Source organism: Dryas octopetala, chromosome 3 (assembly GCF_963921425.1).
Source record: "Dryas octopetala chromosome 3, drDryOcto1.1, whole genome shotgun sequence".
Taxonomy (NCBI): domain Eukaryota; kingdom Viridiplantae; phylum Streptophyta; class Magnoliopsida; order Rosales; family Rosaceae; genus Dryas; species Dryas octopetala.
The window spans coordinates 8,682,151-8,752,851 of record NC_141368.1 but is presented as its reverse complement, the minus strand read 5'-3'; the positions used below and the strand labels follow the sequence as shown (position 1 = coordinate 8,752,851).

At 36.2% G+C, this 70,701-nt stretch overlaps 8 protein-coding genes across 9 annotated transcripts in view; 6 read left to right on the top strand and 2 right to left on the bottom strand.

Moving 5' to 3' along the window:
• PIPK10 (phosphatidylinositol phosphate kinase 10) overlaps window positions 1-6,045 on the top strand; it is a 7,078-nt gene extending 1,033 nt beyond the window's left edge. The window contains exons 2-9 of the mRNA XM_086238019.1: window positions 221-373; window positions 912-1,077; window positions 1,456-1,566; window positions 1,958-2,145; window positions 3,044-3,135; window positions 3,714-3,831; window positions 4,856-5,158; window positions 5,629-6,045. Coding sequence (XP_086094145.1) covers window positions 228-373; window positions 912-1,077; window positions 1,456-1,566; window positions 1,958-2,145; window positions 3,044-3,135; window positions 3,714-3,831; window positions 4,856-5,144 — 1,110 coding nt within the window. The 5' untranslated portion in view covers window positions 221-227 and the 3' untranslated portion in view covers window positions 5,145-5,158; window positions 5,629-6,045. The remainder of the gene's footprint in view (window positions 1-220; window positions 374-911; window positions 1,078-1,455; window positions 1,567-1,957; window positions 2,146-3,043; window positions 3,136-3,713; window positions 3,832-4,855; window positions 5,159-5,628) is intronic.
• Window positions 6,046-8,318: 2,273 nt separating this feature from the next.
• Window positions 8,319-12,402, top strand: LOC147290503 (myosin heavy chain-like protein). The gene is made up of 3 exons (XM_086236701.1): window positions 8,319-8,892; window positions 9,926-10,048; window positions 10,760-12,402. Exons 1-3 carry the CDS (start codon window positions 8,422-8,424, stop codon window positions 12,227-12,229), a joined length of 2,064 nt encoding a protein of 687 aa, XP_086092827.1. The 5' UTR covers window positions 8,319-8,421; the 3' UTR covers window positions 12,230-12,402.
• Window positions 12,403-33,714: 21,312 nt separating this feature from the next.
• On the top strand, window positions 33,715-37,326 carry LOC147290502 (BTB/POZ domain-containing protein POB1-like). The gene is made up of 6 exons (XM_086235148.1): window positions 33,715-34,197; window positions 34,954-35,079; window positions 35,376-35,497; window positions 35,592-35,655; window positions 35,797-36,076; window positions 36,189-37,326. The coding sequence occupies exons 1-6, from the start codon at window positions 33,942-33,944 to the stop codon at window positions 37,000-37,002; spliced, it is 1,662 nt and encodes a 553-aa protein (XP_086091274.1). The 5' UTR covers window positions 33,715-33,941; the 3' UTR covers window positions 37,003-37,326.
• A 1,211-nt stretch (window positions 37,327-38,537) lies between these two features.
• Window positions 38,538-38,969, top strand: LOC147290501 (eukaryotic translation initiation factor 1A-like). The gene has a single exon (XM_086238110.1). The coding sequence runs from the start codon at window positions 38,538-38,540 to the stop codon at window positions 38,967-38,969; it is 432 nt and encodes a 143-aa protein (XP_086094236.1).
• A 449-nt stretch (window positions 38,970-39,418) lies between these two features.
• Window positions 39,419-42,266, bottom strand: LOC147290500 (CURVATURE THYLAKOID 1A-like protein). Its single transcript, XM_086238510.1, has 5 exons — window positions 41,985-42,266; window positions 40,441-40,538; window positions 40,150-40,257; window positions 39,884-39,955; window positions 39,419-39,703 (listed from the first exon to the last, which is right to left on the bottom strand). The coding sequence occupies exons 1-5, from the start codon at window positions 42,127-42,129 to the stop codon at window positions 39,638-39,640; spliced, it is 489 nt and encodes a 162-aa protein (XP_086094636.1). The 5' UTR covers window positions 42,130-42,266; the 3' UTR covers window positions 39,419-39,637.
• A 5,944-nt stretch (window positions 42,267-48,210) lies between these two features.
• LOC147290499 (transmembrane protein, putative (DUF1191)) lies at window positions 48,211-49,644 on the top strand. The gene has a single exon (XM_086235151.1). The coding sequence runs from the start codon at window positions 48,590-48,592 to the stop codon at window positions 49,508-49,510; it is 921 nt and encodes a 306-aa protein (XP_086091277.1). The 5' UTR covers window positions 48,211-48,589; the 3' UTR covers window positions 49,511-49,644.
• A 583-nt stretch (window positions 49,645-50,227) lies between these two features.
• LOC147290498 (GDSL-like Lipase/Acylhydrolase superfamily protein) lies at window positions 50,228-57,839 on the bottom strand. Its single transcript, XM_086235149.1, has 6 exons — window positions 57,528-57,839; window positions 56,680-56,883; window positions 56,457-56,589; window positions 51,535-51,559; window positions 51,076-51,346; window positions 50,228-50,812 (listed from the first exon to the last, which is right to left on the bottom strand). Exons 1-6 carry the CDS (start codon window positions 57,778-57,780, stop codon window positions 50,544-50,546), a joined length of 1,155 nt encoding a protein of 384 aa, XP_086091275.1. The 5' UTR covers window positions 57,781-57,839; the 3' UTR covers window positions 50,228-50,543.
• Window positions 57,840-64,702: 6,863 nt separating this feature from the next.
• On the top strand, window positions 64,703-70,397 carry LOC147290497 (common plant regulatory factor 1-like). 2 transcript variants are annotated; one of them, XM_086235334.1, is made up of 13 exons: window positions 64,703-64,930; window positions 66,689-66,855; window positions 67,078-67,134; window positions 67,234-67,329; window positions 67,454-67,534; window positions 67,964-67,999; window positions 68,096-68,256; window positions 68,465-68,513; window positions 68,645-68,693; window positions 69,011-69,258; window positions 69,372-69,449; window positions 69,549-69,674; window positions 69,773-70,397. In XM_086235334.1, exons 2-13 carry the CDS (start codon window positions 66,796-66,798, stop codon window positions 70,001-70,003), a joined length of 1,272 nt encoding a protein of 423 aa, XP_086091460.1. In that variant the 5' UTR covers window positions 64,703-64,930; window positions 66,689-66,795; the 3' UTR covers window positions 70,004-70,397. The 2 variants fall into 2 exon arrangements, with proteins under 2 accessions (XP_086091460.1, XP_086091459.1); XM_086235333.1 differs by having other exon boundaries at window positions 67,072-67,134.
• Window positions 70,398-70,701: the final 304 nt, after the last annotated feature.

The window sequence follows — 70,701 nt, the reverse complement described above, 5'->3', positions numbered from 1 at the left end:
ATATTATGTAGTTTAAAATGATTTGTAATTGAACTGGGTGTGGCTCGTGGACCACATTACCATAGATATCGGGGGACTAAAGTGTGATGTACAGCTGACAAGTGCAGTAATCAGTATTCATTAAATCTTTGTTGTAACCTGTGACATATTTGTGGCTAACAAACTCAAAGTGTAGCATTGTCTACTTTGAAATGCTGATCCAATTTAGAACATTTTGCAGGCAATCTATGGAGCTTCTAAAAGAGGAGCTTTCACCGGCTGACTTCAAAGCAACTAAAACTAACTGTATAAAATATGCTAGACAGGATTGTCTTCATTTTCCTTTTGTCACAACTGACTTTGAATGGAAAGATTACAGTCCTGCAGTTTTCAGGTTCCTCAATTTTCTTTCAAATGTATTTATATTTCAAATTACATTTAATCTGTTAAGTTTCTCTGTTCATTTTTTTAGAAGTGATGCTATGTAATAAATTAAAGCAATGGAAAATTACTGAAATGCAGAACTAAGGTGCATAATCTGAACCATACCTTGGAAGTTGTCAGTTTAACCATTAAAAGTAGCTTACTTGATCTTCGCCCATGGGAGAAAGAAATGGTCACATGAAATAGTCATGCTAGACAGGGTATGAAAAATCATTTTGGGCTTAAACTTGAGAGTTTCTGGGCTAAACACAATTGGTGAAGATTTGCACCTTGGAAAACTAATTGAAACTAAAGCCAACCTCCTTTAAGGCCACTTTTTATGATCATATACAGCTAGAACAGTTCTAATACATGTTCATTCATGCATGTATGTACGTATGCTATGCATATGTATGTATAGATACATTTATGAATCTAAAAATGTGTGTGTGTGTGTGTGTTACTATCTTCCAATTTTTCGAAATTTGTAACTAACAGATTGTTTCCAGACGTATGCTGGAGCTTGACAATATTGACTATGCCGACTACCAGCTGTCAATATGTGGAGACGAAGTTCTAAGGGAGGTTGCTTTACCAGGAAAATATGGTAGGGTGTTTTTATTGGCCAACGACAAACAGTTTGAGATTAAAACCCTGCGGAAATCTGAACTGAAGGTAATAAGATGAATCACTGGTGGCATTTTACCATTAACAGTTGACAAGTTACTAGCCATACTATTGATTATATACACTTTTCACGGAAACAATTTTGCTGTTTGTATAAATGAATCCTGTAAGCTGAGAATTTGTTTCTGCCTTTTTTTTGGACTTAACAGGAGTTATTACTTATTTCTGAGATGATTCTCTCTCCCTGCCTCTTTTTCTCTCTCATCGTTTTTCTTGTTGTATGATCGGGAAAAGCCTGAACTCATAGCCTATCCAAAATATTTGTGTTTCAAAAGATTTCTTTATGAATTTTGAAGTTCTGATGTAAAGTTAATGAAATCTTTATCATTAGTCTAAGCAATTTACTATGTTTAACTTTACACGTAGGTATACCTAGAGATGCTTCCCAACTACTACCGCCATGTTAAGAAGCATGGGGCCTCATTATTAACCAAACTGTATGGACTTCATGTTGTCAGGCCAGCCGGAGGTATTAAGGTATGATCTTCTTAGTACCTCAAAGTTGAAGTTTTCTTATTAAAATTAAATGCACTATAATTGGGTTGATAGAGCGAACATAATATATATATATATAAAAATTGCATATGATTATTACACTTATGCTGGTCTTGGGTTTATCTTGTTAACCCAGTGAAGGGATTTTATAGCCTTGCAGGGTGGAGGTACCATGTAAGGTGGTTGCTTCCACCATCTCAGGTAGTCCAACTTGATTAATAAGGGTATTCAAAAAGAGCTATACTATGAAATTCCAACCTACATGGACAAATTTTATCCTACAGAATCTTCCTTTAATTAGCATTGACATTTGTCTGACCAAAAAAGAAACTCATATTCTGTTTATGCATTAATAGTTACTTGTAATGAGCAGGTTTACTTTGCTGTTTGTCGAAGCATATTGCCATCAGAAATTTGCATATATAAGGTCTATGATCTCAAAGGCTCTTCAAAAGGCCGGGCCGGCAACAAGACACTCAAACATGAGACAGCCATACTTAAGGATCTGGATTTTGATTTTTGCTTTTACCTGGATCCAATAGTCCGAGCTCGGCTCTTAGCGTAAGTCCCTCTCTCTACTGGTCATTGCCCAGCACATCTGTGCATAAGGAAACTTATATGCATAAAACTTGAGTTCAGTTTGAAATTGGTGGATATTAGTGATTAGCAAGTGCTGTACTTGAGGGTTGCATTGATGCCTTGATTATTTATTTTACTTTTATGACTTAAAGTAGAAGTTTCGAAGAAGCTTTGAGCTCAATTTGTCTCCTATTCTAATAATAAAAAAAGTAGTCCACTCTACCTATTGGATGTCTGGAGATCTTCTGAATAAGGGAACTTTATTTTCTGTTATGTACAACAGCTGCTCAACTAATTGTCTATTTCTATAGTTGTTTTAGTTGTTGTGGCCATATTGCCTGTGTAATCTTCCAGAGGTAGACGAAAAAATAATATTGTTTTTTACACCATTTTACCTATTGGATGTCAAGAGATCTTCTGAATCACGAAACTTTACTTCTCTGTTATGCACTGCAGCTGCTTCACAAATTATCTGTTTTGTATCTCATTGCTAAAAATATAAAATTGAGCCTATGTTGCCACTGCTATTTAAGGTAGACCACAAAATGATATTGTTTTCTTGCCAAGGTAATTTCTAATGGAGAAAAAGGGGAATGACATTAGTTTGAACTGTGCAATATAAATTTAGCAATGCATTCCATCATATAGTACTGATTCTAAGTAATTACCTTGTCCTCATCACACATGATTGGCTTGATGAATTTTGGTAGTGGTATCTAATACAGAAATTTGATTGAATAGCTTATCATCTTGACAAAAAATGCACATTAATCTCAGAAGACAAAATTAAGGTTGAAAGATACATAGACCCTTTCCGTTTCTGATATATGAATCTATTTTTTTTCCTTATTGACATCCTTCTTCTTCTTTTTTTGTATAGGCAAATCAAGCATGACTGTGAGTTTTTGGAAGCTGAGGGCATCATGGATTATAGTTTATTGCTTGGTATACACATAGTAGCTTCACATGAAGGTGGTTCTCCTCATTAATGGTCCTCTCTCACTTAGTGTACGTTCATTTTCAAAAGATCCATAGATCTTTTGTGATACAGAAGTTATGCAGATAAAGGAAATTCTAAAATATGGGAATAAATAAAGTCACCAGACACTGAAATTTTATGTAGAAAACGAGTACAGAAATTTTAGAAGTCTGATGGTATTTTACTTTTCCTGTTCTTGTTGTTGTGCCAAATATAGTGTTAGTAAAGAAACGCATATTTTTTAATCAGTTGAACATATGATTGATTCTCCTTGTTGGTTCAAGTCTTTCAAATATGTTACTCATCATGAATCATTAATGTACCACTAGATATATGCTAATAAAGCAGGTATTTATATTGTACAAGACATTTAAGGTATCCAGTTGCCAAATTGTTTGATCTATTCAGGAATTTAAGAAATGCATTTGTCTTAATCCTCAATTCTTATTTTCGGTGATTGTTCCTTTTTGTACATGTGTTTATGAACTCTTTTCCTTTCATCCTTTTCTCTCATAGGTATTTGCAATTATGATAACAATAAATATAAAGAATCCATGTCTTTTTTTGGCAGGCTCAACTGATAAAAGAACTTCCAAAATTTCTGATACCAAAAAGAAAACGGATAATACTTCAGAAGGACATGTAAACTCAGAGTTAACTTTTGCCGATATTTGTGATCTACTTGACAGGTATATTTTATGTATTGCCTTTCTTCCTCAAGAAGGCATTAGGAACTTTTCATGAAAGATGGCTGGCTGCCTCCATGATATAAGCTTGCCACATAGTCAATCATAACTAGAAGATAAAGTAGGTTTGGACTGGTTTTTTTTGGCTTAAATATAGAATTGAAGTTGGCTTAGAATTGTGCTGAAACAACTGAGTTGGCATGGAAATATAGTCAGAAGATTTTTAGGACTGTTACTTGAATTGTAAAAGCCACTTTGTATTATAAATAAAACAGGGGGTTGCAGCAACAGATTCATTGAAGTATTAGATCATTGAGGCTCTACTGGAGAGATAACTCCTGTCATTTGCTCTTCCATTTCATTTCTTACATTCTTTCATTTACATTCCAATATCAGAGTGGTTTGTCCTGGATGCTAAAGATAGCAATGGCAGAAGGCACACGAACTCTTCCTAATTCAAATCTTGTCTACATTCTTGAAAATCTGTTGTAATTTCCCTTGCTTTCTTTGGCATCAAGGACAAACTGCTCTGATACTAATTTTTCAAGGCTTAGCCCTGCCAAAGTTGGTATGTAAATGAAAGAATGAAATGGAATAGCCAATGACTGGAATTATCTCTCCAGCAGAGCCTCAATGATCTTATTACTTCTTCAAGGGATCTGTTATTATAACCCCTGTTCTTTTAAAACAACGCTGTGGCTTTACAATTCAAATAACAGAACAACCTAACAAATTTCCAGCGATATTTTCTTGCCAACGCAGCTACTGATCTGTTGCTTACTTGTCACCTTGTCACTGCTTTATGTTCTTCTTTTCCACTTGTCACCTTGAGACATAACAAACCTATGTTGAGTTTGGGATGGTTTTGTTGGTGGTCAGTACTCAGTTCAACAGTTTCAGAGATAAAAGGAAAAAAACAATCTTGGAGATTAAATAAGAATGATGAGAAAACTTGTAATTACAAATTTCGTATTCAGATGTTCAACGCAAAATTGATCATCAATAGCTCATTATTCTTCTACTGCAGGCCTGGTTTTAAATTTGGTCAGAGACTGCCAGCACGTGCTGTCCGGGCCCTTAGGAATGAAATGGAAAGTAAATCATATAGGTCCAGAGCACAGGAATGCTACAACGTTATTTTATTCTTTGGAATAATAGATCTTTGTCAGAATTACAATGTGATCAAGCGCATTGAGCATGCTTGCAAGGCGATAAAATATGACTCCAAGTCCATCAAAACAGTGAACCCCAAAGCCTATTCTTCTCGCTTTCAAGAGTTTCTGAGCAAAGTATTTCTAGCTGAAGAGTCGGATTAGTTCACTCACAACGGGTAGGTTCTTTATGCACCTGGTAAATCTGACCTGCTGTTATTAAATTGCTTCTATAGACTACAAACAGATTCACATTAGACGTATGCCCAAAAAAAGGATAGATTCATATCAGACCTGCTCAGGCTATATTTGGGCCTTACTTTCAATGGAGCCTCCCTTCACCAATGGGGATAGTCTGCAGGGTTATGAAAGGTTTAGTTTATTTAGGCCAGTAGGAATTGCTTTCTCTCACCTTCTTGCAGAAGCCCATACCCATGGGTCAGCTAAAACCTAAAAAAACTCAGATGTCTGAATCTGTGACAGGCTGTGCCTGAAGAAAACACACTGCTATTTAATTTGTAATTATCTTCACCTTGCATGTAAGTTGTAACCCAGGGTAATCAGCTATCAAGGGTTTATATTATAGGCACACCATTAATGACGTGAAGAACATAGCATCTTAACCCTGTTGTAAATATGTTTTTGACAGGGATGTTGATCCAATCATCCATGTTAATAAAGTAATGGCGGAATGGTCAAAAGTAGAAGCATCCTGGCAAGAATTTCATGACTCAGCCACAGTGTAGTTGAAGATTTGCGCTAGGTGATGATTTTTGGTAACTTTTTGAGGAGGAGATGCTTCAGATCAACACCAGGAACTCTTACTACTCAAGTGAAGCTATCTCAGAATCAGAATGTCGCTATTTATGCATATGGTTGAAAATATAGCTTGATGCGTACTAGGATTAAGAAGTAATGTGAATGTTTCTAAGGAAAAAGAAATGAAGGTAGATTTTAAGTGGCATACGTGCATGCCATTTTTTGTGCAGGTTGTTCATACTAGACTATTGTCGCTGTAAATTTCAATATGATCAGAAACTCTCATGTAAATGTTTGTGTAATTAATGTTCATAACAAATGGACTATGCTTGCTATAGATTTTAATATGATCATAATGCATGAAGTTCCTATTGGCATTGCTTATTACTGAATCATTTGAAATCAACTAGTCTCTGTCATGACTCATGAGCAGCTGTCATAGCAGGCCAAGTTTCCTTATAAATGTCTATTGTACAGCGGTGATGCAGATAAACAGAACATACAGGTTGCAACATCACTTTGCTCTTTACACACTACCAAAGAAGTGAGGAGTGAGATTAGAGATTTCGAAATTAAGACCTCTTGCAAAAAAGTAGGCTATGGAGCCTAAAAAAGCGAGTGCAGTAAAATGGCAAGGTACAATTTACAAAGACAGAGAATAAAAGTGCCATGTTACTGTACCCTTTGAGGTCATAATCATTGCTCATGTTGCATGTTGGATGAGAAAAATGGGATGTCGTAGATGTTTTTTTATCAAAAGCAAGCCCTTAAATGGACCACGTTCTGTCAAGAAAAAAAAAAATTAAACCACAGAAGTGGTCCAATTATGATTTTTGTGGTCCTTTTTTCATAAAAATAGGATCGAACCTCTTGATGCCAAGGAGAAGTGCCCGATTTAATGTGGGAAACTTGCTGCATTAAACATGACCTCTTGGTTGGCAGTTGGATTTGTTTGCAAGTCCTCACAGTCACAGTCACCACTATAAAAAACTTCAGTACTGTTAAAATTAAGCCTGAAGAGAAATTAAGTGGGAAACTAATCTGCATTGATTTTTGGATCAAGATTAGTAATGTGGTTATGTTATTGAATTGAACGCTAACCTCGAATTTCCATGAAGCAGAAGTAAAGAAAGGAAAACTAAACATCCTAAGCAAATCATATGTGGGTTGACAGACAAACACTTATTGCCTGCAGACAAAAAGCAGAAAGACAAATAGACGTACAAAGAAAAATAAACCTATGCACATTGCATGATAGGCTAAGGACCACAAATTTGGGTCTTCATTCATTCATTCATTCAGCTGACTGGTCCTGGTGTGGACCCCTGCACAGATTTTGGCTTCAACTGTGGCTCTCTCTGCCCAGCCCCAGATGGCAATGTTGTGGACATCATGCTTTATGCTTTCCAATGAATGATTCACCAAAACTAGTGAATGAATGGGTGATATTTTGTCCTTGGCCTAGGATACCACCTTCCCTCGAATCCTCTGGGGTAAATTTGAATGTCACACCATCCCATAATCCGCATGGTTAAAAGTTCACTTTTCTTTTAATCTTCCCCATGAGAGATATTTACCCATAATTATAATTATATTTGTTTGTTAATTAATGAATTCAAACTAGCCTACTCTAAGGATTGTATGGCATAGGCATACCATGAAAGAAACAAAGAAAAGGGGCCATTGTATTGTTGGCATATCTTTGTCATTTCTCTCAAGAATCAATATAGTCTGTTATCTTACCATGTGAGTGATGAGTTAAAAGTGAAAAATGGACTAACCTGAGTATCATTGTAGCTTTTGATTTTAGCTGCACAAGGGTCCACAAAAATGTCAGCTGATACGCATGACTCGGCATGAGAGTGAGTTTTTCTAATATGTTTGAAAAGTTACAAATTGTATGATTTTTCTTTACTGATTGTTTTAAAAAGATTATGCAATTGAATCAATGACTTCTAATTTTTTCATAAAAAAATAAAAACAATTGAGTATTGAGTAATTTTCGCATCTACACTCCGATCACTGTACGTGGTTCGCATGAAATTATATAGGGGCAATTCTATATAACAATTGTGTATAAATGAGCAGTCCTCTGTGCCAATGCATATGCATATAGAATTGCTCATCATGAGATTGACATATAGAATTGCTCATTTATACATAATTAGCATGTATAATTACTCATAAAATTTCATACGAACTATTTATGAATGACTCACACTCTATGAGAATTTCCCACGAAATACTTCTAAAGCCATTGAGTATTATTTCAAATTTTCATGTTCCAAATAAGGTGCTATAAGCATCCTCTTGATCTAAATGGTAAAATTTGCAAGATTTAGAATTTTCCATCATTAAACTAAAGAAAAGAAAAAAGCATCAAATTCTTTTTTGTTCTTACTCCAAAAAAAAAAAAAAAAAAAGAGCAAACACTGCCAAGTGCCAACTGTTTGAACTGGGCCCATTTCTTGCTGAGGTGGCTAAATTTGGGAAAAATAAGGGGGGACAAAGAAACAGAAAACATAAAAGTCACATAGAAAATAGAGATGCAAAATATGTAGGACAGAGGGTGTTCCTCAAGTCTGTACCTCAGAAGAAAGAGAAAGGGAAAGAAGCTTGTAATCCAAATTATCCAATTGAAGCTCAAAAATTGAGAAACAAAAATGGAGAAACAAAAACATGGATGAAAGAGCATAGCACCCAGAGATCGAAATTTGAAGAGAGAGAGAGAGAGAGAGAGAGAGAAATGGAAAGAAAAGAAAAAGGTGTGGAAAGTGAGAGAGAAAAGCAAGGATTAATGGTGGAAAACTTGAAACGGGGCATATTAGTAGGGAAAAGAGGAGGGCTTTGTAGTACGCCACCACCCATTTGGAGGCTTGAGTTCTATTCTGAGCATCACAACAACAACAACAACAACGACAACAACAACAACAGCAAATCCAACACAGAATTTCTCAACCTTGGCACCACTGAAGCACTCTCTGCAAGAAAGCTCTGTGCCAGCCTCTGGGAGATTGAGTCCTACCAGTACCACAGCATCCCACTTGCTCAAATGAGCAGAGCAGGTGCTAGACTTCGCCACAAGCACCAAAAGGGAAATGGGTTTGAGCTTCCCAAGCATTTGATCGAGGTTCACACTCCTACTCATGACCAGGTATGCAATTTGTGTTCTTTTGCTGAGTGTTTGATGTTGACTTTGTGGGTTTCTTTGTTTGGATTTGTTTAGCTATGCTTTTGCCAAATTCAAAGTTTCTTTTGGGGCCCTGTTGTTTAGTAGCTTACATGTTTGTCCTGTGTTTAATTAATCTCCTCCTTTTTCCTATAATTTTTGTCAAAGAATACTTTTCTGAGTTGTCCTTCTTCTCCATCTTGGAGGAATTTGTAGTAGTAGAAACAATACTTTAACTTGGAAAATAAGTCTAATTCCATAATTTATTCCTATTTACTTAATCATCTCCTAATCACAAAATCTAAGGCTAATTAATTCAAAATACATCAAAGACCAATCAATTCATAATCAAACTTTCTAACAATTTTTCTGAACCCTGTTTCAGAAATGGAATGTGTCTTCAAATTCTTGCTTCTTTGGGATGCTTGCTGTAACTGCCTCTTGGTTACTAGTTATAGTTACTACAGCATTTTACTCTTTGATTAGTTTCCAATATTACATCTTGTTTTTCTTCTAGTGGACATCAAGATGTGTAATTCTGTAGGTCTCCTGTTTATTTGAACCAAGTAGTGCATCCTCATTGTCTCATATTTTTTGTGTCCATTATTTCCCTCAGCACTTTTAGCAATTGTGGTTGCATTTCCTCTTTCCTGGGCTTATCATTATGAAATCATATATTTGGAAGTAGAAATTTAAATTTATTCTTCCTAGTGTAAATATGATTTAGTTTTTTTTTTTTTTTTTCATTTTTCAGAAGCAAAACTTTGAGTGGTTGCATTAATTATTAGTTTGATTCTCAAGGTTAATGTGTCTGGCAATTGGCATAAGTATCTTGATGGAATGATTATGCATCAATAACATTAGGGGAAAGTTGTAATGTTGGGAAGTTAGAATTTTTGTATGACTTGAGAGTTGTGATCTAATTTTTGCTATTCTGAAATTTTAGAACTTCACATGTGCTCGCGTGTGTCTGTGTGGTTCTATTTCATTAATGATATTTTCCCTGGTCTTGTTCCAGCTAGAAACTGAAAGCAGCTTGAGGAGGCTTGTATCAGCATCACTGATACAACACCATCAATCATTCAAGGACAATGGTTGTGCTCTACAGCCCCTATCTTCTGCAAGTTGTAGCTCAATGGAGGTGAGTAATTATGTCCCTCTTGTCCTGAATTAAAAAAATTGTCCCTCTTGTAAAAAAAAAAAAAAAAGGTTGTTCTCATTATTATTTTTACTTAAGTAACTTATTTATAAAATAGGAAAGAGATATCATATGAGTTCAGTAATATTCAAAATTCAACAATAATTACAATGAGGATTCAGAGCTGAGTTTTTCCAATTCAGAAGGGTCGATTCATTGGAAAGTCTGTGAGTGATTGCTTCAAATATAACTTCAATGGTGCATCTTCCTGCATGCCCTTGAGAGAATCAATTGATGAGTAGACAACAATGTAGAGTGATACATAGCTCGATCTCTTGATTATATATGTACTGTTTGCTAAAAAAATTCATAAAAGTGTAGATTCTTCTTTTTTTTTGGTCATGATAAAAGTGTAGATTCTATGTTATGACATTATGTAACTACAGATATCCAAGACAGAACTTGAAGTATAAAAAATGATATTATCTTAATACAATTGAAATGCTGTTTTTGAGTTCATGTCTTTAACCAAAACAAGTGAGAACTAAAAGGCATGACTTTGGAAAGATTGTGTTGGGATCACTAAAGAAAGAAAGAAAATTGTAATGAAAGAGTTCTGTAATACTTCTTACTGACACAGTTACATCAATTCAGAAGCTATTTTACCCAATATCTGCTGGTTTGATGGATTCGCTTATCCTTTGACTTTCGTAGGTGGCACCTTATAAACCTGTTACTCCCACTAGTTCTCTAGACTTTAAGGGTAGGATGGGTGAGTCAAGGTGTAGCCTTAAAACATCCACAGAATTACTCAAAGTACTCAATCGTATCTGGAGTCTTGAAGAACAACATGCATCCAACATATCATTGGTAAAAGCACTGAAAACGGAACTAGATCATTCTCGGGCAACAATTAAAGAGTTGCTGCAAGAGAAGCAATCAGATAGGCAAGAAATGGATGACTTAATGAAGCAAGTTACAGAAAATAAACTTGTTAGGAAGAATAAGGACCAAGATCGAACCAAAGCTTCAGTCCAATTGGTTAGGGATGAGCTAGAAGGTGAGAGGAAGTTGAGAAAGCATTCAGAAAGCCTGCATCGGAAGCTAGCTCGAGAGCTTTCTGAAATGAAGTCTTCTTTCTCTGATGCTTTGAGAGAGCTTGAAAGAGAGAGAGAAGCACGTATCCTATTGGAAAACTTGTGCGATGAGTTTTCCAAGGGAATAAGAGAGTATGAGCAAGAGGTGCGTTCTCTGAAACATAAGCCTGAGAAGGATCACAGTGGTATGACCAGGTCTGACAGATTAATTCTCCATCTTTCAGAAGCATGGCTTGATGAACGCATGCAAATGAAGATAGCAGAATCTGAGAACGATCTTGCAGAGAAGAATACAATTGTGGACAAGTTAGGCTTTGATATAGAGACCTTTCTTCAAGCTAAACGATCTCTAGAATCAAAGAAAATTTGTAAGTTATCCCCAAAGGAGATGAAGCAAAATTGCTCACACCAGCATTCATCAGAGTCCTTTCCATTGATCGAGGCTATAAGTGCACCAGAAAATGCAGCTGATGAGGATTCTGCCGATAGTGATTCACACTGTTTAGAAGCAAGCAAGAGTGCCAGTGGGAAACAAATCAAATGCATCTCTAGACAGCGAAAAAATAATGTTGCAGAAAGCAAATATGAAGGAATAGTGAAATCTAATTCCATGAGGAAAAAGGTATATAATAGTTTGTCTGGTTTGCAAGGGCAGTTTGAAGAACATATGGCCAGATCGATGTCCTGTAATGGAAACAGGAGTCAGCTTGCAGATAGGGAACATTGCGAAATGGGAGGAGAGAATCGAGCTCTGGTAGACAATCCTGAAGAATCTGAGTGCTGTGATGCTATCAAAGAAGGTCTACAAGAAATACAAAGTAAAGGGGTTGAGGCAGATGGATTGAAATCTACTCATCCTGAAAGGAATTGCAGGGCAAATACTTGTATCCGGTCTGTGTTTACAGGTAATGCTACTAGTCCAGTACAGCAATGGATGTCAAAATTAACAACCCCAGATTTTGGAAAATCTGAACCTTCTTTAAAATGGCCTCCAGGCTTTAAGGAAGACACCTTGATGGCAAAATTACTTGAAGCCAGGTTAGAAGCAAAGAACTCCCGGTCGAAAAGTTCCAAGGGGCCTTTTTAGGGTGATGGGAGGAGTAGATTTGCTCATACTAAGCTTAATCTTTGTATACTGAGTTTCTAGTGCAATGTCCACAAGAAAATGCAGTACAATATTTCTTTCCCCATTAATCTTAGAGTTACACTTGTACATGAGGATTGTTTTGTTACTTAACTTGCTATACATATATTACCTTGTTATCATCCAAGTCTCAACTTGTTATCAATGAAACCTCTAAAAAGTAGTGTTTTCCTAAGAATTTAATCCAGGGGACACTTGTGACTTAAATTCTTAGAATCTCACTGTTCTATAGCCAAATTTACATAGCTATTCAGAATGTCAAATGTGGGAGGGTATGCAGTGGGTGGCTGAGTGCAAATTCTAAGAATATGATCCCAAAGCCAGGTCTTGGTATATTATTTACAAGTTTCCAAGGATTGCTTCAATCTTTGGCCCACAATTCATTTCAGTGGGCTTCATTTTGTAATCAGTATGGTCCTGGCCCAAAATGTTATATGACCCTTTAACACGGCATGAACACATTCATAAGATGTGAGCCAAATCTCAACCCAACAACCTAAAGTCGAAAAATATGAGACAAGCACTCACAAAATGAATGATGAAGTGTTTATTCTTATTGACCAAAAAAAAGAAAAAAAAAAGTGTTTATTCTTAATCTTTGGCAATGGATATTGAATTGAGCTTAAGTTTATTCAATCTTCGATCCAACTCTTATAATAGTTATCTAGGACTTCATTAAGAACCATTCATGCCTTCATGGTGTGATGGCCATGAAAGCTACTACGTCCTAACTTTGGTGATGGTAACGAGGAGACAATGACAGCACTATCAGTGACATTTGTATTAGTTTTGCTGATCAATTGCTTTTGACCCTATAAAGAACTATAATTTAATCAACCGAATGGTACATTGGTACTTGATCTGTATAATATTTAAAACCCAAAAGCAGACCAAATTCTGAGCTTGTCGCTGACTACAACACCGGCCATCCATTCCCAATTAAGTTTATTGAAGTATTAAAACCTAAATTTTTTAATTTGTCAAGAATTAAACAATATAAAGAAAGAATCATTTTGCTAGACTGCACTTCAAATGGGAAATGTCCCATCACCCACCGTCTGCAAATAAGATTCAAAAAAGTGTTTTAATGCATAGATGTGCTTACATCTGTGACCAAATTTTTTGGGGTACTTTTTGGCTGTGAATGTGACTGGACACCTCCTTGTTTTGAAAGCTGGCACTAGAGAGAAGAAGTTCGATTAAAATGAACAACAATCAGAACTCATGTTTGATGGACTTACCTCAAACTGAACTAAGATTTTAGATCATAGTCTAAAATATTCGGTCCAATTAATTCGAGTTGAGATATAAGTCACTTAATTCTCGCAGTCCAGACCAATCCAATTCAGTTGAAAGTGGAAACCATGCTTGGTCCGTTAAAAGATGGTGACTACTGAAAGCTATTTCTTTTTCATTATCCAGTAAACAAATTAGGATATTAAATAATTAAAATTGTGCGGGATGATGTTCAAATCTAAGCATAACAATATTTTTTTTTTTCCCTTTAAATGTAGTGGACCACTATGGAAATGCAACTAGCATAAGAATAAACTTTGGAACTTTCTAATTTTTTTTTTTGGCAAGAACTTTCTAATTTTTTATGCAGTAGTGCTAGATATACCACATTTTTATACCATAATTTCATACCACCTTATGTGGCAACTTACATGGCATTCATACATTGGATACTAAAAAATAAAAAGAAAAACCCAAAAAGAAAAAGAAAAACTTTGTCCAATAAAGTAATGACACGTGAGATGGTATAAGAATGTGGTAAGAATAGCATTATTCTTTTTTTTATGGGGATGTAATTACAACTTACATAGAACTGTCATTTTCCATATGTTATAATTGAATGATCGATTTTTATATACCATTTAAATATTGTATTTGGTCCAACTAATGTAAAAAGAAAAAATTAAGCTTCAATCCAAAAAATAGAATAGCCCAATGTACATGGAGAATCGATAGCCCACTTTTTATAGTTCGCTTCAGGTTTTAAAAATCTCAGCTCGGACGGTGGAAGTGAGATAATGTAACTCCACATTATGAGTGAATTTTAAATTAACTATTAAAATTGTGTAAAATAATAAGGGTAGAATTGATATTTCTTATATAGAATTGAGATAAGAATGTCCTTAACAATTACGTCCTTTCCGTGCTATCAATTACTTGATCAATTCCAATTGTCTTCGTCAACCTTCCCAACGGCGTACGTCTTAGGACTTGAGACCAAGGCCGACCTCTTTCAAAATTCTTTTTTAATACTATGATAATTGAGGGTTAACCTCTCTAATTGTCAACTTGTCTGATTTTGGTTCAAAATTTTACTTTCCTTTTCTTCCATCCTTTCACAGATTCGATCGGCTACAACTTTCCAAAATTTTCAAGACCCTAAAATTTGTAAAAAAATAAAATAAAAAAGAGATGCTATTATGTGACACCAATTCTACTTAAAATATCCAAAATCTACCAATCAAATGGTCAAGGCCACAGAAGCATGGGACCCACTAATCACTAATACTAGAGCCGTTAATCATGGAGATACACACCCACTTAGCTATTTATGATTATCTATACAACTAATGATAACGTATAGTTGGAAAGTTACGATAAAAGATGCTCAATCAGCTGCACTAATTAGTAATTAATAATCAGCTCTCTACTAGTGCAACGTTTCACCAATTCTTGGACAAGAAAATCCCATTATGGGATTCTTTCTTTATTATTAAATCTTTGGAAATGGATGGCCCTGATTTCATCTAAGCCCAAGTCCCAGCCTATATAAACACCCCCCAAGTCTGCCTATTCTCATGTGTTTCCAGTAGTACTACTGGTATTTAAGCATATGTGTGTGTTTTAGGGTTTTATCGTGTTAGGGTTTAAGGTGGTGGGGGGTCCAAATGGAGCTCTCTGCACTCCAACTCTGAAAGGAAGTGATGGTAGACCACGACTGCTAGTTCATGAATACCCCTAGATGCGCACGATATACAACAGCAAGTATGTGCATGCTAAGGGTTTGCATGAAGTAGGAGACGAGACTACTATGATCTTTTTGGTATTGGAGTGAAGGGAGCTCCTAATGGTCTTTCTAAACTTTGTTAATTTCTTATTAATACGTGTTTAATTATTTAATTTTTGCTCAATTGGATGCATATGGAGTTGGTGTATGAGATTGTTGGGGCATCCTATATTTAATCCTAATTAGTATGAATGTTTTTTTTTTTTTTTCGAGTATATATATGTTATTGTAAGCTAGCATGTTAGCTACTGAGCAAACTATTATTTTACTAATTTTTCTATTATAATTTTAAGTACTTTTCTACTTTCGATCTGTTTCCCTTTTTCTTTTTCTTTTTTATCATACACTTTTAAAATTTCTATCATTGCACAAACTTTCATAAGTTATATGTTTAACTTCCTGATATTGATAAATTCAAGATTAATGCCCCCTTGTGCTTGCAAGACAATGCGTGCATGTGTATAGATGCATCAAGAACCTATATATTTGGATTATCTTTACTTATTGTATATACTAATTCAGTTTTTTTTTTCCTACTAACATTATCAGTTGCTTGGCAGATTAGAATACAGAAAATAGCTGCTTCATGTGAGACTCTTAGACTCTGACTGTGCAGATCATGTACATGATTTTGGAACTACCAGAAACTTTTGAAGTTAAAGCTAGCTAGGAACGCCTGCAATGTATATAGGCAACTCTGCAGACATGGCATATAACACCCTTGTTACTTGTATTTATTGCATTAAGAAATTTTGAGTTCAAATGAGGCCTGCAAACTGATTATTCAAGATCGATGTTCATTATAATTAATTAGATAGTCCTTGCAATAAGGCAAATACATATGTCACTTTGGATACATCATACATGTATCATCTGAGAGATTCTGACATGTACAAGTTTTTCTTGGAAGTGACATTGAATTTTACTTAGTCCTGTTCAATTAGGTAACCACGTGTCCTGTATCAGATGACACATACTCAATGTGGGATATATTCATAATCAACTTTAAATCATCTTGCACTGAGGATATATATGAATATATGAAACCAGTGTTTAAGAAGTAGGAATTGCCACCTCTTTGAGGCATTTTGTCAAACAACTTTACCCCCACACATTTAAGGAAAAAATTAAGAAACATAGGAGCAAGAAGATATGACTAGCTAGTTAATTCATGTGATTGGAAAATAGTTCAATTGATAGTGAGATAGATCCTCTACTTATTCTTTTTATGCCCATATGATGCTCACGTCCAAAATAACATCGTGAGATTTTGGATTAAGCATAAGAATTAGATAAAATTCTAAAATGACAAGTTTAGACATTTATAAGGACAATATTTGCACACAACACAAAATATATATATATATATATATGCAATAGAGGATTCAAAGTTGTACATATTGTTGGTTTTGAATCTCTGCGAACAAAGTTTAGCTGAAGATATCACATCTTTTTGTTATTGATCGAAAGTGGCCTTAATCTAGTAACCTTCCCTATTCCACACCAATGTTGAATTTTCTTTTTACTTTTTGATAAACACCAAGGTTGAATTTGTGATTTAGTGGCGATGGGCAGCAAGGTTGCTTTGTTACCTATTCCATAAGGAACCACAGATTTTTTGGTATCTTTACACCAAAAAATTTTGAAAACTAACTTTTTTTTTTGTTTTCGTAAAAGAGTTTTAACCATTTTTTTAGAACTTAGAAATTCGATCTTCGGGAACCTTCCCATCGAAAAGTACTTGAACCCTCTAAAAGCATTTACTTAATACGGTTTGAATACTACGTGGTGAGGGTTTGATCGTTTTTTGATGAGAACTTACAATCAAGTACTACTCAATGGTCAAATTTCTATATATATTTTTTAAAAAAAGTTTAAAAGTTTTTAAATAGAACAAATTGTGACTAATTTTTCATAAGGGATTAATGTCATTTTGCTCCCCAGACTATTACACTTATATCAGTTTGGTCATGATACTTCTAATTTAGAAAATTAAGGACTCTGACTTTTTTCAATTTTGCTACTTGAAGTTATTCCGTCAATTTACATATTTTCTATTCAAATTTAGTGGAAAATGAAAGAGAGAAAAATGGTAAGATCTAAATAGAAATGACCATTTTTCCCTAAAAAAGGACCCACGTGATTGGCATATGGTGCTATACAAACGAAAATTTGGATAAAAAGTGTGTAAATTGACGGAATAACCTCAATTGACAAAATTGAAAAATTTAGAGTCCTTAATTTTCTAAATTAGAAGTTTAAAAACCAAACTGATACAAATGTAATAGTCTAATAAGCAAAATGACATTAATCTCTTTTCATAATATGCTGAAATTTGGGGCACTCTAATGTTGGCTTTTCTAATTTTGCTTCAAAAAATTTATTTTCCTTTTCTTCGCCTTAATTTATAGATTTAAGTCATGCTTTACCGAAATTTTTACCAACCTATCCGGACTAAAAGGATCTAATTTATGTCACCAAATCCACTTAAAATATAAAAATTAAATTTACCATTGAGACTTTTCAAATGAAAAAAAAGGTAACAAAAATCTACCAATCAGTTGGTCAATCCAGACAAGCACACTTGGAAGCAATTCAGTTTATGGGACCTACAAATTCTAGAGCCTCCGATCATAAAGATTCACGCCCACTTAGCTATATATGATTATATATATACTATAACAACCAATTATAACGATAGTTGGAAAGTCAGATAAAAGATGCTCAATTAGCTGCACTAAAAAATAATCTCTCCCAGTACTAATGCAACGTTAACCAATTCTTGGACAAGAAAATCCCATTATCAGATTCTTTCTTTAATATTAAATTTTTGAAAATCAATGGCCGTGATTTCATCAAAACCCAAGTCCTAGCCTATACAAGCACCCCCTAAGTCTGCCTATTCTCATAGCCAGTATTGCTTGCTATATATATTTCCAGTTGGGTATTAGGGTTTTAGGTGGTGGTAATTAGGGGTCCAAATGGAGCTCTCAGCACTCCAACTCTGAAAGGAGGTGATGGTGACACCACGACTGCCAATTCATGAATACCTTTTAGATGCGCATGATAGTGATAAATGTGTGCATACTAAAGGTTTGCATGAGGTGGGAGACGAGGTTACCTTAATCTTTTTAGTATTGGAGTGAAGGGAGCTCCTAGTGGTCTTCCTTTATAAATGGATTAATGGAGCATTTAGAGCAATGTTTGGGTTTCTCATGTTTGAGGATCAATTTTGTCCTCATAATCAATCAAATGAGTTTATGATGAGATCTACTATTCCAACTCTATTTTCTCTCCCATGGTATAGTTCATTTAATTGGCCATGAGGACAAGGTTGATCCTCAAACATAAGGACTCAAGTATTTTTCTTATAAATATGTCTATTTTGTGAGTTTAGTAACGATTTTTCTTTTGGTTCATTAGATTGTGTCACATGCACTTTTGTTTTTGGTATATGCGATCAATGTTGGGGCATCTATTGTTTAATTATGTCTGAAGCATGTTGGTGAAATTATATATAATTTTTAATTTTTCTACTACGATCACAAGATTTTAAGTATTTTCTGTGCAATTATCTTTTTTTAATTTAACCATACACTTTTACTTTTCTTATTCATAATGCAGAAATTTTAATAAGTTATGTACAACATAAGAAATGTGCATATCAATATATAGATCGATGTACTAAGGATATTGGTTTAATTGGTTACTTTGGCATATCCTTTATTTTTAATATGAATTTGTTTTCTTTTTTCCACTAACGTACTCAGTTGTTTGGCTAATTAAAATACAGATCGAAAATAGCCAGTTCATGAAGCATTCGTTGAGACTCAAGAGGCTGATCTGACCGTCCAGATGTGATATACATTTTGAAGTTAAGCTAGGAGCGTCTCTTATTTCTTTATACACTGTGAAGTACTGTTGTTCTTGATACCACATGGGTGTACTACAAAGTTGCTAGTGTTTTACTGTTTCATCTTACCTTGTAAAATTAATCTTACATTATTTTACAATATAATAAAAGGATTTTTCTTATTACAATCATTGCCGATCATAAATGTGGCTCTCAATTTTTCAAAACACTCAAAAAGGCCTCAAACTTTGTCAACATATATCAATAAGATCAATTAATTTTTTCCGGTTAGATCTGTAGAAAAATTATTAAGTGTATCCGATATATATACCGTTACGTGGTGTTAGATTAATTAATCTAACGTATAAGGATATTATTAGTCAGTATATTCTTATTTTTTTTATAAAGCATAACATTGCTTTGAAAGAGTGGAGATGCTAACAAGCACCTCGAAGAGAATAATAAAGATGCAACAACAAAATTTGGTGGATTTAGATCCATAATATAAAACTTTCTGACCAAAATAAAAAAGATGAAAACTCAAAATCCATCAAAACCCAAAACACATATCTAGATCTGGGCCTTGAGAGAAAGATGAGACGATGGGTCGTGACTTCGGCAACGACGGCGGAGTTCATGGCTCCGGAAGCAGCAGAGGAATTCATGGCTTCGGCAGCGGCGATGGAGTTTATAGCTTCACTAGCATCAACGGAGTTCATGGCAATGGCAACAGCGACGAAGTTCTGAGATCTTTCTGTGTGTGTACCAGATTTAGAGGATTAGGGTGAGAGAGAGAGAGAGAGAGAGAGAGAGAGAGAGAGAGAGAGTGGGAGAGAATAAAAGTCACAATGGCAAATTTTGGCCTTTGATATGAGTATTTATATCAAGGGTATTATAGTCTTTTCAAGTCAAAAAAGGGTTAGAAAAGTAAAAATTTTACAAACAGGGCTAAACAAGTAGGAGCAACATAAAAAATGGTTATTTAGTGTAATTTTCCTTTCAAATTCTTCTTGATATGTGGATAAATGCTCATTATTTTGAGGATTATTTTAAATTTCTTGATCCATGCATTGAAATTTGATTTACTACTTTTGAAATTTAATTGCTTCAAATTAATTAACTTTCTTTTGGCTCACCTGGCCAAATTCAACTTGGGTATGTAATAGGTTGAATTTACTCATTAAGTCATCTTTTCCAATTTGGTGAGGTTTCTAGAGAGAGACATGTCCCTTCTCTTTATACATATTCTCTCACTTTCCCTTAACTCTGCGTCGATTACCAACTCCCGTTTTCAGTATGAGAGTTGGTGGTAATCCTTTACTTGGGATTTTTTCCTATTTACTTTATCCACTTTTTTCCTTTCTTGTTCTACCTTTTTTCCCTGAGCCCAAAATATAATGTTCGTTCTTCGAAACCATATCTTTATCTCCACCACCATCCCTTCTTTACTCTAGTTTCCCTTTTTTTCTCCCTAACCATAATTTTTCTTTCTTTGACACCGATGTCTGGATCTGGATGTTCTATTCTTAACCTGATCTCTCTTGAATTGACTTTTTCAAGTTTTTTTTTTTTACAAATAATTTCACTCAATTTGTGTATGTGGTGCACCGGTCAAGGCATAGGCGATTGCACATCCTCATATGTGTCATGATTTTGACCTTCTATGTGTTGTTTTATGTGCAGGCTTATGGGTGTTGATTGTTCGAGTACTCTGTTTTGGATCTTGGATATTTAGAGATGGTTCTCGACTTGGGATCTTATGTTTATTAGGTTTCTTGTTAGCTATTGTACATGATGTTGTCGGGATTCTTATGTCGATATGGATCATCTTGCAATGCTCCTCCTTTTGGTGGTTGGTGAAAGCAAGATGTGCTTATTGTAGGGTTACAATTATTTACTTTTTTTTTTTTTGGTAGGGTGCTCCGCATGTATTACTTTTAGGGCTATTACAGCTTACCCTTGATGTTTAGGATAATTCACAACTTGCACCCTATCTTTTTAATTTTTTCAATTTAGTACTCAAGATTTTAATTTTGATACAATTTGGCACTTTTGTCTGACTATTAAGTCAAACGTTAGATGTTGACGTGTCACATGCGGGGCCCATGTTTTGGCCAACTCGTAAGGCTGAATCAAAACCTTGGTTTTATGCAAATCCTCCAAAACCAAGAGGTTGAAGTACTAAAAATGCCTTTGAAGAGATGTTGTTGTTGGTCAGCCTTACGAGTTGTCCAAAACATAGTCTCGTATGTGATACATCAACATTTAACGTTTAACCTGATGGTCAAACCAATGGCAATACCAAATTGTATCAAAATTAAAGCATTTGGTACTAAATTGAAAAAATTGAAAGTATATAGTGCAAGTTGTGAACAATCCAAAATCTTAGGGGTGTACATTGTAATTAGTCTTTACTTTTATCTTTTTGTGTAATATCTGTAAGTGTGCTATTAATTTGGGCTGGTCTACCTTTTTGAATGTTGGGCTTCCCTTGTTGTTTGAGATTTGTCATTGTATCGAGGCCGAAAGATCTAATTATGTGACACCAATTCCACTAGACATATAATATATATATATATATATATATATATATATATATATATACCGATCGATGGTAGATCCACACTTAGAAGCGACTCCACATGTGGGACCTACAAATCTATAATGTGTATGATTATACACTATAACATAACCGGTGATAATAAACATAATTGGAAAGTTAGGATAAAAACAGAAGCTCAATCAGCATTAATCAATTTCTCTATATTTTTCTATGCAACTTTCACCAATTGCTGAGTAAGAAAATCTCATTATCAGATTCTATCATTAATTCTAGATCTTTTAAAATCAATGGCCCTGATTTGATCTAATTAATTACCCAAGTCCTTTATAGCCTATATAAACACCCCCAAGGTCTGCCAATTCTCAAAGCGAATATTTCTTCCTATGCTTCAAGTAGTAGTAGTATATACATATATACATATATATATATATTTTTTTTTAGGTGGGTCCTAATTGGGAGCTTCTATTCACTCCAACTCTTAAAAGATCGAGGTGATGGTAGACCACAGTTGCTAGCTAGTTCATGAATACCCTTTGGGTGTGCACGATAATAATGTATATGCACATACTAAGGATTTACATGAAGTAGGAGATGTGACTACTTTGATCTTTTTGGTATTGGAGTGAATGGAGCTCCCAATTAAGGAATTTATAAATGTTAATGCTTCTTATTTGTGCATGTACATAAGTACATATATGTTAATTTGTTTTTACTGTTTAGGATTTTGGGGTATATATTAATATTAGGTGGGGTCCATTTGGGGAGCTCTTATTCACTCCAATTCTAAAAGGTGGTGATGGTGGACAGCGACTGCTAGTTCATGAATACTCTTTGAGTGCACATGACAGCGATAGGTATGTGCATACTAAGGATTTGCATGAGGTTGGTATTGGAGTGAAGAGAGCTCCCAATTATGGTCTTCCTATATCCTAATGTTTCTTTTTATTATTTTTTACAAATGTCAATGTTTCTTAATATTTGTGTGTGCACGTGTGTGTGTTAATTAATTTATATTTATTGTTTAGAGTTTTAGGGTATATATAGGGCAGTCCAATTGGGGAGCTCTTATTCACTCCAATTCTGAAAGGAGGTGATGGTACACGGCTGCTAGTTCATGAATACCCTTTGGGTGCACACGACAACGATGGGTATGTGCATGCTAAGGGTTTGCATGAGGTAGGAGACGAGGCTACCTTGATCATTTTGGTATTGTGGTGAAGAGAGCTCCCCTTTACGGTCTTTCTAAATGTTAATGTTTCTTTTTCTATTTTGCTACAAATGTTAATGTTTCTTATTTTTGAGTGTGTAAGCGTGCATATGTCAATTTGTTTATTGTTTAGAGTTTTAGGGTATATAATAGGGGGGTCGAATTGGGGAGCTCTTATTCACTTCAATCTGAAAGGAAGTGTAGGTGGGCCACGGCTGCTAGTTCATGAATACCCTTTGGGTGCACACGACAACGATGAGTATGTGCATGCTAAGGGTTTGCATGAGGTAGGAGATGAGGCTACCTTGATCATTTTTGTGTTGTGGTGAAGAGAGCTCCCCATTATAGTTTTCCTAAATGCTAAAAATGTTAATGTTTTTTTTTTTGTGTCTGTGTGTACGCATGCATGCTTTAATTTATTTTTATTGTTTAGAGTTTTAGGATATATATTAGGGGGTCCAATTGGGAAGTTCCTATTCACTCCAAGATCGAAAGGAGGTGATGGTAAACCAGGGCTGCTAGCTAGTTCAAGAATATCCTTAAAGTGCACACGACAGCAATGGGTATGTGCATGCTAAGGGTTTGCATAAGGTAGGAGACGAGGCTACCTTCTTCTTTTTGGTATTGGAGTGAATAGAGCTCCATTATGGTGTTCCTAGCTAAATGTTAATGCTTCTTATTTGTGTGTGTTCGCCTGCATGTGTTATTTTATTTTTATTATTTGCAGTTTTAGCGTATATATTAGGGCGTCCGAATTGAAAGAGGAGCTCTTATTCACTTTAATTCTGAAAGGAGGTCGATTTGATGGTAGACAATGGAGCTGTTAATTTGTTTTCTTTTTTGCTACTAACTCTACCGAATTGTTTTGTTGATTAATTTGGATACAATAAATAGCCACTTCATGATCGATTGAAGTCTTCAGAATCTGACTGTGAAGATGTGATTTTGGAACTGCTGGAATATTCAGAAGTTGAAGCTAGGATCCCTGACATGGCCTATATATAACCCTTGTATATTGTTGAAGGAAAATTTTGTCATACAACAAATTTATTTTTCCACTATTGTACCATATATAGATATATGGCCATTGTACAAAACGAACTTATTCATGAAAATAAAATTTTGTTTTTAGGTTCAAATTAGGCCTGAAAGTGATTATTCATGATTGATGTTCATATACAATTAGATATAATATATATATATATATGGTCCCTCCACAACAAGGGATATATGTATATGATCTTGGTCCCTCTATATAATCTGAATCAATTAAGATACAAATTTTGAACTATTGATTGGATTTCTCTGTTTTGGTTTTTTTTTTTTTCTTGGGGTCAAAAATAGAGAATTTTTCTTGTTTGTATAATAACAAGATATATTCTTTCTTTTTTGTCACTATAACAAGATTCAGACAAGCCACTTTTCATCCAAATTATAATTAAGTACCACACATATCGTCCATCAGAATGCGCATACATTCATATGCTATATGCTATGATCATTGACATTGTTTGGCAATGGAGTAGGGATCAAGTTCAAGTACTTGGCCGGCCATGCCAAGAGTATATATGGTGATTGATAGGCAGTTGAAAAGTACATTTCCTCCGAGATCGGCACTCGTTCATTGCTTAATTTTTATATTTCACATTCGAATCTTTGATGGTCAAATCAAGTTAAAATTTGAAGAAAGTGTATGAAAGACTTAAGGCACTAGTTTGCTAAAGTTGTATTATGTGTAGTTTTGGTTTTTTCATATTAAAAATTGAGTATGTAATATTTATTGGATAAGAGTCCCCATTAATATCGAAGTTTCCAAGAAGAATTTTTGAAAAAAATAATCTCTCCTAATTGTAGAACATTGTATTGCTCGGTGTCCTTATATCCCTAATTTGGCAGTCTCATGAGACCAAGCGGTTTATATTGTTAGAATTTTAGAGTGAAATATTCTCACAGCGTAGTAATCAATGTTTTTACTTCTTTTTATCCATGCGATGTTTTTTAAGTTGTGAGCAAATTTAAGGCCAAAGGGTTTAAGGAGTATTTTGCCTCTCTAACAAAAAAAAAATCGGGCCTCTTATTCAATCACAAGTTTTAAAAAGTTTTCTAATATTTCTCACTCGTATATAATTAAACAAATAGATTATCTTTTAGGACTTTCCTTGATGCGATGTGCCGATTGCCGACCACTTGGACCCTTGCCTTAGGCGATATCATTGTAAGTAACCTTGCACGTATGCTATTATAATCAAGCAAGATTCGCTCAATTCCAATATAATAAGACGTATCAAAAAGAATTGAGAGATATGTCAAATTTAACCTTGAGAAAGAATTTGGAAGGTTGACTAATACTATATATAATTGAAGGGGTTGGGGGGACAGACCTACCTAGCTAGCTAAACAATATGTATTTACTATATCTTTTAGTTGTGGTTCTTCGTTAGTTTAGTTTTCGAGTAACACACTCTAAAACTTGCATTTTCAATTTAGATTTGAGCATTTTCATTAGAGATGTCAAATAGGCCAGATTAACAAGATTAAATTAAGTAGGTATAACATAGCAAGGTACGACCAAGTAAATGGGTCAAGCTGAGCTGAAGTTTTTAGCCCATCAGATATAATATGACACAAGCACGAGTACAAAACTGACTTGAATTAGGCATGGCTCTTTTAATATTATTTTTTTTCATTTTAGAAAACTTTTCAACAAGAAAATTCAATTTTTCAAACAAAAAAATGTTAATATTTAATTATAAAAAATATTATAAAATTAATTTTTTCATTTAAGGCACGACACGAATACGAATGAACCATAAGCCATGCAAAACCTAAAACTTAGTTATGGGTCCACATGGGCACAAGTGCACGACATAAAAACATGATGAGTCCAACTTAAACAAGTAGGGCTAGTTTGTTTAACACTTCTACTTCTTGTTATTCTAGACAAGTAAGTTGTTGCTTAATTTGTTAATTGCATCATTTTTTCTATTTAGAAATCAATAGTAATGCTGCCTTTCATTTTATTTGGTCGAATAGTGCCATGCCCGGAAGCATTTAAAAGGACGAAACATTTTACTTGATGAAAGACCTTTTTTTTTTAGCCACTCTTGATAAAAGACTTCGAATAGTGCAAATAGTTATACATGTAGGAAAAGGTCGAAGGTAAAACCTAGTTAAAAATTTAAAAGCTGTGAATAATAATTTTCTCTTCTTTTTGTCTATTAAATTTTTAATATTACAAAGAGATTGATTATTTTTCTTTCTTTTCATTTCAGTAGTTTACCAAGAAAAAAATTTTCTTATAACAAAAAAATTATTGATTTGGTATCAGAACCCAATAACATGATAACATATATGTTCCTATACTTTATCACATCAAATTTTTTAAAATTTTAAAATAAAACATATTTAATAAAATGGCAAATCAGTTTATATTTATGTTATAGGTAAATTTTTTCGTTTACCAAACATAGAGTTTAGGCATAAATTCAATTTAGACACGTAACTATATATGTTATTTCAACGGGGTTCACGAACTTTCAAATATTTCAAATATACACCTGATTTATTATGTAAATTGAAAAATGAAATTTCGTACATCGATCAATTTATTGAGAGATCAGTTAAATATCAGCTTGGCTTTTGCTAATGGGGATTAATTGGCGACGTGGCACCAACTCAGCATACATTTCCCGCCAAATAAGCAACACATGTCCACTTGACACGGGCCCACACACCCATCACCTCTTTCTCGCTCGTCGAATGCTCTCCTAACCATTTAGTCTCCCAAAAAACATCACATTTTTCCCCAAATTTGAATATAAATCCATCACTTGTGTTCAATAAGCGAGAAAGAGATGATGAGTTTGTGTACAAACTCTCTTTCTCTATTATTATTAAATTGTGGGCTTGTGTCGCTCATTTGGCGGGAAATATTTGCTGAGATAGCGCCACGTCGCCAAGTAATCCCGGTTAGCAAAAGCCAAGCTGTCATTTAACTGATTTCTCAACGAATCAATGGACAGAAATTCATTTTTCAATTTAGATAATAAATCGAGTGTATATTTAAAATATTTTAAAATTCATGAATCACATTGAAATAGCTTACATAGTTACGTGTCTAAATTGAATTTATGCCTAGAGTTTATTATCTTCGATTCAATTGGGTTATGTCATGCTGTGAAAGGAATTTTCTAATTCTTGGTCATCTGTCAAAAACTTAAAAATAAATAATATCACACTTCCCACAAGAAAATTCTACCCACCGGTCAAAATCAAACGGTAAGCATTACATCATTCGCTCCCTACACATTACATTACCCATTTCAACGTACAAATAGAGACACATCCCAAGTCCCAACCAGCAATAACTCTTAAAGGGGGAATCTCAGAAAACGTACAGATGCTTTTATGAACCACCAATTTCTCTGTTTTCTGCAATATTTATTTATTAACAAAGAAGTGAAAGAACCCAACAAACTTTTGTACGTTCCAACCCCCCAATTTAATATTCCATTAATTCTTTTTTTCTTTATTAATCCATTTTCATTACTAATATTCACATTATCTAGATTGAATTAATAATTAAATAACAAGCCCTGCATCAGATTTTTCTTACTTATCTGTTCATCTGTTGTAAAAGTTGGACTTTCCCTTTAATTGTTAATACCCAAAACTTAGATTTTTGTGACCTTTTATGAAAAGAGAAATGACTAAAGATGCTCTTGTCCGCCATTACCGTCCCTGACTCTGTTTCCAAAATCCAAGACTCCATCACCTTTATGGCTTTATCAGAGATTAAAAACACTACTATAATAAAGAGAAAATCTATCCCACAGATTTGCTTCACAGACCCCCATTAATGTCCATATTTATTTCTCAGTCCTTTCTCACCTACTAGGGTTCTTACCCATTACTCCCATCTCTATTTAAACCCCCTTCAGACTCACCTTTCTTCACACAACTACTCAACCATTTCTCATTTTTAAATTCTTCACTGGTTTTTGGGGTTTTGGGTGCTGTTGAAAATAGGTGAAGTGTGAGTAACTGTTGGGAGCTCCCTTTGGTCCAAAAGCAGGAGGGAGAGATGGTGTACACTGCTGCTGGTTCATGGATACCTCTGGGTTGCGCAGGATAACAACCACTGCTGGTGCGCACTGCGCAGCTTAAGGGTTTGCATGACTCAGGAGACGTGATTGCCTTCTCCTTTCCTTACTTGGATTGAAGGGAGCTCCAATATAAATCTCTCTCTCTCTCTCTCTCTCTCACTTGATTTACTTTCTTCTTTTAGAAATATCTATATGCATGTATCTACATATAATTACACCGTGATATCAAACCTGCAGTTCTGCCAAAAACTTCAGGTTTGAACGTTTACATGCACATACTTGAAAGAGCGATTCATCAACAAGCGTTCGCACCTGAAGCCGCCTATCTATATATATCACTGATGTACATGATGATTTGGACAAGTAATAAATATTGTGTTTTTCTAAAGTTTGATGATTGTAGGAATATCAGAAATTCATATCAAATTACAGACTGTACGTGAGCATTCAAAGGTTCAAGGTTGGACATATGAACCTGATGAATTACTTTAAAGAGATGCATGCGCATTTTCAACCGCAGGGCCATATTTATCTGATCTATCATGCACTTTGCTTATCGTCTTCACAAAATCAGACGTTGCCACATTTTCCAGACTCTGTAGTTTGTATGGTTTTGGATCTGATATCCCACATGGCCGGAGAAGCTAATTTAAGGAAAATACCATATATAAATTTGGGTTAATTAAGCAATAGATTAGTATTGATTTTAATTTTGAATGTACATACATGATACAAGCAGTACCAATTAATAATATTATTATCATTATTAATTTGCTGATATGATTATATCCTAAACCCACGATTAATATATTCTAGGTGGAATCTTAACCCTTTTTTGTTTTTTCTCAATTTATAGCATTAATGTAATAATATATTTGAATATAAAGCTAATTAATAGCCTAATAATAAATGGTCACCTGCTTAATTGACTGGGTGGGTCGATCGACTAACTCGATAAAGGAATATTATTCATCATTTAATTAGTCCCTGGTAATCGTACGTATAAATCAATTCATCATTTGATTAGTCACGCGTGTTTTTACAATTCATCTTTAATTAATTATTTTGTAATTAATTAAGATGCATCATGCATGTGAAGTTTTGTGAAGGGTGGCCGTCTATCTCTAATTGTGTGCCCTTTTGGGAACTTTGAGGTGATCAATGTACCATTTTTTGTTGTTGTAATATATGTACCCTTTTATTGTAACAACAATCTTTCATGCTTTTTTGTCCCATTTTTCCACTTACAAGTTACACTTTGTCACTCTCAGTCTAATTATATATAGCAAAGGCAAAGTTGCATGTCTGCCCTCACATGCACGGTTTTATCCAAATCAGAATTATTAATTAGAATGATTTTGAATTATATATACTTGTTTACCAAAGAATGTTATACCATGGACTTTATCAATGATGAATTATTTTTAATGTACATCAAATATCAAGGCTTTATTGTTGTAACCGAAAAAAATATGCCTTTATTTTTTACTATTTAGAAGGGTATTGATCGATAATATAATATCCAAAAAAACGTCATGATAATATGGTAATTAAATTACCTTACTTTCCATATATTATTTTTTACTTTATTCATTATCTTTATATATACGGATATACCTAAACATTATGCACAGAAATTGCATGTGATAGATCCTTCTAGTATAGTATAGTCAACATTGCTTGTCTAGTCATACATAGCTTGGCCACGAGTCACGACTCTAATTGTGGATTGTGGGTCAATGGGCCGGAGCGTGGCCCAATCATGAACTTTTCTCATCTCAAATGATTCGAAATTGCTTAAACTGAAGTATATCGTGAACTTTATATGTTAAATAAAAAAAAATTAAGTAATTGCAGTGAAAACATTTTTTTTTTCCAAACAGTAAATAAACAATTAGAATATATTGACAAAATTTGCATTACTAGAATTAGTCCAATATGAATACATTCCAACAAAGAGTTATGAAACCATTAATATAAAAATAGAGAGAGGTATATATGACAATTATTATGAGACACTTGAGCTGGAGAGAAATTTGTGAGAGAATCCAAGAGACGATGAGAAAAATAAGAAAGGGTTTGAGGGCTATAGCCTATAGGTAGGTCGTGCCTAAGAAAGGGTTTGAGGGCAATGGGTAGGTCGTACCCGCAAGGTGGTTCACGACCTGTTAACAAAAAGTCAAATAAGTTAGGTTGAAAGAAATTTAGGTGGGATAATTATACCTCGTAGATATATTGACATGGTGCATTCAAGTATTCATTAGAAGTCATGTATTTATATATGTATTGGATAACACACTTGAAAAATAAACTTGGCGCAGCTTTATTGGGTTGGACCAAAACCCAACTGGCCGGTAAGTCAAGTTGTGAATGATGAGGTTGTCTTGCAAACCCGCAAGCATCTAATTCTTGTGGACTATTATGTTTGAGAAATGCTATCTACTTTATCCTTTTTATCTTTTCTTCCGTTTTTAATTATCCTTTATTATTATTATTATTTTGCAGTCTAATCTCTTGGTTAGAACTGTTTATATGATCATATAATTGTGTTATCAAATAAACAGATAGTGAATCAAATTGTAATCAAAATCGTTTGTTTATTTTATTATAATTATATAACTAAATAATTTTTGATTTGATTAATTTTTTTATAAAATAATTTTTAAAGAATAACATAAAAATGAACTATTTTGATCGTGAGATTACAATAAAAAAAATAATTAAAAGAGAAAATCATAAAAGAATGTAGAAAGGATAAGATAAATAGCATTTATCATCATATTTTCCCAGCTAGCTTAACATCTTCTATTTTTCTTTAATTAGATTAAACAAAATCTTATAAAGGAAACACATGCAAACAACCTACACCTGACATATCAATCAAAATGCAAAAGCGAGCAAAATAAGGCAAATATTACCTAAAAAGATTAAGTGGTCAATAAAATAAATACTTGAAATGTTGAACATTTAATCTTTATACGTAAATAATTTATGATTTACCTATTTTTTTGAAAGATTGATCTTTTAATAGAAAACTACAAAATAGAAGTTTCAAATTATTAAACTTCTATGTGAAATGAGTTCCATTAAAAATTTGTGTCAAAACTTATGTTAAAAATAGAATGTTATAAATCCTTCCCTTTTTAATATTATATATATATATATATATATATATATATATAAGTTGTGGCTATCAATTGCAAGGGCATCAGCAACCCCATTAGCTTCCCGATAAATGCGAGATAGTTAGTAAATCTGATTCTTAACGGTCCAACAGTATCTCATTCGCTAAGTATCTCTGTACCTATAATCCGCAACCAAAAAAAAAAAAGGTGTGTGAATCCTTACCTGTAACCATACAAGTGTGACTAGGACATCTCAGCCCAGCCCGGACTATCGTACACTAAAAGAAGAAGTGCAAACATGACCAGTACTGTGCCGTCCAATACGTTGAGAAGAAATCATGCATATGACTATTAATATTTTGACCCATGAATTAATAAATAATATATATATAAATGCAAATCATGTGTTTGTAGTATTTTTATTTGATAATTATATTCTATTGTTTAAAACCGTGTCCAAAACTGCAGGGATTCATTTGCATATTCAGAAAGGCTCCTTGGAGTCTGGAACCCTCCAAGCCTTCCACACTATGACTAAATCTTCGAAAGGCTTTCCGTTACTACTCCGGCACTCAGCATGGGTCGCAGTTCCATATTTTATTTTGGTACAATAGTAATATTTTGCTTTGAGCAAAAATATAAGTAAATCTGAAAAAAAAAAATATTTGTATAAATATTTTATTTAATTTGATTGCATCTATAGTGATATCCAATTATATAGACACATTGTGTCCTATTATCCCATTTGATAAAATTCTTGCAATGATGGAAAACATCTCTTAATATTTAGAGCCAATATAGTCTAACCTTTAATTGTCCAATTATTATTTTGATTATGTTGGAGGAATCGAATATTTGATTTGTTCTAATTCTTATTCACTTTCGTACTCTTTCTCATATTTTTGTTAGCTCTATAAACTGTAATTATAGTTTCATTACCATTTTTTTTCCTGGACTTTTCTGGTAAACAAGCCTTATCCACCGAAATTTGTTCATTACCATGCTTGGTTAGTTAGTTGTTAAACTGTGACTATCCTTATAAAAAAAAAAGTTACTGAGCTTTATCCACCAAATTGTTAATTTAGTAATGGTTAATTGTTAAAGTGTAAATATCCTTATCCAAAAAAAAAAAAAAAAAAAAAGAAGAAGTTATACCCATTCTAGAAAAACCTCATTACAGTAATTTATAGTTTACATTTAAAAAACTGAAAACCCGAAATCCGCTTCCCTTCTAAAAAAAAGCTCAAGTGTAGTAATTTTACAGTTGGTCATAACAAAGCCAATGCAGCTCTTCATTTATCCAAACATTAATTAATAAACAACATATGAAGTAAGGAATGACTGCCATAATTTGGCCACAGTAACCATTCGGTTTACAAAAAAAAATAAAAAATGTTTTTATTTTTTATTTTTTATGGCCAATGTGACTTTTTTTTCTCAATTATTTCCCAACAGTTTATTTGTCGGGATATATTTTTTTTAATTATTTATAGAGTTCAATATATAAATGTTATATAAATTAAAAATTGAGTCAAATAACATATTTCAAAAAATATTAGATAAGCGTTTGAACGCTTGAACTATTACTCAAAGGCCATTCAAATGTTGAATGAGATTTGTTTTTTGTTTTTCATAATTGTTGAATTTTCATGAAAAAATACTCTTGAATTACAACACTTTTTATGTGATATGTGAACAAAATATCGTGAATTCATAACACTTTTTGTACCCTCTCACACTAATACATGGATAATCCCACATTGTCATTGCCAATTCGCAATTTTCTTTCTTCAAGAATAGTCATCAACACTAGATAAGAGAAGTGGTATTGAAAAAAAAAACAAGATAAGATATGTGGTACTTAGAGTTAATTACACTTACACCTTTTGAGGTTTATCGTCTTTTCACATATATCTTCTGGGATTTCAAAAATTACACGTACACCTTTGAGGTTTCAAAACTATTGCATATAACCCCCTACAAGAGAAAAAAATAAAAAAATAAATAAAAATATTTGTATTGAGATTGAAACTTACACCTTGAGTAATCTTATTAGGTCATTTCACCCTTTAGCACGTATTTTTACATAATTTCTCATCATTTTTCGTCTCATTATAGAGGGTTATATGTAACAGTTTTGAAATCTCAGAGAGTATATATATAATTATTGAAACCCCAAATGATATATATGAAAAAACGATAAACATAAAAAAGTATACGTCTAATTAACTCGTGATATTTACCACTCACCAAAACCCCCCAAAGCAACATTTATTGTTGCATTACCAGTGCCCAATCCTAAATTGTCAAACGAGTCATGACTCGATGGCTCATACCATTTATTGCCTACCTTAATTGACCTGTCACAAACCCCCAATTACGTGTGTTTTCTTTGCCAATAAACTAAATAATTAAAAAAAATGTACCCAAAAAAAAAAACTGAAATTCAAACACAGCGCAAAATCCAAGTCAGATGCAACAAACAAACCCAAAAAATTAGAGAGAAATTTGAGTCACAGTAACAAACAAAACAAAAGAGGTGAGAGAGAGAAAGAGAGAGGGTCTTGTCTCGTCTGCCGCTTCAGTTATTAAGACCCTCTCCTCTTCCTTTACCTCTTCATTTCAATCAGCTCTCTCTCTCTCTGAGACTGTGTCTCCCTCTCTGTCTCACCCAAGCTCCGTCCTACCTTCTCTCTAATTCCGCCACCTCACCCCTCTAGGTCTTCTTCATCTTCTTCTTCTGGGGTTTTAGCTTTTGTCCTTTTCTCTTTTAAAACGTTATGAAGGATTTGAATACGGATCTATTCGACCCGAGAAGTACGGTCATGGACTCGGACTTCTCGCGGGCCGCCACGCCCTCCGCGGACGCCGATTTCGCCTTCGCCTTCAACGACAGTAACTTCTCCGACCGCTTGCTCCGGATCGAGATCATGGGCGACACGCCCGAGACCCGGCCCGATTCCGAGGCCTGCACCAGTATCGCCGATTGGGCCCGCCACCGCAAGCGCCGGAGAGAAGACATCAAGAAGGAAAACGGTATGTCGTTTTGTTTCGTTTTCGAGAATATATTATTCCACCAAGTGTGTGGTCGTTTTGGGGGTTTTAGGGTTTCGTGTTTAGCTGAGAGAGAGAAATGGAAGCTGGGTTCATGATCACACCAAAGAATTTGGCTTTAAACTAAGGGCTATGTTTTGTAGAACCTCGACTTTCTTAAAATCAATTTCAAGTGCAACGAACTTTTTGATTTAGCTTATTAGTTGAGGAATAATAATAATACTCGTTTATGGCCATTGCATTTGTCTCTTTGTTTGTTTGGGTACTGAGAAAATCGTGGAAATGGAAGGAAAAGGGAATTTCATATCGAATTGGGTTACTACTTTTTATGCTGTACACCTCATGAGAAATCAAAGTATTTGACTTTGTCGAGCCATATGATTGATTGCACAAGACTTACTTTGTTTGACGTTGAAACTACTGGAAACCAAAGAAAACTGAAAAGGAGGTTTTAGTTTTTAATTTCGAATTCATTTATTCAACTTGGTGTTTTGGTTGTTATTGGAGGAAAGACATGAAAGGTTCCAATTCATTGACTTTATGGGCTAGAAGAAAGCATAATTGCCGCTTCTCAGTTTGTTTGATTCCCTTTTGGTAGTTTGGGATTGTTGTTTCTGTTGTCTGGGTACTATTCAATCACATGCATGCTTCTTCTTTCCTGCTGTTTCATACATTTTGTTTGTGCATATTATGTGATTTAATGGCAATGTTGGTTAATGTTTTGGATTTGTGTTTCAGTTTTGGATCTCACTGAATGCCCCGAGGAGCAAATCTTGAACGACAACCAACCTGATATGGATGATTGCGAGGGATGTGAAAATCAAGATGAGGAAGCAGTTGCAATGGTTGAAGAATCACCTTCAGGTATTGGCAAATCTTTTCATTCGTTCATTCAGAAACATAGAAATAAGAAAATCATGCTTGAACTGAATACTGTTCTATTTAAGTGTTTCATGTTATTGTGCACCTCGATATTTCTCAGCGAGAGTCCATAAATTCATAAGAATAATGTTATCTGAGTGAAACCGTAATACTATCGTCTGAGTCCATTTGTTACATCCTTGTACCTCTTGCTGCGAGTAAAATTTACGGTCTTATCAAGAGCTATGCAGTGTAATTCCTATAATATTATCACTAACCCTGAATGGATGTTCTTGTAGGAGATGAAGCCGCAAACAGCAATGACTCAGACTGGGGAATGGATTGTTCTACAGTTGTGAGAGTTAAAACATTACACATTAGCTCTCCAATTTTGGCAGCAAAAAGTCCATTTTTCTATAAGGTTAATATCCTCTGGTTTTGTGTTCCTTTTCCTTTGCTTGCTTTTTACACTCGACGGTGTTTCTCATTTTCCCCCTTGTTGTATTATCATGCAGCTCTTTTCAAATGGAATGAGGGAGTCTGAACAGCGACACGTAACCTTGCGAATCAATGCCTCTGGTACAAAAAAGATCAGACGCTTACTATTACCTTTTATATTTAGTTCTTATTTGTGCCTTGCTTCCATGGAAACTATTAATTTATGAGTTGTTGCCAATAAAGTGACCTTACAATTGTTGTACTTATTCTTCCTGTGTACAGAAGAAGCTGCGCTCATGGAGCTCCTGAATTTTATGTACAGTAATACTTTGTCCACCTCCACAGCTCCTGCTTTGCTGGATGTGCTGATGGCTGCTGACAAATTTGAGGTTGCTTCATGCATGAGGTATTGCAGCCGGCTGTTGCGGAATTTGTCCATGACACCCGAGTCTGCATTGCTTTATCTAGAGCTTCCTTCCAGTGTTCTAATGGCTGAAGCAGTCCAGGCATTGACTGATGCAGCAAAGCAGTACCTTGCTGCCCGCTACAAGGACATAAGCAAGTAAGTTTTCATTGTTACGGGTAGTTGAACTTGATCTCTACCATATTCTTGTTAATTAATGTTGTTTGCATTTTTGGAAGGTATATTTTTGACATTCGATTATTTTTCCCAGGTTTATAGAAGAGGTCATGAACTTACCCCTAGCTGGAATAGAGGCAATTATAGCCAGTGATGATCTCCAGGTTGCATCAGAGGATGCTGTATATGACTTTGTGTTGAAATGGTCCAGGACTCACTACCCAAGACTGGAGGAACGGCGAGAGATCTTGGGTTCTCGGCTTGCACGCTATATCCGCTTCCCTTACATGACTTGTAGAAAGCTGAAGAAAGTTTTAACCTGTAATGATTTTGACCATGAAGCTGCATCCAAGCTTGTGCTCGAGGCTCTCTTCTTCAAGGCTGAGGCCCCACACCGGCAGCGAATCCTTGCAGCGGAGGAGTCTGCTACCTTGAACCGTCGCTTTGTAGAGCGAGCATACAAGTATCGCCCCGTGAAGGTGGTGGAATTTGACCTTCCCAGGCAGCAGTGTGTGGTGTACCTGGACCTGAAGCGGGAGGAGTGTGCAAATCTATTCCCATCTGGACGGGTGTATTCTCAGGCATTCCACTTGGGTGGACAAGGGTTCTTTCTCTCTGCACATTGCAACATGGACCAGCAGAGTTCTTTCCACTGTTTTGGGCTGTTTCTGGGAATGCAGGAAAAAGGGTCAGTGAGTTTTGCAGTGGACTACGAATTTGCCGCAAGATCAAAGCCAACTGAGGAATTTATTAGCAAATACAAAGGGAACTACACATTTACTGGGGGCAAGGCAGTTGGCTACCGAAACTTATTTGCCATACCATGGACTTCCTTCATGGCCGAGGATAGTTTGTACTTCATAAACGGCGTCCTCCATCTTAGAGCGGAGCTTACCATCAGACACTGACTTCTATATCATTTGGGCTGCCGAAGCAGTGCAGTAGTTTGATGTTCCCTCCCCGGAGGGAGTACGCCTGACCATTTTCTTTTTATTTGTTCGCTTGTCCTTGCTTGCTTCCTTACCATCCTTTTCCTCCCAAGTTGGAGAAGGCATTGTAATAACCAGACACAATGTAGCTCTCTGTTGGAGGCTTAAACATGATTAGAAATATCTGCTTCTCATTTCGTTGGTAATCTATTACTATGATCTCAGCAAATCTCTTGAGGTTTTATTATTAAGGATGGTATGATAATTGTAAATTACTTCATGTTCTATTACTTCTTGCTGTTACTTATTTTCTTGTCACTTTTAATTCTTTGCACACGCACCGAGTGACAATCCATCACCAATTCCATGATTTCCATCTAGTAGTAGTATGTAGTAAAAACATCCAACTGAAGGTCTGACCTTTATACACACCCAAGTAGTACCCAACTGCCCCTTCCCATTAGGGGCGGAACAACTTTTGAAAATAATAATAATAATTTAAGTTGTAGAATATTTTAATGTTCTGTACTTGAGCTTTCTATTCTTCTCATTAACCTGATCTACCATTTTCTTTAACAATAATGACATATTTCTTTGAAAAACAATGGTCACATTGTTTTATTTAAAATAAAATAAAAAGCATATAATTTTTTTTCAAATAAAAAATGTTAAAAATACTAAATTCTAATTTTTCCTTTAATCAATAGATTGAGTTGGATAACATTAACATCTCATCAGTCTATCACGTGAGAAAAATAATTTCCAATACAAGAATAACCCCCACTAAAAAGTTGGATTCTCCCTGCTAGGATCTGCTAAACTTTTGTTTTGAGCATGACACCTCATTAAAATTTGATCAAAGGCTTAAAAACTTATATTATGTATTTAGAAAAGAAAAAAAAAAAACCTTTGGATAAACTAATGGAAAACGTACGTCTTCTTCAGCCCCTCTGTATGAAAAGAAAATTTGCAGAAAAAAAAAAAAAAAGACTCGCAGAAATCCAGCCCGCAATGGAGTAATGCAACTTCATTTCAATCTTAAAATTTTATTCATAAAGAAATTAAAAATCATTTCAGTCTCTTCTTCATATGATATAAATTAGTAAAAACCCATCATTTTGTTCCTCCCAATCTCCTGCTTTGCATCAACGGACTGACTTCCATTTCTGACTCGTGTCCAAGAGTGGTGTGAGACCAACGTTTCTGTCTGTCAGTATGCCCTAGGATCAAATTTTAATGAGGTGTCATGCTCAAAACAAAAGTCTAGCAGATCCTCCGAGACCCCGGATTTGAACTCGGAATAAAATAAACTACTTCAGTTTAGTATTCTTGTTCCACAAGAAAGCTACGTGTGGATTCTATCCTTGTTCCACAAGAAAAAAGAAAAAGACAGTATAAATAAGAGAGATCCAAAAGCCAAGAACCCTTTGATACATACATACAGTGATACAGAGAGTCACTCATCACATAGCGTCAGTCTCTTTGCTTGAGAGACAAGAAAGAGTAAGTAGAAGATGCCGAAAAACAAGGGCAAGGGTGGCAAGAACCGCAAGAGGGGGAAGAATGAGGCCGACGACTATGACAAGCGCGAGCTCATCTTCAAGGAAGACGGCCAGGAGTATGCGCAGGTCCTCCGGATGCTCGGCAACGGCCGCTTCCAGGCCGCCTGCATGGACGGCACCGAGCGCCTCTGCCACATCCGTGGCAAGATGCACAAGAAGATCTGGATTGCCGCCGGGGACATCATCCTCGTCGGCCTCAGGGACTACCAGGATGGTAAGGCAGACGTCATCCTCAAGTACATGCCCGACGAGGCCCGCCTGCTCAAGGCCTACGGTGAGTTGCCTGCAAGTACCAGGCTGAATGAGGGCATTGTTGACGATGACGATGCTGCTGGTGATGATAATAATGTTGATTTTGAGGACGAGGATATTGATAGGATTTGAATTTTGGGTCTTGTTCTTTTTGAAGTTTTCTTTAATGAGTTGTTGAGTATGATTAATTTGAGGCAGTAGTTGTGGTAGTACCATATATTATATATAATGCCGTTGTTGTTATTTGATGACTAGGATATTCATATAACTTTGAGATTTTGATGGATTTCTTTGATGGGTGCAATCACTCACAAATCACACACGACTGCTAAATACATGTTTACCTCCATCCATACTCATCCTTCTATCATTGGACCATCCACAAATTAAGTTGAATTCTTTTTTCTGAAACCGTGATGTTGTTATATGCATATAGATTTTCAATTTAAACACAGCTCACAATTACAGTCGGACCTACAATCTCACTCTGTAATGACCTTCATGAAGGAGTGAACAATTTTGAAAGCATTTTCAATCGCATGCAAATGGCAAATATTAGCAACAGTTTTCCATCAGACGCATTGACATGAAATTGTCATATTTTATTCCAAAGATGAAATATGGAAGTACAGGAGAAACGATCATTCAAAGAAAGCCTATTTTAGATTACTGGATACAAATACCTCTTACAGTGGTGATACAGAACCAAAATCAAAGGATGGTGAAGAGAAAGATGCATGACTTTTTTTTTTTTTTTTGGGTCGAAAGATGCTTGAATTTTGCCACCGCAATCTTAGGATCTATTCAGTTCCAGCAATCTTCTTCTTCAATGCTTCAATGTCTGTAGCTAGTTCTTTTCTGCTCGACTGAGGTTAATAGGAGCAGAAATTGCACTTGTTAAAATTATGTAGTCTACATGCCAATATATGTGCTGTAGCCAATGACAAGTTGCTTTCAAGTGCTCAATTACAGAAAGCACATATGCTGTTATAGTTATTAAAATCATGAGCAGCATTCAAATTTAATTTGAGAGCTTTTTGACTTGCCTTGAAGAGTAGGTAACGGTAGACAAACCATCCAGTGTATCCTAGCCCTACCAACTCCAGGACCTTTGGAAGCTGATGACATAATAAAATTAATTTGGAGTGAGGAGATATACAAACAGACACACAGACACAGAGACAGCAGCAGTCTTTAAATCTAGAAAATTAACAATGCCAAACCAAATCAATGAGTGGAAAAGCATTCATCATTTCGGATATAATGAAACTGAAGAATCTAGAGGTATATGCTTTTCAAAGAAATCACTTACCAGTGGCACGGAATTGACAGCACTAACAACTGTTGAAGACAGCCACACAGTGACTATTGCCCCTCCTCCATATAGAAGTACTGTGGACTTGTTTTCAACTGCATCCCACTGATAATGAGAACATAAAGGATATCATTTTTAAACCAAATATTGTTTTCACTCCATCAAGAAAAGTCGTAAAAAAGAAAAAACTGTAGGGAGCAGAAACTTAGAAAAGGTTTATCAAAAAGATTCAATACAAAGGGCAACAACAAGCTTCTTGCAGTAATATAGTGCCAGCGTATTTCATACCTTCTCCTTCAAGTCTGAAAAAATTTCACCAGCGTCAACGGAAGTGGATGTCTCTTCTGAAGATGATGCTCTGATCTGAAGAGAAGGCCTCCGGGACTCTTTGAAAGATAAACATGCTTACTTAAGCTTATAGTTTTCATTCATTTCAAGCAGTTTACATAAAGACAAACGAATTGAAAATAAGAGCTCAACTCCAAAATATCCAATAAATAGTGAAAAGCAATAAACAAAAAAAGGGTAAAGCAATAGTCATGCTTATGAATTGCACTTCAAAACCGTAGAAACAGCCAAGATGAACTAAATAATTAGGACCAATCAAGTTTAAGTTCTGCCATACTGAAAAAAGAAAGAAAAAAACCACACTCCAAAAGTAAACATCATCTTCATGTGTGTGTCTTGTATTTCATGCATGTACTCAAGAGCTGCAATAAATCTTGAGCAATTTATGTGATTAGGACATTGGTCCATTGAAACTCCTACTCTATTTGCCACTGATTCTTTTTTCACAGTACAGGGCACTAAAGTCCCACCCCTATCTCAACAACCATCAAAGAAACATGATAGGCATCAACTCGGGTGCACTAGCGTTATTCCCACTTCATAATATGAACACTAAGGTTTACATCTCCTGTCATTGACTCATTAGCTATGAAGGTATGTGAAGTGGAATTGGCATATATGGAGGGGAAAGCAAGGAAAGTTAAAACGACTGTTGTTAGTTCGTTCACTTGCAATGCACCATACCAACTACAAGCCTACAATTATTAAGTGCCTACTGCCTAGATTTATACATAGATGTCTAAGAATCCAAAAGCACCGACATTCCCAAAATTGGCACCCTCAAAGTCTATTGAGACTGATTTCCACATGAAACTAAAGACAGAATTTTGATTTTTGCAGGCGCGTAATAAAGTAAGAAGTTTCTATCACTATTATTGAACTTGATTAAACTCAAATACATTGATTCCTTCTTGTAACTTCGGCTTACCTTCATTTTCTGTCTATAAAGCATATCCCTCAGATTCCTCCTAATCATTGCCTCTCAAATAATATTTATGCCATCAGCACATAACAGCAGACAATTATGCTCATCTCAATCAACACCCTACTTACAAAAAACGAACAGAAAAGTTCAAAACCTGTGCTTCAAGAACCAGAAGCAAGATTTATGACCCTTATCACTTATTTACCTTTCCACTACTTCTGTTAGTATGAGAAATAAAGGAAAACAAAATAAAACACAATCAAAATTCTTTATAAACTATTTCAGTTCCCAAAATCATAAAAAACTTGAGCAGAGCCAAATACTTCAATTAAACCCAGTCGGCTGCAACTAGCTGACAAATTCATCAAGACCCACATAACTAACTCTCAAATAAATCAAAACCCCAAACATTCCCTCTCCCACATTTTCTCAGCAACCCAACAGCTCAAAATTGCAAAAAACGCTTAACTTCAACAGCTCAAAATTGCAGAAAACCCCACAAAAACCAACCAACCAAAAAAACACAAAAACCAACACACATGCTTGAAAATTAGCGTACCCGAGAAGGCTTTAAGAGAAAAGGAAGATGGGGAGGAGGAGAAGCGAGGAGGGAGGTAAGGCAAGGCAGAGCAGCGAGCAGGTTTGGAGGGGACACGTGGTATGAACACGGCAGTGGCCGCCATGGAAGAAGCTGTCGCTGCCATGAGATTGAATACACTTGAACGCGTACCGAGTCTGAGAGAGTCGTATCCTCAGCTGCTCTGCTTTTTTGGGGTCTGACTTTGTTGATTGCTTCGTTTGCGTGCAAAGATTTTTTTTACTCCCAAGTGTTGGGCCTTGGTTTCTTCATTCATTATCCTTTGGTGGTGGTACTACTTCCACAGTGTCGTCGGAGAGCTTGACACGTGGACGAATGAACCTTTTTCATTGGATGATTCCCTATCTGAAATCCACGTTTGAGGTCTCTCTTTCTCAAGCTCAAAGCATAATGATCTCTTTTTCTCTTTCCAAATTGTCATAGTTGTTGATGATTTACAATCTAAAAAGATTGCCATGCAAATAAACCAAGGGTAAAAAGTCGATTTGGATTCTTCTATACTTACCTATTATAGTATTATGCACCTCTTAGGCCTTCCACTATGGTAAAGCCATTTTTTGTGACCCAAAACCCATTTTGGGTCACAAATAGTGCTGTGACCCAATTCTTCCATTTATGGTGCTGTGACCCATTTTGGGTCACAGTGTTTTATACATATTTAAAATATGTCTAATATTGATTAAGTGATATTTAATTGATAATTTTAAATTTAAAGTATAATAAAAATGATTCTAGTGATCTTATTTTAATGAGATCTTTAAAATAAGGTCAATATTGAATATATTTAAAATAAGAAAATTTCATAAATTAGACAACATAAGCCTTACAACATCGGGACTTCAACAACCACAAACAAGAAAAACAACACGATGATTTAAAGGAAAAACAAGTACAACATGATCACTAAAAGGAAAAAAAAACAAGAACAATACGATGATTTAAAGAAAAAACAACAACAACAATCATAATGAGAACAATATTGACGAACCATGATCCAGGTCGTCAATATGTTGGGGCAAGTGGTGGGTTCCCCTCTCGGATCCAGATGTGCTCAATCAAATTAGTTTTTAGGGATTCGTTGACATTTCGGTCCCTAAGCAAATTCCGACGAACATTCATCTCAGGTAATGATGATGGAGCGGCACCGGTCGGACATGGTTCTACACCTTCGTATTCAGCTTCTGCCCTTCTAGTGCTCGCTTCTGGGTCTATTGGGTCATCCCTACCGTCATCCTCAGGGCGCTCATCCTCCACGATCATATTGTGCAATATTATGCACGCCTTCATGATATACCCAAGCTCAATCGGACGCCAATAACGAGCAGGTCGTTTTATAATCTGCCACCGGGCTTTTAAAATTCCGAACGCCCTCTCCACATCCTTCCTGTATCCCTCCTGTCGAGCGGCAAACAACTTATGGTGGGGAAGAACGGGACTGTGCAATGTAGTGATAAGAGTTGACCATTGAGGGTAGATCCCATCTGCAAGAAAGTATGGAATGGTGTAGTCTATCCCATTCACAGTGAATTTCACCCTGTGGTTTCGGCCGGAAATCATATCATCAAAGAGATGAGAACAGTCCAGCACATTGATATCATTATTCGACCCAGGTATACCAAAATTTGCATGCCATATCCACGTATCGTACCCAGCAACGGCTTCAAGGATAACTGTTGGGACACGATAATGCCCACGGTACACAGCTTGCTCGGCCATTGGGCAATTTTGCCATACCCAATGCATGCAATCCAAGCTACCAATCATACCTGGAAATCCTCTACGGCTCCCTTTTCGCAAAAGTTTCCTCAAATCGGTCGGAGTAGGCCTCCGGAGATACTCTGGTCTGAAGACGTCAGTGATGGCTCTCACGAACTTCAAGAATGATTGTCGTATGGTGGTTTGGCTAATGGTCATTGACTCTGAGACCAAATCATATGGAATGCCATATGCCATCACCCGCAGTGCTGCAGTCACCTTTTGGTGAGGTGTGCAACCCACTCTACCGACGGCATCAACTGTTGGCCGGAAATACTCATCCTGGAGGCAGACCGCTTCGAGAATTCTATTGAATAGCGGTTGGTGCATGCGGTATCGCCTGCGGAAAGTCACGGTGTCCTCGATTGGCGAGGGGATGAAGTAGTTGTCCATGAGACGTTCGTGGGCGGCTTCTCGATTCCGGTGTGTGTACCGGCGATTTGAAGAAGTACCGCCATGCCTTGGTGTACCGGCGACGACGGTATGACCCATTGACACAATCAACTTACCCACCATCTCCCTTCCATCCTCTTCCCTATCCCATTCAGCATCAGAGTCCGAAGACGAGGAGGAGGATGAATACACATAAAAAGTATTCATTTGGGTGTTTATGGAATGAGAAATGATCCTGAAATAAGATTGAGTGTAACATGGTAAATATAGTGGTATTTATACTGAAACCACTTGCATTTGAGATAAGGAATGAATGGTCCACATTCATTTGCTTTATGATGGTGTAGTCATTTCATGCATCAGTCTTATCTACTGTAAAGCATGCATCAGTCTTATCTACTGTAAAGCATGCATCAGTCTGTGGTTAATAAGGGAGAATCCAATGTTGGGTGGAAATGCAAACATTAATTGAATAAATAGCAAACCATGACTTAAAACAAGATTGACGTTCAAATTAAAGGATACAATTAAAGAGCAAACATAATTTAAAACAAGATTAACATTCAAACTAAAAAACACAATTAAAGAGCAAGGTCTAATTCTAATTATTAGGCGGGTACCCCTGGTTTGAGTGAGTGAGGTTGGAAAGATCCGGGTAGTATCCAGATGGAGTGGACTCCGAATGGTGGTTAGCACGCATTTGCCTCCTTGCAATGACTTCAGCCATCTTTTGCTCCCAATACATCCGTTGCCCATCATTCATTTTGGAGAGGTCTTGGCCCATAATATTTTGTTCTTCCCATTCTAGCTGCCTCTCGATCCTCATCATTTCTCTTGCTTCCTTTGCGGCGTCTCTTTCACTCCTTGCACGCTCTCTGTCAACTCTCGTTTGTATGAAAATCCTTGAATTTTCATTATAATGATCTACTGCCTCAACCATATGAGTTTGGACGGGCTCGGCTGCCTTGGCCCGTTTTGCATGGTTTCTCCCTGGTGGCCTTGGCCGCGAGGAACCGCATGGTTGGAATGGTGGTGGGTTTTCGTCCTCGCCAAGTGGTATGACTGGATCGGTCTCCTCGGGATCATCATCGGCGGGAGTGTCGGCATCGTCGGTGGCGGGGGTCTCTGAATCACTAACCCGAACAGGAGCATGAACGGCAGCATACTTTGCACTTTCCTTTATTTTTTTCCAAATGTGCACCCATGGAAACTTGAATCCAGTCTTGTTTCGAAAGCCTTCAAGTGCTTGCGTAAACTACAATAATAAAATAAAAATAAAAATATATAAATTTTCTTGTGGAAATGCAAACATAACTTAAATAAATAGTAAATTTGCTACATTTATAAACAAAACAAAAACCATAATCATACAAATATATAAATATGCTTGATAGATAAACAAAATAGTGAAAATACAATATAATAATATCATTATACAAATATGCTACATTTATAAACACAACCAAAAATAATCATACAAATATATAAATATGTTTGATACATATACAAAACAATAAAATAGTAATACCATTATACAAAGTATGCTTCATTTATAAACAAAACATATAATAATTATACAAATATATAAATATGCTTGATAATTGGATAAAACAAAAAATAATCATGCAAATATATAAATGCATAAAAACTTACCACATTGGCATCATTTGCACCGCTTGCACGCATTCGCTCGGCCTCCAATAAGCAAGCATAAAATTTGTTGCAATCACGCGCAATATCTTTGAATCGTGCTTTAACACCGCCAACCTTACGAATTGTTTCACCCCCCATGTTACGCTTGAAAATTTCATAAATTTGTTCCCAAAGCATGGCGGCTCTAATTTGGGCACCAAGACAACCGTCGGGAGACCTCTCTATGGCCGATCTGGACCGTTGATTATCAACGGTCCATTAATCTCAGCCGTTGATCCATTTCCGGCCCATCTAAAAAAAAAAAAAAAAAAAAGCCAAAACGCAGCAGCCGTTGATCACCAACGGTCGGCCGATCTGGACCGTTGGTGAGTATCCCATTCAGCCACGCGTCAAGGAACGAAGGAAGGCAGCGCTGCAACCGAGTTTGCTTGCGTCAGCCGACACCTGCGTCAGCAACAGCAACCGCTCGTCAGCTTTGTCAGGCGCGGGGCCCACCTCTCTCTTCAGCCCAAACCGGTTTCTCTCTCCTTCACGTGGGCTTAAAGTTGATTTGGGTCACAGTTGATTTTGGGTCACACTGAAACACACATTTGGGTTACACTTTGGGTTACACCCTCTTTTGGGTCACACAATCCGGCAGCATAGTGGAAGGCCTTACATAGAAAAAAGGGAAATGAATATGTGTTCAATTATAATTGGTTTGTAAAATAAAGTGACTCATTGCATATATTCATATAGGATTAAAGAGATTATTTAGTAGCACAGTCGTGTATATGAATCAATTTTGAGCACTGGTTAACCACATGATCAGACAGCCATACTTAAGAGTTTGAGTTGACCCAATTCAAATTGGACCTCTACTTGAAGTTCTTTTTTGGGTCTGAATCCAACCATAGAGCTTAAGCATCAGAACTAGTAGAATTTTATAAACCAATCCAAAAAAACCCAATTTACATAACTATGGGCTTCTTTACAGCCCAGGGTGGGGTGGGGCTTGGGTTGTTAATGAACCATATGTGCTCCACTACACCAACCCAATTGACCCGGCCCAAAAACCTTATAGGTCCGAGATTCACTGTCTTATATTATATTGTCTTATAAGTTGACCCACTAACACGACAGCTTTGATGACAGACGCACCAGCTCACACTCTAATCAAAGCCGGCCACATAATGATAATTGACCTATTAAGTTATTAACCAACTATCACTATCACACGTATATATAGTCAAATGACACTTAACATTATAGTAAGACAAAACAAATTATTATTATTTAATCACTATAGCAATGACCATTTTTTTTCAATTAGATTAAATGTCCAAAATTATATTAAACGTCACGAATCTGCTCAATAAGTTGAGCATGAGAAATTCTTAAATGTAATGAGCATATAATGCTCTTTTCACAATAGATTATGTGACTAATATGTGAGAGAATGTGGCAAAAGAAACTTTGTATACACCCATTTTACTTAAGAATTTCTCGTTGAGTATAATAATCAGTTGATAACCCTTTAAAATCGAGCGTCATTTAAATACTAAAATCTTGTTATTGTCATATGTTAGGTTATAAAAAATAAAAAATCTTTTGGAGCAACAATTTGTCTTTCTTAAAAATTTTAATTTCATTATGCACAAAGAATTTCGTATACTATTTCTTTGTTTATTCATTATTGTGGTTGGAACCAGACCTATTCCTTATTTAAGGACGGTACAAGTCATGCCTTGAACCAAAAGCACTACAAAGGCCAACTCAACTAAATAATATCATCAACAAAACCATTGTGAAACCAGGGGCAGGTTCTCTTGTACAGTTGTATAATGTATCAAACTATAAACCTTTACACAAAAGAATTGGGAAGGTATATTAGTATATATATGCAGCTATATGCACTATGAATTTATACCCTCTGAATCATCTATGGGACCTTCCATTCATTTTTTATTTTTTAAAATTTCTTTGAGCCAATCCAAGGGGCTTCCCAAACCACTTGCCTAAAATAGCCCTCAATTTTAGGCTTCAGAGGGTCCAGAGCTTCTGTCTTCCCCTGTGGAACTATAGCCCTCCAAGTCCTCCTTGACACCTCTGCCATAAGACAAAACCAAGTCACTCCCTCTCTTTCCCTCACCAACTAACCCAACTGACTAGGAACCAAAACAAAAACAAAAATAGTAATCAATAAAATAACAACTTAAACAACTCTTAGAGGACCCCTTCTCATTTGGTGCCACTGTAGCATTGACTTTCCATATTCATAGAATACAATACAACAACAAGAACAACCAGACCTCTTCCAAATTCCATATTCAATTGCCACATTTTCACCTCACCCTCCCCCCTCCAACACATCCCCAAATGCCCTCTATTTCCTAGGAAACTCCAAGAAGATCGTAACGATGAACAGATAAGGATTTGAAGAATTCAGACTTGGTCAGGCTGATCATGTCATCATTCTGAAGGGCATTCATTTCTTGATGTGATTTTGGTTCACCTTCTCAAAAAACTAACCCATATCTTCAATTCTTGGTCCTGCATCACATCACATGCTGCAAAAACTTTGATCCCACACGGATATATTGTTGTTTATTGTATTTGAGATTGTGGGTTTGATTCGATTTTTTTTTTTTTCTTGTTCATGATCACTTGGTAAGAATTTTCCTGCTATGAATTGTGGGAAGTTTGTATAATATAGGAGCTTTAATGGGTGTGGCATACAGATGGCTATATATGACTGCAATTCAAGAATTTAAAGGGTGGTATTGATGGAGTTCTTCTTCATCTGGCTCATATTTTCTCTGTCATTGTCATCAACATTTGTGCAAGCCTCACATGGCTATGACCCTGAGTCCTTGACTACTTTCTTCCATGATTATGCAAATACCAGTGTGAGGAGCCCTCACACCGGCATGCTGTACAACATTTCTCTCCCGGCTAATTTCTCCGGCATGGAAGTTTCATTTGTTAGGATCCTTAGTGCAAAGTTTTGGAGTAGAGGAGTAAATCTCACTTGGTTTTATATACCACCAAGGGTTGTGCCAATGCCTTATACCAGAAGGCTAGCTATAGTGTTTGAGAATTTAGGCAATTGGTCTTCACTTTACTATCAAGTGTCCAATTACACATTGGTTGCTCCTGTGGTGGGCTTCATGGCTTATGATTCTCCGAATGCAACTGCAATAGGCAACCAGAAGCTCAATTTCAGTACCTATGGTGACCCCATTACAATCCGCTTTCCTCATATTGATGTGCAAGCAAAAAATGTGACACCACAATGTGTCCAATTTGGTGATGGTGGGAGCTTTGAGATCAAGAACATGACTGAGGCAAATGAGTGCATTACACATGGTCTAGGCCATTTCTCTGTTGTTGTTCCATCTCCTCCGGTGCCAACACCATCGCCAACACCATCGCCAATGCCAGCGCCCACGCCAAAGATGAAAGAAAGGCATCACCGGAACCTACGGAAGATAGAACTTGTAGCTGGGATTTTGGGGTTGGTTTTACTGGGTTTGCTAATGATGGTCATATTGAAGTTAGAGATGAGGAGGAGGAAAATTAGAGCAATGGAGAAGCAGTCTGAAAAAGATGTGGCCTTTGATACATTTTGGGTTGGGAGAAGTAAAATGCCTTCTGCATCAATGACTAGAACTCAACCATACCTTGAAAATGAATATGTTCCATGACTTCAATTGCAAATTAGTTCTTGTGTATTTTTTTCCTTTTCATCCCAATTTGTTTTAGTGAAGTTACCTTAATATTATGAACTTTAGACTGATGACAGAAACAGTTTAGTTCTTGTGGCATCTCTCCCACTTATTTCCGATTATTTCCTGCAGGATGGGATGCACATAATCTGTTTGCATGTCTGTTTCTCTATGCGCATCCTCGGCTTTTGGGGTCCAGTGGTTGTCTGACACTACCAATATGGTTGTCGCATCTCTAGCTCTGGTGGTACTATAAGTGAGAGAGACTTGATTTTTTACTTTTCTGCCAAATGGGTTTCTGCAAAAACTGGTTGGTACTTTTGCAGTCCACTTTAAACAAACAATACTTATGCATGCAGGTTTGATTGGCTAAAGTAGGGTTTAGAATGGGCGGCAGCTTGGCTATTGTGCCTAAAACATGCATCAGATATGAAATGTAGAAGACAAATCAAAGGTTAGTTGAGCAGAATATGATTTGCAGCACTTGAAAATTGAAAACTAGCTACTACATTATATATAAGCCACTAAGCCAATCAATCACTACCGAATAATATTCTTCCTTGTGCAAAAAGACGAGACATGGTTTAATATATAGTTTTGTAGCCTATCTCCATCAGTGACCAGTGAATACTAAAATAAAAAGTGGAAGATTCCACAGGGCAGTTTTTAGAATAAACTCTCAGTGTGAACCAAGGAATCTTATTGATTAGTATACAAATGTAGTACACTAGTACAGATGGAAAATGAATAAATAAGCTTGTGAAACCAATATTTTGGAGCTAATTTACACATACACAATAATGCCTCACTGATGCACCAAAAGTTCATGGTGGAAAAAAAAAAAACCAGCATAATGAATGGTAGTACTCTTTTTGCCATGTTTCCTTAGAAAACAAAGTCACATTATTGAAGAATGAGTTTTTGTTGCTTTTGAATAGACAGCTTCAACTTATGGAGGCAGAGACGAGACAATTTTTGTTGTCTAATCCATTGTTTGGAAGAAAGGGATTGCTCAGCCTATAGGTTTGAGGTCACAGAGCTGCTGAAGGGGAAAAGGAGGATCAAAATAAGTGCCATTGAGGATAGCAAATGTAACAAGCTTGTTTGCAGCTTCTGTGGTATGGACTCCATCCCAGCTTACATAGTTGTATGGGTCATCACATGCTGTTGCAGTCACAGTGCTCCCATTGATCACCTTTGTATTTCCACAGAAAAGTTGAGGATCAAAATTGTAGGCACCACCCCCATATCCACAACATGATTTGGTACCATACTTGAGCCCTGTTTCATAAAAAAAGAAAACTAAATTTAGAACATAAAATATACATATATGATAGGAAGTATACGGAAATGTTATCTTTTCCAGAGCTTTTTGGAAGTCTATCATGTTATGTTACTAGACTCCGAATCTGAACAATTGATCTGCTACAGTATGGTAATATACAACATCTTAGATATTTGAAAAGAGATCATTACCCATTATGCGCCCATATATGTATTTGTAGCCCAACTAAATAATAAAACCTTGGTTGAGAGCTATATACCATAAGATGTGGGATGTCTGAAGAGCTCTAGCAAAACTGAGGAGGTGTCCACATAAATGAGGGAAGCATTAGGGAGAGAGCCTCTAGTTTGGCTGAGTGTCTCCTTCAACAAGTTGTTGTAGTCCACCACCGCATTGTTGTAAGAAATCAAGCATCCAAACTCATCAATGTCTGAACTGTCTTGAGCAAGATTCACCAAAAGTGATGGATAACACCCCACTGGTGCTAGATTAAGCACCAGAAATACACTCCCTCCCAAGTCATACAGCTCCTAGAAATTTTGAAAAGCAATATAAAAAGCACTGTATAAATGACATAATATATAGTCTGCACTGAACAAAATGGGCTGTCTTTGATGGTCTAGCCCAATATACAGTGAGGCTTTCTTTGATGGAGTAGAGACCTATTGACATTTTGAGCTCAAGGCAAAAATAGTATGAATTGAAAGTAGTCACTCACCCTGATGGTCCAAGCAATTTGGGAGTGTAGAAACACATAAACATAAAATAGACAAGATTTAGAGTGGTTTAGCAAAGAGGCCAACGTCCACTGTAGAAGCTGATAGCTATTATTCATGAAAACTCAGATATGAGATTTTCCAATATATAGAATACAATCACCAATTCAGAGAAGAGAAGCTCAAGAGCCACCAACATATTAATTACATATTACAGTTCCCAAAGAGACCTTATCACTCCCAATATTACAGCTAGCCGCCTTAGGATTAAATGACAAACAGACAAGGCAGTGACTGCCTATATTGGGCAGAGTAATTCCAATACTAGCAGAGTAATTCCAATACTCCCCCTCAAGCTGAAGCGAAGATATCAATCGAGCCAAGCTTGGATAAGATGGCTTGAAAAGGTGCTGATGGCAAACCTTTAGTGAAAACATCAGCCAATTGCTCATGGCTGCGGACGAACACAGGTTGAATAACATTGGATTGAACCTTTTCGCGAACAAAATGACAGTCCACTTCGATGTGTTTGGTTCGCTCATGAAACACCGGATTAGAAGCTATGTGCATCGCAGCTTGATTGTCGCAGAACATATCAGCTGGTTGTGAGGGCTTGTACCCCAAGTCATTGAGTAAGGCCCGAAGCCAGATCAGTTCGCTTGTGGTGGATGCCATTGCTCTATATTCTGCCTCAGCGCTAGAGCGAGCAACTACACCCTGTTTTTTGCTTTTCCAAGTAACTAAATTCCCTCCAACAAAGGTGCAGAACCCGGTTGTAGACTTTCGCTCAATTGGACATCCAGCCCAATCTGCATCACTATACCCAACAATACGAATATGCTCATTTTTCTTCATCAAAATTCCTCTTCCTGGACTTCCTTTCAAATACTGAAGAATTCGGTCTACGGCCTTCATGTGATTGGTTCTTGGAGCATGCATAAATTGACTGACTTTGCTCACTGCATAAGTGATATCAGGGCGAGTAACAGTGAGGTAAATTAGCCGACCAACCAATCTTTGATATTGACCTATGTCAGTTAACAGGTCACCATCCAAATTGAGTTTGGTGCTACTATCACAAGGATTATCCACTGGCTTTACACCTAATTTCCCAGTCTCTTGTAATAAGTCTAATACATATTTTCTTTGGTTGAGATGCAAGCCTTTCTGCGAATAAGCAATCTCAATTCCAAGAAAGTATTTTAGAAGGCCCAAATCCTTAATAGCAAATTTGGTATGAAGAACAGATTTGAGATGAGTTATTTCTGCCTGGTCACTTCCTGTAACAATGAGATCATCAACATACACCAAAACAATTGTAATACCTGATGATTGTTTCTTAACAAACAATGAAGAATCAGCGCCACTTCTTTGAAACCCTGTACTTGTAAGAGTTGCGCTAAGTTTGGAATACCAGGCGCGAGGTGATTGCTTAAGCCCATAAAGGGCTTTATTCAACTTGCAGACTATGCCTTCTTGAGACTCTTGCAGATGACCAGGAGGAAGGCGCATAAAAACCTCTTCTTCTAGCTCTCCATGTAAAAAAGCGTTTTTTACATCCATTTGAAACAAAGGCCAGCTGTGATTGACAGCAACAGATATAAGAACACGAACACTGTTCATTTTGGCAACTGGAGCAAAAGTTTCCTTATAATCGACTCCATAGGTTTGGGTGAAACCCTTGGCAACAAGCCTTGCCTTGTACCTTTCAATTGATCCATCATTCTTATATTTGATTTTAAATACCCACTTGCAGCCGACTGGTCTCTTTCCCTTTGGTAACTTGACAATTTCCCAAGTATTATTTTCTTTGAGGGCTTGAAGTTCCTCCTTCATTGCATTTCTCCAAACCCCATGCAAGTTTGCTTCGTGAAAGCTAGTAGGTTCTGACATCTTTGAGATATTGCTCAAAAAAGCATAATATGATGGTGAAACCTTATCATAGCTCAAGTGGCTTTGAATTGGGTGCACTGCAGTATGATAGGTAACGTAATCATTCAACTTTGCTGGCTGTGTATGTGGTCTAGATGATCTCCGTGGGCCAGCATCCTCTGATGTGCTAGGGATGTCAGTGATAGTTAGAGATGACTCATTAACTTGTGGTGATGCATCTCGTGAGGTAGCAGAGACCATTGGAGCTTCATCATTTACTGGATTAAGAACTTCAGTTGTATCTATGATAGGAAGGGTAGCTGAATCAAGTGAGAACTCCCCCTGAAACAGATCCTTATTTTTCTGAAAATAGGGTTCTTCCTCAACAAAGGAGACATCTCTGGAGATAACCATCTTTTTCTCCTTTGGATTATAGCACTTGTACCCTTTTTGTGTGGAAGAGTATCCAAGGAATACACATCTAGCTGCTCTAGGATCAAACTTATCACGATGTGGCGCTTGAATATGAACATAACACAGGCAACCAAAAATTCGTAGATGAGCCAAATCAATCTTCCTATTTTTAAGAACTTCCATAGGAGACTTGGAGCCAAGAACACGGCTAGGTAGCCTGTTTATCAAGTATGCAGCAGTAAGAACCCCGTAAGACCAATAAAGCTTTGGGACATTCATTTGAATCATAAGAGATCGAGTTTTTTCCAAAAGATCTCGATTCTTCCTTTCTGCCACTCCGTTCTGTTGCGGAGTTCCCACACAGCTGGTCTCATGAATGATTCCATGATCAGATAAATAATGAGCAAGATTGCTATTCATGTATTCTGTCCCATTGTCAGATCGTAAGGTCTTAATGTGAGAATTAAACTGATTAATGATCATGTTGTTAAAACTCTTAAAAATTGCAACAACTTCTGATTTAGACTTCATCAAGTACAGCCAAGTAGCGCGAGACCAATCATCAACAAAAATTACAAAATATCTAAAACCATCAGCAGAGTTAAGTGGAGCCGGTCCCCATAGATCTGAATGGACTAATTCAAATGGTTTGCTAGTGGCTGACAGAGAGGAACTAAATGGAATTCGAGATTTCTTAGAAAGGTGACATACTTCACAACTGCGAGTTTCAGTATTCATGGAAGGAAAAAGATGAGATAAAACTCTACTTGAGGGATGGCCCAGTCTCTTATGCCACAAGTCGTTGGCTTCTAAGGTCTTCACTTGAAAAACCTTTGGATTATTGGGGGTTGTTTGCAGCAAATAGAGACCATTAGAATAGACGCCCTTACCAATCTTCTTCCCTGATTTCCGATCCTGAAAAACCACACAGTGAGGAGAAAAAATCACATCACAATTGAGCTCATTTGTGAGCTTTCCAACTGATAGAAGTTGTAACGGAAATGAGGGAATGTAAAGGGCTGCAGAGCTGATTTGGGAGTCAAAGAAGTTGAATTTTCCATGACCCACAATAGGAACAGAAGTGCCATTAGCGAGAGAAACAGATTGACCATTACTTGTATGGTTGAAATTATGAAGGCATTTTTTGTTATTTGTCATGTGGTCTGTAGCTCCACTATCAATCACCCAAGTGTTAGCTCTTGTAACAAGATATGCTAATGCAGTAAGAGAGGCATGAACAGTACCTGGGGCATGAGCACTAGAAGAAGCACTTGAAGGTGAGTTTTCATTCTTACTCATTTGTTGCAGCAGTTGTGTAAGTTGCCCAATTAAAGCAGATGTATTTGAAGATCCTTGTTGAGCATGAGTGTTTGAAGACACTTGATGAGCAACACTATCTGTAGCCATGTTTGATGTCCTTTCAGTAGTAGACTTAATATCCCTTCCAAACTTTGGCTTTAAGTGTGGATGAAGGATCCAACACTTGTCCTTGGAGTGCCTTGATTGGTGGCAGTAGTCGCATACAACATTAGTTCTTCGCCCTTTTACAAAGTTGTTATCTCCTTTCCTTTTATCAGCAGAAAAAGCACGAGCATCTGAGGTTCCAGAGGGAGCTTTAGAGTTCATCACCATTTTTCTGACTTCCTCTCGCTGAACCGTTGTGCAAGCATTGGAGAAGGACGGCAGCTCAGTACTCATGAGAATATGGCTTCTGAGATCTTCATATTCTGGATCAAGGCTAGCAAGTAGCTGAAATATTTTATCCTCCTCTGCTCTTTTCAGAAGGATTGTTGAATCAGTAGTGTGAGGCCTATATAGATCAAGCTCATTCCACATACTCTTTAATTTTCCAAGATGTTCAATGAAGGACTTTCCATCTTGGGAGATTCCGGCTATGTCTTTCTTTAGTTGAAAGATCCGTGCCGCATTATTTTGGTGACCATACATTTCCCTAACAGATTCCCAAAGGTGATGAGCAGAATCAGAATAGCTAAAGATTTCTGCAACTCGGGGCTCCATAGAGTTCAAAATCCATGACATAACTAGTTGGTCTTTAGCCAACCAGTCTTCATACTTTGGATTTTCAACAGCTGGCGCAAGAATCCTTCCATTGATGTGCCCAAGTTTCGATTTCCCTCCAAGAGCCAAGGTAACAGCTCTTGACCAAGGGAGGAAGTTGAGCCCATTAAGCAAAATAGAACAGAGGCGCATGTTTGAGTTAACCTCAACCTTTTCTTGTTCGTCACCCATTAGATTAAACAAGAATTGTTAAAACAAGACAGAAGTTTCAGGATTGAAATTTCTGCTCTGATACCATGTAGAAACACATAAACATAAAATAGACAAGATTTAGAGTGGTTTAGCAAAGAGGCCAACGTCCACTGTAGAAGCTGATAGCTATTATTCATGAAAACTCAGATATGAGATTTTCCAATATATAGAATACAATCACCAATTCAGAGAAGAGAAGCTCAAGAGCCACCAACATATTAATTACATATTACAGTTCCCAAAGAGACCTTATCACTCCCAATATTACAGCTAGCCGCCTTAGGATTAAATGACAAACAGACAAGGCAGTGACTGCCTATATTGGGCAGAGTAATTCCAATACTAGCAGAGTAATTCCAATAGGGAGACTACTTGAGGAAGGTATTGCTTCACTCCACCTATACCAATGGCTCCTAAATTGGAGGTGAAATCATTTTGGCCAATATAAAATGTGTAGAGTGATTTCCCAAAAATATCCGGGGAAGGAAGTCTCTCCGAATCTAGGCAACAACAATCAAGTCAAGGGTATATTTGTCATTTAACATAGTAATATGGAAATGTGAGTTACATATTCGAATTGACATACTCACCTTGTTTATTATCAACTTGGGTCTTGAATGCCTTCATTTGGTTGAGCTGGATGGCTAGAGAGAATGGGCTGATTCCAGTGACAAATAAGGAAGTGTTTGGCAAAAGCACAGTGGATGCCAATGTGGCATAGTTGGCCCCATGTCTATAATCAGACCCAATTGATTGCAGATATGGGCTTAGAAATGGCAACCCTAGACCTTGAGCTGCCAAGTTGATCAATAACATTCATATAATTAGGGTAGATATTCCTTGTTTTTATTTTTAAGCATAAAATCAGAAATATACATAGTAAACCCAACATAATTTTGTTAATACCCAACACAATGTGCCCGACTTACTCTAAAAATTTTCCACCAATAAATGATAATTGAGACATTGCAAATGTGTCTTCACATCTACATCATCTGTGATGTAAAGGAAGACTGAGAAAGACAAGGACTAGTGGACTACTGCAAACTTTGTTCCAGCTTGGAGTCTTTGTCTTCTGGTATAAAGTAGCCTAATAAAAACAACCATACTGAGTACTGAGCTAGCTGTTATGGTAGGGCCTCCCATATCCTAGAGGATGATGATGAGGAAAAATATCGAGCAAAAATGACAAAATTGCTGAACAAATCACGCAATAAAATGTATGAAATGTATCTCCAACAGGTGAAAATGTGATTAGACAAAAAGGGTTGGTTGTGTTTGCCTCCTTAAGTAACCAAGTCTCTGTTTTGCTGAGAAAGAAGTGGGAAAGCACAAGAAAATGGAACCAAACACACTACATATGAAGCCTACAACATTATAGAACATATAACCATTAACATCTTTACCCATTAAAACAAGAAATGAAAGAAATATTTACCCAAAAAATCAACAATGAGCCTCCCATCTGAAGCCCGGCCAACAGGTCTCTTGAAGTAGGTCATGCCATTGGGCCCTGACTGGGCCGGAAAAGCTGCCCAAAACCCACCTGTGTCTGAATTGGAGTCACCAAAGTTGAAGATTGCCTCAAACTCACATTTAGAATGACTTAAGCAACTTAGAGTTGCCACCATTGTCACCCATACCAGAAAAAGCTTCTGGAGAAGAGAGGTTTTTGTTAAATACACTCCCATTTTCTCAGCAGCTAGATGAGTACTATGCTAATTAAGCTTTTCTCAGTGGGAGCTGATACTCACTGTGTGAAACACAAAGCATTATACAGAAGTTGAGATGCATGAAATTTAGCATCATGTGTTGTCGGTCATGCTGTGCATTGTCCCCACGTAGGTTGTTGCCATTGATTGACATATATGTCACCACTTTCGATTAGGATGTTCCGTGAATCCGATGTGCCACCTAAGTGGGGAATTAACGTATTCACTTGAATCGCCTTTTTTATTATGTTAAGGTTTAAAATTTTGAAAAATGTTATGTTCATTAGTGTTATTGATATATTGAAGACTTTTCGATTAAGATAAAATTACATTTTGAACCATATTTTTTAGACTAAAGGGATTGTTTTGGATTATTTTGAGGTCTAATACTTTACACTGACAACTAGTCATAAGTTATAACCTACCATCTCATTAAAGTGTTTGAATGTGATTAACTAGTGATAAACTGATAATAGATTTTGGATTTAATTAATATTTGTTATCATGATGTAACATTTGATCTACTCTTCTCCATCCTTTTGGGTCGATTCCAAGTCGATTTCTATCTCAACCAACACTTTCTTTTCTTTAACACTCCAACTCTTTCTCTTTCCCACCCCAAATTCTCACTGCTCTCATTACATTTCACACACCTAGACTTTAATAGTGCTGCTATTGTGCCACGTGCAATCTCTATTGATATACTAACAACTGTGCTTATTACAAGTAAAATTTATGATATCTATTAATCAAATGCGTTATAGCACTGAGTGAGTGATCGTATCATAAATATTACACATGGTATGATTGCCCTTCAAGACTTTCTCTTCACACACTTTGTGTGAAGATGAGATGACCCAAACAATATCAAGCCCAATTTGGTCCAAAACTTTCATCCTTATAAAAATCACTGGCCCATTCCCAACAAACGGCCTGTTTTTGTTTAGTACAGGACTGGTTTGTGGTTTCATACTTTTTTGGTTGGCCTTTTGGCCTCCTCGCAGCCAAAAATAAAAAATAGAAAAGTTAAATTAAATTAGATAATTTAGATCCAATCTTGATTCTCAATCGGTTGCTTCAAGACCACGTCAACTGGGCCCCCATAAACGTGGCATGGTAAAGCCATGTGCCTGCAAGACACGTCACCTTGTCGGTAAGGAACTAAGGATTAGCTTTATTGCCTCGCCTGATTCACCCCGCCATCAAAATCTTAGAAAAAGAGACCCCGTCAGATCCCTTTAATCACGTGTCCCTTTCCTAGTCCACCGCAATAACCGCATCACCGTTGATCCAGCCAACGCATCATGGGCCCGCTTTTTCTCTGACGTGGCCGTTCTGACGCGTTCGTCACAACCCCATTAGTCACAGTCACATGAGCCATTGTGGCGCTCGTAAGAAAAATCTTCATTTGCATTTGTATATTAATTATGATTATGAAATGGTGTCAGTTTGTGTCAAGGATCCCATTAGTATGCACTTTTAAGACATTTTAAGGTGCACCTTGAAGCATTCATTGGTGGATTTATTGAAAGTGGATCTTATGGCATTCGAGAGCGAGCCTTGAGATACCTTAAAGTGCACATTTTGACAAAAGAGATGCAAAAACCTTATATTATGATATGCAAAGTTTTACATCTCTACTCTCAACAATCAACATGGTTCTCCTCATTTAATTTGTGGCATCACTATTCAGCTTAAACCACGCATATAAGCAACATATAATGGATAATGTACATAGAAGCCCATTTAACTACCGATCTGGAGACATGGATCCATATTCTAATGCAGTAGGAAAAATTGGAACATGCATCCAACCCACCAAGGGAGGATCCATGTTCAGAGGTAGGGGGTCGGGCAACCCCCCAACGCCGGCGACCTTTCTCCGGCGAAACCCCAAGCCCAGCCACCGTTACCCCTAAGCCCACCAAGTGTTTGATGAAAAACCCTTCTGAGTAGACCTTCTGGTTCTGCTGTTCTTCCTTTATTTTTCATTGGTGATGGTGGAGTTGCAAAAGAAGAAGAAGAAAAAAATAGGAGAAAGAAAAAGAAAATGGGTGGGGTGGGATTGCACCTGCACGTAGAGTTCTTTTAAATTTTGTATTTTTTTTTTTTGTATTTTATATAATTTTAAAAGGTTTCATTTTTTTTTTATTTTTTTTCTTTTTAAGTGACTATTTTTAAAAGTCAATTGGTGAGGTTCGTGGGTGCCACCTTATTGCCGCGTCATGAGATAATGATTTTTTTGCGGCTAGACTAATATAGATACTTTATTGACATAAGTTCGTAGTTGGGGTACCTTAGTGCAACTTTTTAAACGTAAGGTATGAAGTTGAAAAACGATATATAGTTGAAATATATTTTTATAATTAACCTATATTTATTTGATTATTGGACTTTTCTGCCATGAATGTTATTAAGAGTCCACTCTGCAACATATGAGAGATCAATGGTTGAGTGATAGGTTGATTGTTTATAACTTTATATTGTGAAATATATTTTTTCTTATATTGATAATAAAGCTAAATTGTTACTTTTTCAAAATATGAAACCTCGCCGTGGACAATTATAATTTGTAATGTTGTTTTACTATGAATTATGAATGAAAGTACTATCGTTTAATTTTTCATTGTTATTGTCGTTCAATTTTTTTTTTAAACTTTAACACCATGACCCTCGGGCTTGAGGATCCTGGATCCGCCATTGCAACCTACATCCAACTTTTAATAGTTGAAAAACCTTATACAAGACTTTACACTCTTCATGTGAGTTAGAGCCTACCATTCAGACTTCACAACTGAGGATTTTGAAGACAATATTTATCAAAAAGATGGTCTACAAAATAGTTAGATAATTTAATGAGTTGCATATTTTGTAAAGCTGAGAGAAAAAGTTTTGAATGAGCCAGACATTTTATGTGCATGGTACGATTATCCAATGCTATGACGTCGTGTGTTTTATTGTTTTAGAAAATTTTGAACTTTACTTAAAATAAAAGATAAGTGTTATTTTGTTCCTCAAACTATTGCACTTGTATCAATTTGTTCCTTATATTTCTAATTTGGAAAATTAATGTACTTAACTTTTCAATCTTGCCAATTGAGTTAATTTCGTCAATTTGCTCAGTAAGTTGATACAAGTGATGGATATTTGACTTTGTGTAAATGGAGTTTTGGTTGAAAAATGAGCAAATTGACGAAATTAACTTAATTGGAAAAAAAAAAATTGAAAAGTCAAGTAACTTGGTATCATATTCAAAATTTTTTTTTTCAAAAACAAGAAAATGTGTTTTAGTTAAGAAAATATGTTTGGCAAACCATTTTAAAAAAATGTTTTTTTTTTAAAACGATAAAACATCATTTTTCTCTTTTTTTTTTTACACTTCCTTAGATGTCATCATTTTTAAATTTAAAAATTGTGTTCAAATTTCATACCAAATAAAATTTCTAATCTTAAAAATTAATTTTAAAAGCTCATATTTAAAAAAATCTTAATTCTATAAAAACAAGACTGAGTAGGATACTTAAAATTTTTCAAATTAATAGTCTAGAAAGTAAACTAATACAAATGCATAATCTGCCCAATAAAAATGCATGCTATTGTATGAATGTGATTGTACCACACACGTGGCATAACTGCCCACAAAAAAATTCATCACAATTAAAATTGTCAAAATAGTTTTATTTGAACTATTCCACACGTGGGTCATTTTAAAATCTCTAGAAAGGAAGTATGGGTAACATGATATTTGAGCTGACTACGCAACCTCTGCTAGCGTGGTCCCACAGCCTTCTGAGTTCATCTTGGTGGAACACGTCAGCGTTTGGGACCACAAACACCGACATATGCGGAAGCTAGTAGGGACCACTCGCAAGTATTGTTGAGGAAAAATTGTTCGTGGATGATCGTAACTTCATAAAGCATAATGATGCAGTGTTATTATTATTAATGTATTTAAATTATAAAACATTTATAATAATTAGTTCATAAAATTTTAAAATTGGAAAAAAATCTTCAAAATTATCTACATGTCATAATTCTAGTGGATTGATAATAATATGTAATTATATTATATTATATAATATTATAATCACCTACAATAATTTGTTCATATTGAGAGAAATGCTTTATGGTATTTAAATATTTTTTAATTCATTTTTGCCTAAGGCGGGAAGGCCTCGTTGGCAGACAGACAGACTTCGTCTCTCTCTCTCTCTCTCTCTCTCTCTCTCTCTCTCTCTCTCTCTCTTAGGTGTCGTGACTGGCTCCTGTCCGTTCGATCAGAAGGATCTGAACCGCAGGTCTGTCCTAAATCTGAGGTGGGACCCAAACGGGATTTAATTAGTTTTTAATGATTTATATATGGATTTGTGGGGTGGGGACCGTGGCGTATGGTGAGTGAGTGAGTGGTGAGGTGCCGGGGTACACGTGGGCGATGCTGAAATGTGTGGGTAAACTGGTAAAGTATTGTCGTTGAAGATAATGCAGGGTCGGAGATGGTGTGTGGGGAGGGGTACGTGGTGATCGTTGATTGGGACACAGGTTGGAGTCAAAACAACAGCATGCGTCACACAAGGAGTGCACTCCTCGTAGGACTGACTGATGACTGATGAGAAGTGCTTCCGGTCTTCCACCTCGAAATTACATGAATTTCCCCAATTGTCCTTACTTCCTCATTTGTCTTCTTAAATTGACTTATTTCTTCTTAGATTAATTGCAAATTTGCAATTCAACCTTTATTCATAGCTAATAAATGTCTCAAACTTCCTCAATTTTATTCATAAATTCACATGCATAGATTTTCAAATCTTAAGCACATATTTTTGGTGCTTAAAAAAAAAAAAGCATATATTTTTGTAGTTTTGCTTCACTGTAGTTATACTTTTGCACTATAGTGATCTATACCATAAACTATAAATCATAAATTCATAAATCCTTCAAACAATCATACTCTCACAGCTAAAAAATACCATTAAGATTGGACCTTTTAATGTTCATATATTCACTATAAGTTTATAACTACGATATAAACAAAATTCACACACTCGTAGTGTAAAAAAAGTCTTTAAAACAATATTTGAAATCATTTAAAAAGTTATTGGTCAAAAAAAAGAAATCATTTAAAAAGTTAATTACAAGGGTAATGCTATTGGGATCTTTCCAAGTGACCATATTTAATTGATTATATGAGATATCAGCGGATGTATGGTCAGCTTTGGGGACCATCATTAAAAGCTAGACCATACGTTAACTAACACCTCACATGATCAGCTAAATATGATCAATTGGAAAAGTCCTAAAAATATTATCCTAATTGGAGAAACCGCCTCAAACTATTCATTGTTTGAGAAATTAATTTTTTAATAATTTTGGAGTAAAGTGTTTAACAATTATACGATTCTATCTCATCCTTAATAAAAAAATACACTTATTTGTCATCTACAATAACATATCTATGATTTTTTTTTTTTTTTGGCATAAAAAACAGTTTGTGACTTAAGGCCACCATCCCCCAGTTACAGGGATACAAATTGTACGTTGTCTCAACTTTCATCAACCTTTAACTAATAAAGAAGTGAATTCTAACAAATAAATTAATGTTTAGTGAATGTATAGAAAGTCATAAACCCTTGTTAGTAAACCTGTCAATTGCATCAAACAAAGACAAGCCAAAAGTAAGGAAAAGAATTTAGAGGCAAAGAATGCCAAAAAGATTTAAAAGTAGTCTGCATTTCTCATATGAGTGCATAGAGAAGTATGAAAAGCTAATTTTGAAGTGCATATATCTATCTCCTAGAAAAAAATTTTATAGTGATTTGATATCATCAATCTATTTATATTATAATATAAGAACAATTTTAGTATTCTTGTTTAGGATTTAGAATTTTACATATTAACAGTTATACGCATGAAAAAAAAAAAAAATTCTTATATTTAATCAAATCTGTTAATAAAAAATAGATATATGAAATTTTAATAAAAGACAAATATAAAGGAGCCTTGATTTTAATAAAATAGAAAATAAAATATAAAAAAGCACATATCTATGATAAAAAAACTAAAAGAATCATAAGATTTCACCAATAAGAGGATCAAAGATTCAATGCTCTCCAATAAGATGCAGCAAACAAATGATGAATCGGGAATTGCGTGGTACATTAAATTATGGGAAAGCTTCGTTTGTGCAACAATGGCTACGTGCCACATACCACATAGCTTAGATCTTCACGTCATGACTTTTGATAAGATGTTCCGCCAGGTAAAAGTGTAAAACCCATCTGCCAAATCATAGACTGACAAAAAAAAAAAAAGATCGTTAAACATTATTATATAAAGAAATAAATAAAAATGTTAATCTAACAATATGGAACAATCTTGTTCATACATGGCTGATGGCTCAAGACCCCATTTAGGCCGTCCATCAGTGGCCCGTCGTGGATTCCAAAGGACTTATTCATTATAGTTAATAAAAATGTTCTCTAATACTATTAATTAATTAATAATTATTATATACTTATATAGTATAGACTGTATAGGATATAGTATTATAGACATTTTTTCAAATCCGAGAGATTTAATTATTTAATTAATTAATTTTAATTTAATGAGAAGAACCACGTCAGCCACATGACGGGTGGAACAGGTTGGACCCCAAACTGGGGACGCGTAGATCGACTCGCCATCGAACACGTGGACGGTGGAGGTGACGTTGGAATAAATAAAAATGGCCAGCGCGAATATCGACGGGCCAGCTCAACAACCACCAGAGCACCCTCGTATATACGGTGCGTACCGTGTACAATCCTGTTAGACATACGACACGTGTGTGGTGACGTGGCCGTTGCCTTGGCGCTCTTCTTCTTCCTCTTGTTTCTTCTCCACCACCCTCACCTCTCTCTCTCTCTCTCTCTCTCTCTCTCTCTCTCTCTCTATGTTTTCTTTCATGTGTGATACTTAGAAAAGAAGCTCTCTTTTCTCGATGTTTCAGAGAGACGAAATGCAGAGGCTGTGAAGCCATTGAAGATAGTTGAAGCTTCTTGAGGAATTTCTTAGCGAATTTTGTGGTTTTATTTTGCTTGTTAGTTTGGGTTTTGCTCGTGAGGACGTGGAGATTTGGATTTGAGAGTTCAAGGTACGTTAAATTTGGAGCGCCAGTTGTTTTTTTCGTTTTGAATTCTACCTAAGTCTCTGTTTGGTTGCTGAGAAAATGGATAAACTAAGGAAAAGAGCTTGATGCCGTTATGGCCGGTTGTTGGTGAGAAAATGCAGGGAGATGAAGGAAATTGAAAGCATGGATTTTTGTAGGCGTTTTCTTAGTGACTGAACTTGTTATTAGTCTCATAGTAACTGCAACATGTTTAAGATTATCTTTTTCGCTGGTTTTCTCAGCAACCAAACAGAGGATTACAGTGAAAGCAGACCTTGATCTCGACGGTTTCTCTTGTTTGATGCTGGAATATGTGATTTGATTGATTGATTTGCGTGGTCCACTTGTTTTCTCATCTAATTTTGGTGTCTATTTGCATTACCATTATATTTTCTGTTCCAATTCTGCAGTTTCAGTAGCACAAACAAAGAAGAAATAATTTCAAAAATAGAAAATAATTACTGTAAGATTAGCAGTTTAGCACTAATGAAAAGCCAATAAATAAAAAAAACGTTATTTTCGCCTTAAGTTTGCGTTGAGGGTATTTTTGTCATCTAGATCTATAGATCATCCTTTGTGTCTTTGTGATAGATTTGGTGATGCCATCTATCATTATCTTCTTTTCACGTGAGTTGGTGGAAAGACGTTGTTGCCCCCTTTTTATTGTTTATTTATGTATTTAGGTTTTTTTGTTTAAACAATTAGATCGTCTTTTTGTTTTGAAGTTTTGGTTTCTGGGGAAAGAGATTTGGAGGCGTATACAATTTACCCTTGAATAATATCAAAAGATAAAAAAAGCCATGAATTTGTATGCTATAAGTTAAAATTGTTCTTTTCCTTGTCTCCTTGAGTTTTTATTTAAAAAAAAAAAAAATTGATGAACAGTTGAACACTTACATAAACGCTATGCTACTCTAAAATTTGGTAAATATGCAAAATCTCAATTCCTGTTCAACTGTGAAGTATTCAGCACTGTCTCCAATCAATCTTTTTATTTACACAAAAAAATATATGATATCCCTTTTTTCTAGGTTTCCACCATTTTATTTCTAATTTGGCAGACATGTATTCAATGTCATAGAAATTTATCATTTCCATTAAATTAACCTGTATGCCTATCCATTGTTCCCCAAACTTGTGGGTTTTTTATTGTTGTGGTATTGATGGCATTTGTTTCTCGAGCTGAGTTGACTCATCAGTCTTATGTTTCCTGACAGAGCATATTAATTTTGGCTTGTTTTAATTCTCCCCAATAGAAAGGTTGCTTCAACTTAAACTTGAGAGTTAAGAGTGGTAGATGTATACTAATTTGTTCTATGCAAGACACGGGTACAATATAGGTTGTTGAAGAATGATCAAGCAACGAAGCTCATCTTTTTAAGCCTGTAATCTATAAGCTTATTACCGAAAATTTCTAAATCGATTTTTATCTTGAACATCTACCTAAGTTATAGGGAGCCTATTATTAAGTTAAATGTGGCATCTTTGGGTCATACTGTTGCCTGTAGGTCAGCTAATTTAGGAAATGTATATGAAAATAACTGAAGGATTTCATTTAATTAAGTAGCATAGCGGGTTGTTTCAATATTCCCTGCAATTCTAAGATTATTGAGACAAGTTTCATGATGTTTTAATATCAGTGGTTGGATTGATATTGGCTCTACATTTTATGTGCTGTGCTTTGTAAGGCTTGCAAATTTTCTTTCCGTCAATTACAGCCTGACATGACTACTATTGATGCAGTGTGGAGTCTGGACAGTCAATATAAGGGATCAAAGGAGTGATTCTCTAATCAAGGAAGCTCAAAACATTTCCTCACATTATCTTTGAATAAGTCATAGAGTTTATCCATGGGCAAAGATGTTGAGGGAAAATCTGTTAAATCTGAAAAGTCTTCACCTCCGAGAGCGGTAAGCTGAGATACATTATTTTTCTGTTATTGAAACTAAATGTCCGAGACATCAAATGAACCAGTATTTTTCTGTTTGAGTTACAAAGTTCTGAATTTTAGAGCGACAAAAGAGTCTTAGGCTAGTTGTCTATGTAGATATATCAATTTCATCATTCTTGGTGATTTACTATTGGAGTGTGTGTCTAACTATTTCTTGATCCTTTTGCATTGACAGGATCAGACAAATCATTCCAATCAGACCAATGGTCATGTCTATCCTGATTGGGCAGCCATGCAGGTACCAATTTCTTTTCCATTTTTGCTCAAACAACTTTTAGTGGATTCATATTGTGGTTTTTCATATGAACTGATTCTTGCTAATATTTTATACCTTCAGGCTTATTATGGTCCCAGAGTTGCTCTCCCCCCATATTACAACTCAGCTGTGGCTTCTGGCCGTGCTCCTCCTCCCTATATGTGGGGTCCACCACAGGTACTGCCTCATGCATAAAAACAGTTTAAGCATTCAATTTAAGTTTGCAATTTGCCTACGCATGCTTGAATAACTTCAGTATACTGTAAAGTGTGATGAGTTGTTAACTAGTTGATTATTTCAGCCTATGATGCCACCGTATGGGGCACCTTATGGAGCAATCTACTCACATGGAAGCGTTTATGCACATCCGGCAGTTCCTCTTGTAAGTTTAAGATCTCATCATTTTCTGTGAAGATCCCACATTTTTCGTAAGAGTTTCTGTTTGCTTTCTAATTTGGAGAGTGATTGATTAGATTTTTCAAGTGTCCACAATTTGAGTTGAGAGGCTATACCTCTTGAAAGCGGAGGCTATAGAGTGTATTTGCCCCGTGTTCTTTTACTGTTATGTGAATACATTTATACTAGGACTTGGTGGACATCTCAATTGCTGTTGATTACCCCATGCTTAAGCAACGAGCTTTCCCATTTCTTTATGACAAGTGGTTGTCCACCCCTGTTTATTCCCCCATTAAACACCCCCCCCCCCCCCCCCCCCGCCCCCCCTTCCTTTTGTCCCTGTTTTATAGAACTCAGAATGGTTACAAGAATGGGATTTTCTCACATAGATGATGAATTGTTTTTGCTGATGTAGGGATCACATGGTCAAGGGGTTCCACCATCACCTGCTGTAAGTGAAGTTTTCAGCTCATGATTTGCTTTTATCCATTGTACCTGTATACACAATCATCATCTTATGTGAATTTGTTATGGTGTGATATTGCAGGCTGCAAAGGATTTGAATATGGAAGCACCTACAAAGTCATCTGGCAATTCAGATCAAGGGTTAATGAAAAAGTTGAAAGGATTTGATGCGCTTGCAATGTCAATAGGCAATGGTAGTGTTGAAAACGCTGAAGGTGGGGCTGAACGTAGTCTCTCCCAGAGGTTTGTAAACCAATTTTTTTATCTTTCTTCCTTATTTCCCCCACTTTTAGATTAGGCTGTACCTCCTAGTGGACCAATCTGATACTCTGGTAGATTGGAATTCTCCTTTTGCTCCCATGTATCTACAAAATTCGACCACTAGAGTGGTTCTTCCTAGTAAATTTATTGTTTCTTGGCTAATTTTGCTATTTTATGACCATGTAAACAGTTCAGGGACAGAAGGTACTACCGATGGAAGTGATGGGAATACTTCTGGGGTGAGGACTTCTTCCTTTGCATGTAGCATATTTCTGCTATGCTTTTAATTTTTTTATTTGATTTGAACTTGTATGTATTATGCCGGCTTATAGTGAACTTAAATTGCAATATCTGCACATTTTATGTCCAGGCAAATCAAACCAGAAGAAAAAGAAGTCGTGAGGGAACACCAGCCACTGGTATGACTCTGTTCTTCGCCAAGTGTTACATCTTGATGAACAATAGAGTTAGCCTGCAATCTCTTCCTTTTTAGTAGCTATTCTCTCATCCCATCTTGTACATGGTTTAGGCAAATGTATGGATGGTGCCTTTGATAATACTGGTCTCTTGCAATGCATTAGATTTGCACTCTACACACATTGTTGGTTGGTCAAATTAATAGATCTTGCTATAATTTCATATATGATTATTCATGTTGGTTGGTGGATAAAAGCTTAAGTTGTTTGACTAAAATCATGTTCTGACACATATGTTTGCTCAATATTTGTTCCAATAGCTGGAGATGGGAAGACCGAGATGCAGAACAGTCCAATTTCTGCAAAGGAGGTACATGTGGCTTCTGGTAAGGTGTTCGGTGCAACTGTTGCTGCTGCTGGTGTCCGAGGAAAATTGGTTGGACCAGCAGTTTCTCCTGGCATGACCGCAGCGTTGGAAATCAAGAACGCACCTAACTTGAACTCTAAGGCAAGCCCTACTAGTGGTCCACAACCCTGTACAGTTTTGCCTCCAGAAACCTGGTTACATGTATGGTCTGCAAATGTTACTCTGTGGTTGTTAGATGCATATCTGTTTTGCAAACTCCATCCAAGATTTGCTTAACTGAATGTAGATTCTGGTGGTTTGATTATGTTTCACAGAGTGAACGGGAGCTAAAACGGGAGAGGAGGAAACAGTCTAATCGTGAATCTGCCAGAAGGTCCAGGTTGAGGAAACAGGTATGGAAGTTGTGAAACTGCCATGTTCTTAATATTAATTTTTGCAGAAAGTTCTTTATTTGGGGATATGAAGCTAACACTCTAGGTTCTTTCGTCCAGGCTGAGACTGAAGAACTTGCACGAAAAGTCGAGTCCTTATCTGCTGAGAATGAGACACTTAAATCTGAAATACATCGATTAACAGAAAATTCTGATACACTGAGGCTAGAAAATGCTACACTAATGGTACATCCACATGCTACTCCAGAATTATTTCATTCCTCCGAGACTGTTGCATTTCAATGTATGTTATTCTTGTGCTAATTTGTTGTTCGACATACCAGGAGAAACTGAAAAGTGCACGGGTAGGACGAATGGAAGAGATTATCTTGAGCATTGACGACAAGAGGGTCCAACCTATTAGTACGGAGAACCTACTGTCAAGGGTTAACAACTCTGGTTCCATTGCCAGGGATGCTGACGAAGAGGGTGACATGTATGAGAAAAACTCAGGGGCTAAGCTGCATCAACTCCTGGACACGAGTCCGAGGGCTGATGCGGTTGCTGCTGGCTGATCAATGGACCGGCATTTGTGCAGTCCCCTTAATTATGTAGTTTTGGCATATTACAAGCCCAAAATTACCGCTAACAATAAGCAGGAGAGAGTGTGACAGCTTAACAGGATTGGTATCGCGGTGAAACCTGAGGCTCTAATTTTTACTTTGTGGTTAATTATCTTATGGTAGCATTAATGGCCTTTTTAGAAAGAAAAAATAGAAGTCAGACTTCAGAGGTGCTGGAAATGGCCGCTGAAAGGTGATGTACATTGAAGAGTGTAGAGATTTTTAGAGTAGAACAACTTTGTCATGTGTCTTGGACTTCTTGGTGTTGTGTAAATTTAGTTACCAGTGCTGTGGTGACTGTGCAACAATATATGAATGAGGAGACATGTTTTCCTTTTACCAGTTACTTGAATTCCTGATTTTCTTTTCTTTTCTTTTCCATTTTTGGTAAAACTAGCCAAGACCTACTAATACCTTTTGAATTAACATCTTTTGCTACATTCTGTGGTAAAATGACGAGAAAACTCATGATAATTCCCTCCTCAAATACTTTGACATATCTTAACTTTCTACACTTCTTTAATCCAAGCCAAATGTTTGATAAACTACTCTAAAACTTAATGGGAAAGTGTGAGTTGCTGACCATACTCTTAACCTTGGAAGTTTATCATTGAGTTCTAAACAGTCTCGAGTCCCTGACTTTAGACTTG

Bases quoted from the DNA above. Each gene is read 5' to 3' on its own strand.
- LOC147290499 (XM_086235151.1), top strand. From the start codon at position 48,590: ATGGAGTTCTTCTTCATCTGGCTCATATTTTCTCTGTCATTGTCATCA.
- LOC147290503 (XM_086236701.1), top strand. From the start codon at position 8,422: ATGAAAGAGCATAGCACCCAGAGATCGAAATTTGAAGAGAGAGAGAGA. The intron at 8,893-9,925 runs GTATGCAATTTG...GTCTTGTTCCAG, and splicing joins ACACTCCTACTCATGACCAG to CTAGAAACTGAAAGCAGCTT. The intron at 10,049-10,759 runs GTGAGTAATTAT...TGACTTTCGTAG, and splicing joins CAAGTTGTAGCTCAATGGAG to GTGGCACCTTATAAACCTGT.
- LOC147290500 (XM_086238510.1), bottom strand. From the start codon at position 42,129: ATGGCAGCGACAGCTTCTTCCATGGCGGCCACTGCCGTGTTCATACCA. The intron at 40,539-41,984 runs GTACGCTAATTT...TATCTTTCAAAG, and splicing joins TTCTCTTAAAGCCTTCTCGG to AGTCCCGGAGGCCTTCTCTT. The intron at 39,956-40,149 runs GTAAGTGATTTC...TTATGTCATCAG, and splicing joins CTGTCAATTCCGTGCCACTG to CTTCCAAAGGTCCTGGAGTT.
- LOC147290501 (XM_086238110.1), top strand. From the start codon at position 38,538: ATGCCGAAAAACAAGGGCAAGGGTGGCAAGAACCGCAAGAGGGGGAAG.
- LOC147290502 (XM_086235148.1), top strand. From the start codon at position 33,942: ATGAAGGATTTGAATACGGATCTATTCGACCCGAGAAGTACGGTCATG. The intron at 35,656-35,796 runs GTACAAAAAAGA...TCCTGTGTACAG, and splicing joins CTTGCGAATCAATGCCTCTG to AAGAAGCTGCGCTCATGGAG. The intron at 36,077-36,188 runs GTAAGTTTTCAT...TATTTTTCCCAG, and splicing joins CGCTACAAGGACATAAGCAA to GTTTATAGAAGAGGTCATGA.
- LOC147290498 (XM_086235149.1), bottom strand. From the start codon at position 57,780: ATGGGAGTGTATTTAACAAAAACCTCTCTTCTCCAGAAGCTTTTTCTG. The intron at 51,560-56,456 runs CTCCCTATTGGA...TGTGTTTCTACA, and splicing joins CAATACCTTCCTCAAGTAGT to CTCCCAAATTGCTTGGACCA. The intron at 50,813-51,075 runs GTATATAGCTCT...TTTATGAAACAG, and splicing joins CAGACATCCCACATCTTATG to GGCTCAAGTATGGTACCAAA.
- LOC147290497 (XM_086235333.1), top strand. From the start codon at position 66,796: ATGGGCAAAGATGTTGAGGGAAAATCTGTTAAATCTGAAAAGTCTTCA. The intron at 68,000-68,095 runs GTAAGTGAAGTT...GTGATATTGCAG, and splicing joins GGGTTCCACCATCACCTGCT to GCTGCAAAGGATTTGAATAT. The intron at 69,450-69,548 runs GTATGGAAGTTG...TCTTTCGTCCAG, and splicing joins GGTCCAGGTTGAGGAAACAG to GCTGAGACTGAAGAACTTGC.